This window comes from Hippopotamus amphibius, chromosome 12 (genome assembly GCF_030028045.1).
Source record: "Hippopotamus amphibius kiboko isolate mHipAmp2 chromosome 12, mHipAmp2.hap2, whole genome shotgun sequence".
Lineage (NCBI taxonomy): Eukaryota > Metazoa > Chordata > Mammalia > Artiodactyla > Hippopotamidae > Hippopotamus > Hippopotamus amphibius.
In genome coordinates, this window is record NC_080197.1 from 82,648,868 (window position 1) to 82,720,956 (window position 72,089).

The following is a 72,089-nucleotide window of genomic DNA, read 5'->3' on the forward strand; positions in this document are numbered from 1 at the left end:
GTTGTTACTGGCAATGAGAAATCAAGCTTATTACTTAATTCTTCTAAGATACAGTTTCTATACTTATAAAACATATTAGTATAAATTATACTTTTAATATGTAATATATATATAATGTTGCCTTCACCATAAGCCTTATTTGAGGAGTAAAGAAATGCATGTGTACTTTATACAGTACCTGACATATATAGAAAGAATTTTTCATGAATACCAACTCTGAGAAAGTGCTGATGGAAACTTTTCAAAACTTGAATCTTTTCTAGGCAGGCCTCAAATCTAATATTTAATTTAAAAATTCTAAGTACTGAATGCATGTTTAGCAAGTTAAGCTCATATAAAATAAATACCTAGTAATTTTAAAAGTTCTTTGAGTCCTGAAATTACCCATCAGTAAATACAAGCTAATGAAGATTTTTGTCATGATAGCAACTAATATATGAAATGTATAGTAATATGTTTACTGAAAAACATGTGGCTCTCAAATATAGCAACTCCACAGCATTGCTAAGTCTTGTAAAAAAGATGATGTCATACATTTTTGGTGTGAGCATGCTGTATGATATAGAAGTAGAAATATAATGCTGTACACATGAAACTGCTCTAATAATAGGTCACAAATCAATGTTACCTTAATAAAAAACAATTTAAAACTAGATGATAATCATGTTAGTAATAATAGTTGAACCTACTATTAATTGAAAACTCTCTTGTGCCAGAAGCTTGATTTATAGTATTTTATGTAATCCTTAAATCTGTTGAATGAAGTAGCGAAACTGACAGTGTTCATTCAAGAATTTCTCAAAATCTGTGCACGATGGTAGTGCGGGGCCTTAGCTAGGCTGTCTGATATCAGAAGCAATCCTCTTACCTTGTTCTTACAAATGAGGGTTGTTAACAAATCAGTGATTTGCTAAATGCAGTTATGCTAAAATGCACATGAGGCATTTTTAATGCAAAAGAATTCTGAAGTTCACTGAAATAACAAGTAATATTAGCTGCGAAATTTTTGAAAAAGATGTAGCCCTATGAGGCATTAAATCCTTTAGTGCAATAAGCATGTGATACCAGCATAAAGAGACAAACTAATCAGTGGAAGAAAACAAAAGACTTGAAATACATCTAATATGTGTAAAATGTATTGTATGATCACAGCAATAAATTTCATAAACTAAAATAAATTACTATTTATTAGAAATTTTGGTGTAATTTGGGCCCTATTGACTAATATTTTCTAGAAGACCAGTAATTTCTTGAACCTGCTTGGCTGTGCATCCTATCTTGAATTATCTGTAGGACTTATTTGCCCCAAGTAACAGTAGCAAATTGGAGACAAAGTATCACTTTATGTTAATTGGTGGGAATTGAGTGTCAAACTGAACTAAAGCATTTGGGGAAGCCATGAGGACTGGGAAGTAATTCCCCTTCTGCCCTGAATTCAATTATTAATGCTAGTTAAGGAGGAAAAAAAAACCTTACCACTAAGAAATTGAATACGACCCATGTGTGAGAGAAAGGGAAATGAAAGAACTAACTTCTTGGTCTGACCTGACCTGGATCAGTGTCAGAACAGTGACAAACCACGTAGATACAGTTTTTTTTTTTTTTTTTTTGAGAGGACTTGGTCACAAACATTTTTAAATAAATTTTATTCTTTTTTTTTTAAGCTCTTTATTGGAGTATAATTGCTTTTCACTGCTGTGCCTATTTCTGCTGTACAACACAGTGAATCAGCTGTATTTATACATATATCCCCATATCCCTTCCCTCTCGCGTATCCTTCCCATCCTCCCTATCCCATCCCTCTAATGATCACCAATCATCGAGTTGATCTCCCTGTGTTATGCAGCAGCTTCCCACCAGCTTATCTATTTTACATGCGGTAGTGTATATATGTCAGTGCTACTCTCTCACTTCGTCCCAGCTTCCCCTTCGCCCCCCACCCCATGTCCTCAAGTCCGTTCTTTACATCTGCATCTTTATTCTTACCCTGTCACTGGGTTCATCAGTACCATTTTTTTAGATTCCGTATATATGGGTTAATATATGGTATTTGTTTTTCTCTTTCTGGCTTACTTCACTCTGTATGACAGACTCTAGGTCCACCCACCTCACTACAAATAACTCAATTTCATTCCTTTTTATGTCTAATATTCCATTGTATATATGTGTCACATCTTCTTTATCCATTCATCTGTTGACAGGCATTTAGGTTGCTTCCATGTCCTGACTATTGTAAATAGTGCTGCAATGAACATTGTGGTACGTGTTTCTTTTTGAATTATGGATTTCTTAGGGTATGTGCCCAGTAGTGGGATTGCTGGGTCATATGGTAGTTCTATTTTTAGTTTTTTTAAGAAACCTCCATACTGTTTTCCATAGTGGCTGTACCAATTTACATTCCCATCAGCAGTGCAGCAGGGTTCCCTTTTCTCCGCACCCACTCCAGCATTTATTGTTTCTGGATGTTTTGATGATGGCCATTCTGACTGGTGTAAGGTGATACCTCATTGTGGCTTTCACTTGCATCTCTCTGATGATTAGTGATGTTGAGCATCTTTTCATGTATTTGTTAGTCATCTGCATGTATATACAGTTTTAAAAGAAGTGGTTCACTCCCATTAGTACATTTGGCTTGATTAGATTCCTGGATTCTTATTTAGTATTCACATCTCTTTAAAGAAACAAAATTGAAAAGGAGAAACTGGAGCAAAAACTTTCATTTCCTCTCTATATTTTAAATGTTAGAAAAATTATCTAGTTAATAGAAAAGAACGTGAGTAAAGACCTCAGTCTACATCATGTAGAAAATGCATTTAATATTACCCAATATTTTAAAATAATATATAAAAACTTAACATTAGGAAGTATTGGATTTTCAGTGCATAAGTATACACAATAATTTAAAAGAGTAAAGACCAATAAATAGAATTAGATGCCAATGTTGTACTGCTCTACACCAAAACAAATTGGTTAAAATCTTGAAATAGAGACACACAGAATGTTACTTACAAACATAATAAAAGTAGAATGGTCAAATTTGTTATAGTTCCTAGACTGGCTCCATACCGATACCCCCATTCAGAAATGGTTGTTTCTAGGTTGGGAGATTACATTTTTAAAAGATGCCAGATGCTTTGGAAGATACATTTGGGTAATTAAAATTGTGGAGCCATATGGTATAGAGTTGTGTCTATGCTAAGTTTCTTAGTCTCAATTTTCTCATCTGAAAGTGTTGATTAAAAATGATATATGGCATATAGTATCTTTTCTTAATGTACCAGCTTTTATTATTATAAAATATATCATATTAAGAACAAAATGGGGAAATAAAAATCAGTAGAATTGACACATTTTCCATGTGGAGAATTACCCCGCATATACTATATTTTCTGTCTCAATTTTAGAGGAGTGGTAACTCTGTGGATGATACTCCTCAAAATAAAATATGAATCTTTGAAAAAGGATAGACCTTTCATCAAAAGTGTTTTCCGTAACCAACCGTTACTATTCCAATTTGCCACCTGCACAATGGGGCTGTTATCTTGTCCAAACAAATAACAATTTACCTACATCATAGAATAAAAAAGGTACTTTTTTACCCTGAGCTAAAGAATAGTCATTATATCTGTGTGACCTATGATATAATATTTTCACACAGATATAATATTATTTAAATGAATAATAGATGCTCTTAATACTACCTACTTAGGGTAATATTGAAATGAAAATATTACTATCATATCACAAGTTGAGAACATAGAATGTTTTCGTACATTCTAAGCAAATAAAATAATGACCTATATACTGATATTATTAGGAATATCATTCTATAAAACAGAAAAATGTTTGTTGCCATGTGTATTTTTGATGTAATAGTTTTACAAAAACTAGGATAACTAAGACCCTTAGAAAACACAATTGTCCATTATATAATAGGTTTATAAATATCAGTGAGACAATCATTTCCTGTGTAATATTCTTTTCACAGCATCTTGCACATCTCTGTTTCTCAGACTGTATATTAGAGGGTTTAGCATTGGTATTATAAGCATGTAGAGCAGAGCTACAACCTTGTTCATCTCTGGTGAGGAGATGACCCCAGGCTGGGCATACATGAAGAACACAGTCCCATAGAATAAACTCACCACTGCTATATGGGAGCCACAAGTGGAGAAGGTCTTACTCCTGCTACGAGTTGAGGGGATCTTTAGGACAGTGGAGAGGATGTACGCATAGGAAACCAGAATGACAGTTGTAGTGGTGACGGTGATGAGAGCAGAGAGAATAAATAGTACAATCTCATTCACAGAGGTGTCGACACAAGAGATCTTGATCAGGGCTGGGACATCACAGAAAAAGTGGTCCAATCTGTTTCCTCACAGAAACGTAGACTGAAGGTGAAACCTGTTTGGACTACAGAGTTGATGCAGCCGCAGATACAGGAGCCAGTTACCAATCGGACACAGACTTTCTGGGACATGTGCACAGGGTACAGGAGTGGGGAGCAAATGGCTGAGAATCGATCAAATGCCATGACAGCCAGAAGAAAGCACTCAGTGGTGGCAAACAGGGCAAAGAAGAAAAATTGGACCGCACAGCCTTTGTAAGAAATTTTCTTTTCATTAGACAAGAAGTTGGCTAAGGTTTTGGGAGCAATGACTGTGGAGTAGCAGAGATCTAAATAGGACAAGTTTCTAAGGAAGAAGTACATAGGTGTTTGAAGTCTAGAGTCCATCTTAATGACAATTACCATGCTGATATTTCCCACCACAGTGACCCCGTAGACCAGCAAGAACACTAGAAACAGGAGGATCTGTAGCTTTGGAGGGGTTCTGAATCCCAGCAGGATAAACTCAGTCACCTCCGAGAAATTCCTATTAAACTCACTCTTCATAGCTGAGATATAGGTAGGACTGGAGAGATGGTAAACAATGAAAGAAATGAATGATCAGAATCCTTGCTATAGTAAAAATAAGTAGGAACCAGCATGGAAAAAATCCCTTTCATATTATATTGTTCCCAATATTTTACAAAGTACCAATGAACATAAAGCGATTACAATTTTTAAAAAGTCTTCCTAGTGAAGAGTTCAGTCTGATTATTTAGCCTTTTTCAGATATGCTTAATTGCATATAGTGCAGATTTGCTCTCCAAGTGTGCTTTGGGAAAGTGGAAATTCTAAGAAAATATCTGGAAACAAGAGCCTTTTTCCACCCTCGATTTATTATCAGTCTACTGCTGTTCCAATTTGCCTCCCTTAATGGATGATATTTCTCACAGACATTATAATCCACTTAAGATTTTGCCTGGAATAAAACCATTCAATTCATGGTCTCATTTTAAATTTGATTTTTTAGTTTATCTACTATAGAAAAAATAATATATAAATATTGTGTCTGTCATATTAGGAGAAAGATTTCAGATCTTGACAAAAGCATGATCCTTTTACACATTAACATCATATCCTTATTTCTTTCCTTATTTTTGTCCCTATGATGATATACTCTCTTAGTGGCACAGTTTGCTGAAAACAGAATGATCCTTGCTTATATTTCCTAATCACAATGAAATCAGACTTTCTGTACTTCCCTTCTTACCTTCATTCCTTCCTGCTTCTTTCTTTCCTTTCTTCTCCCTTTTGCTCACTTTGGATTTTACAGATTGGAATGCAAGTGGAGAATTGTAAGATCTTTGACAGAGATTTTTGTGTCTTTTCAGAAACAGACAAATTTAATGAGAAATACAAAGATTCGTGCATATGAAGAATGGAAGGCACATTGGACAATTTAAAGATAGCTACAAAAGTAAAAATATGTATTCAAGCAAGCTTGCACTATATTTATTTAGATTTTTGCTATTATGACTATAAAATGTTCTTAGATAAAATACAGTTAGGTGTAAAGAAAGGAAGTAGTTTTTATTCTAATTTTATGAATGGGGAAATTGAGACAAAAACAGATTTGAGACATTTAGAATCATGATGTTGGGCAGCATAGTGGTTTATTATTCAATTATCTATCGTAAAATGTAAAAGAAAACTGACAAAAGATAAATTTTAAAACTCTCATACTATAGAAGTGTCTTTTATAATCTGATAAAATTTTATAATTTTGTATATATAAATTATATAAGCATAGGTATAGTAAATAAATTAAATTATATATGATCTAAATTATAAAATGTCATAAAGTTTCTTATAATTTTTGTTTGCTACGGTTTTGCTGTGGCTTTATTAATTGTGACATTAGTTTAAGACTTGGTGGAAAGTATATTAAAATCAATTTGGTGGTTACAATATCTATTTTTTGAATAAATTAAAGGTTAATGGAAATATTGACTGATAGATTTTAGAAGGCAGAGGAATGGTCAAAATAAACTTTGGCAGGGCTGTCAGCTGCAAAACGTGTACATTCCTTAAAATTCATTTTTTATATAAATTTTGTGGTTTCAAGAGAAAAATTGAAAAGAATGATATAGTTATCTAAAAGAGAAGAATGCTGAGAACAAACAACTTAAATATAAAATATATTCTCAAGATTGCAAGCTACCTTTCTTAGTGAAAACTCTACTATAGATACTATATAATACGTTCATGAAGAAACAAATTATGAAAAGAAGCAAACCTTTGTTCAACAAGAAGTTTTTCTGCAACATGGATTGCATTTTCTCACTCATAACTCAAATTGCTAGAGTAAAAAGGTACTAGCAAAAATTTTGGTTTCTGTCTCTCTCTTTTGTTTACTGAACTTTTCATTTATTAAACTAAAAAATATACCTGAAATGGGTCCTGAGAGAAATTCTGTCTTTGGGAGGTAGACCAGGTTGGTGGGCATTCCCTCTGCAAGATATTCATCAGGGACTAAGTTCTTTCTCACCTGTAATATGTTTTGTATCATAATGCAAAAATGAAAAATGAGAGAAGAAATTATTAATTAACCAACTCACAAGATCATTAGAAAGTTAAAAGCTCTCTCTAGAGGACTTGATAACTAAAGTTCTACTGACAGAACAACAACAGAAAAACCACACACATTTGGATGAGAAGCACTTGATTCTCCTTTTATTTTCATGATTTACAGTGAGAAACTTTCATGATTTTTCATTTGAATGTATTACAGCCCTTAGTTTAGAAACTCATTTCTTATATCCACTGTAGATACATCATGCTTACATAAAGATTAATACAGAGAATAATCTAAACAGTCAATGGAAGACCTGGGCGGGGGGTGGGGGGAAGAAGGTGATTTGAACTAACATACATTTTAGCAAGATCAGACAGTCATAGCTCCATCTATGATTTCAAGACATGAGAAGAGGTGGTATTAAAGGATCTCTTCAAGACTAGAACCACGGTGGGGTTTGCCCACTAGGTGCTAGAACCAAAAAGAGAAACACTCCAAGAAGCAGAGAGAAAGAAATACCCTGTATTCCTACAACCTCAGTTCTGCCTTTATAGTGTGAAAGCAGCCATAGACAATAGGTAAATGAATGAGTGCAAGGATTTGGCCCACAGGCTATATAGTTGGATGACCACTACTCTAGAATATGCTAAGATACCTCAAAACATGTTGGGAAAGAAGAAATCTTACATAAAATAATTTTTAAGACTCCACAGTTATGTTCTGTGCATTTCAAAATGTTCCTTGAGATCCTGATATTCTCCTGATAATACTTCCCTTTAGCTAGAAAACTTTGTTTGGTATTTCTTATAGTGCAGATTTGGCATAATACATTCTATTAGTTTTCCTTTATCCAAACAATTTATTATTCTGCCTTCAGTTCTAAAGTATGTTTTTTCCTGGATGTAGCATTTTCACTTGGTCTCCCCTCCTCCAATCTTTTAACACTTTAAAGATGGTATTCTATTGTCTTCTGGATGAATTTTTTGACAAAAAGCCTATGTTTTATTGCCTTCAGTAGGAGAAAGTGCAGATGAAGTATATTTTACTCAAAACTAGGGATGAAATTGAAAACATGTAATAGACAAGACAGTACAGGCATTGTCCAATCAGACAGATATTACAACCCTTCCCAACAGATGCCACCATGGAAAACTTCACTAGGACTTTGCCAGGTCAGACTGTCTGACTATCACCTATGCTTGAAAACTACCAGTGACTTTCATTTCTCATGGTGACCCAACCATCCTGTGGACTACTTCAAACAGATTACTTTAGAATTTTTCACTTGTTTCTGTGTCAAGGAAAGCAAACACCATTAAAGAACCTATCTCTATAAAAAGGCTGAATATTAAGTGTTTCACAGTAAATGAACTTTGTTTTCAAAAAAAACTCTATGCTTTAACTTTTGTTTGATGATATGTAATGTTTCTTTTTCCTTTGTACAGCTTTGACAATATTCTTTTTCACCCATTTTCAGACATATTATCCTGTTGTGCCTTCATTTGCTCTTCTTTCTGTTCCTCCTGCTTGGGTTTTTGTGAATTTTCTTGTATCTCTAGGTTTATAGTTGTCATCCACTTTGAAGAAATCTTTCCCCATTATAGTTTCTAATATTTTTCTGGCCTCTCATTTTCCAATTATATTTGTAATATTTTTTCAATCATCAATGAATGTCTGCTATTTGTTTTTCATTTTAAACCTATGCTTGTGTTTGATTTGTTTCAATTGCTGTGTATTAATGCTTAAAATCTTCTTGAATTATTTCCTTTTTCTTGGGAATTACCATGATTTGCTGCTTATTGTACAATATCTAAAGGTGGTTGGTTCATATAATTTCTACAGAGTTTATATTTTGTCATGGATGCAGATCTTATAGTAGTTATTCTTTCATGAGTAGATGTGGAAACATCTTAAATTCATTATTTTTTCAGTATTAAGTGATTTTTATATTCATAGTATAATAATATACTTCAGTAAGCTTTTATTATTCTTTGTATATTGAAATATGTTATTTGTTAATATTCTATCTAGATCTCTTGAGATTAAATTATTTAGGGAGGGATTGAGGCTGAAATGGCAAAGTAGAAACTCCCTGAACTCACCCCCTCCAAAGACATGGCCAAAGTACAACTACTTACAGAGCATCTATTTGTATGAACAACCTAAGGATTACCAGAAAAGATATTCCACATCTGAAGACATAAAGAGGAAATAACAATGAGACAGATAGGAGGGGCAGAGTCACACTGTAGTCAGAACCCACAGCTCTGGGTTGACGACCCACAAATGGAAGGTGTATTATCATTGTAGAGGTCCTCTCCAATGAATGGCATGGTACAAGCCCCACATCAGGCATCCCAGCCCAGGGGGTCCTGCACAAAGAAGTTAAGCCCTCTGAACATCTAGCTATGAAAATCTTCAGGCTTTTTATTCAGGAGAGCTGGAGGGCTATAGGAAACAGAGACGCCTCTGTTTAAGGGTGGACACAAAATGTCACACACTCCGAGTCCCACTGCACACTCAGTAACTTGAAAGAACCCTGACTCAGACCCACTTGCTGATCTTGGAAAGCCTCCTGGGGAAGCAGAAGGCAACTAGGGCAACACTGTGGGGAGGAAACACTGGAAGAAGCCATTTGAAGGAGCTCATTCTACAGAAATAACATCACCCTGGCAAGTGTCATTTTTGAAACTTCTCTTTAACCTATCAGCAAGGGGCGGGAGAGTGGGGGTAATCTCAGCAACCAGCTGCTCAGCTGCAGGCCCAAGCTCCACTGAAGTGACAGCCACCCAGGGACCTAGCCCCACCCTCTAGCAGGCCAGCATCACCCCGACTCCCCCTGGGCTAAGCTGGGGGACATGGCCCTGTCCTCCAACAGCAGCACTACCTACCACCCCAGGCTGCACAACCAATCTTGAGTATAGGCAGTCTTGCCTTCTAGTGGGCCCAAAGCCAATGTACAAGGCAAAGATTCATAGCCAACTGGTCTGGGGGCTAGCCCTACCTACGAGCATGCCTACTATAGTCAGCCCTGCCCTAACAGTAGGGTGCATGCAGCCCATATGAGGACAACACTAGAGCATATACCTCTGGTGACCAGAGGAGAGAGTGCTGCCATGTCTTATTGGGTATTTTCTACTTAAGATCACTTCTTCAAGATTGGGAAATGTAACTTACGTACATAAAAATACGTACAGAATTGGGCAAAATAGGAAGACAGTAAAATACATTCCAGATGATGAAACAAGAGGAAACCTTAGGAAAAGAACTAAATGAAGTGGAGATAAGCAGTCTAATTGATAGAGTTGAACGTAATGATCTAAAGATGCTCACTGAACTCAGGGGAAGAATGGATGAACACACTGAGAATTTCAGCAGAGTTAGAAAATAAATAAAAGTCAAACAGAGCTGAAGAATACTGTAACTGAAATAAAAACTACACCAGAAGGAATCAACAGTAGATTAGGTCATACAGAGGAATGGATTGGTGCTCTGGAAGACAGGTCAGTGGTAATCACCCATGACAAATAGAAAAAAGAAGAAAAGAATGTTAAAAAATGAGGATAGTTTAAGAGACCTTTGGGACCACAAGAGCATATCAACATTCACAATATAGAGGTACCAGAAGGAAAAGAAAGAGAAAGGGAAGGAAACCTTATCTGAGGAAATAATGGCAAAAAATTCCCTATCTGGGGAAGGAAACAGACACCCAGGTTCAAGAAGCAAGAGTTTCAAATAAGATGAATTCATAGATCCACACCAAGACACATTAAAATTAAAATGTCAACTAATAAAGATAATGAGAAAATATTAAAAACAGTGAGACAAAAGCAACTAGTATGTTCACAGGAACTTACATAAGACTATCTGCTGAATTTTTAATGGAAAATAGTCCAGAAAGGAGTAGCATGGACATGATATATTCAAAGTGATGAAAGGAAAAAACCTACAACTAAGACTACTCTACCCAGCAATGAAATCATTCAGATTTGAAGAAGAGATAAAGATTTTTGAAGACAGACAAAAGTTAGCAGGGTTAAGTATCACTAAATTGGCCTTTACAGGCATCGTTAAAGGGACTTCTGTAAGTGGAGATGGAAAGGCCACACTAGAAATGGGAAAAGTATAAAAGAAAAAAATCTCGTTGGTAAAGAAAAACATAGAGTAAAAGCAGTAGATCAACTACTTATAAAGCTAGTAAGAAGGTTAAAAGACAAAAGCAGTAAAATAATTTATACTCACAATATGTAAAAAAGTATACAAAAGGAAAAGATGAAAATATGATGTAAAAACCATTAAATGTGGGACAGTGATTAAAACTGTGGGTTGTTAGAATACATTCAAACTTAAGAGATCATCAGTTAAAATAATATGTATAGAGAAATATATCTATAGATATTTATATATTGGGCTACCCAAAATTTTTGTTTGGGTTTTTCTGTGAGATGTTATGGAAAAACTTGAACAAACTTTTTGGCTAAACCAGTAGTTAGCTAGCTAGCTAGATTGATGTTGTTATATATGAACCTCATGGGAACAACAAATCAAAAGCTTGTAATACATACACACACCAAACAAAAAAAAAAACAGAATTCACAAATAATGCCAAATATAGTTATTTCATCACAAAGGAAATGAGCAAAAGAAAAAAAGGAATGAAAAACGGCCAGAAGACAATTAACAAGTGGCAATAAGTCATACCTATACATACTTGCTTTTAATGTAAATAGACTAAATGCTCCAATCAAAACACATAAAGTGGCTGAAAGTACACCGAAACAAGACCTATATATATATTGCCTACAAGAGACTCACTTCAGATCTAAAGACACACAACAGACTGAAAGTGAGGGGATGCAATAAGTATCCCATGCAAATGCTGACACACAAACAAACAAAAGCTGAGGTGGCAATACTTACATAAGACGAAATAGACTTTAAAACAGAGATAGTAACAATACAAATAAAAACATTGCATAATGATAAAGGGATTGATTGAACAAGTAGATATAACATTTGTAAATACATATCAACCCAACACAAGAGCACATAAATGTATAAACAAATGTTAACAAACATAAAGGGAGAAATTGACAGTAACACAATAGGAGTAGGGGACTTTAACATCCCACATACATCAACAGGCAAATCATACAGACATTAAATCAAAAAGAAAACACTTACCTTAAATGGTACCTTAAATGAGATGGAATTTATATATATACATTTCATCCAAAAACTGGAGAATACACACTCTTTTCAAGTGTAAACATAAACCTTCTTCAGGATAAATCACATACTAGGCCAAAAAACAAGTCTCAGTAAAGTTAGGAAGGCTGAAATCATATCAAGCATTTTTTCTGACCACAATTCTATGAGACTAGAAATCAACTATAAGAAAAAAACTACAAAAACAAAAACACGTGGAGATGAAAAAATATGCTATTGAATAACCAATGGGTCAGTGAGAAATCAAAGAGAAAATCCAAATTACTGGAGACAAATGAAAATGAAAATCAATGTTCCAAATTGTAAGAAGCAGCAAAAGAAGTCCCAAAAGGGAAGTTTATACTGGTACAATCCTACCTCAGGAAAGAGGAAAAATTTCAAAGAAACAATCTAATCTTATACGTAAAGGAATTGGAAAAAAGAAAAAAGAAAAACAAACTCCTACAAAGTGAGTAGTGGGAAAGAAATAATAAACAACGTGAGTAGTAGGAAAGAAATAATAAAGATCAGAGCAGAAATAAATAAAATAGAGACTAAAAAACAATAGAAAAGACCAATGAAACAAAGATCTGGTCCTTTGAAATGGTAAACAAAGTGATCACCTTTAAAGCCAAACTCATCAGAAAAAAAGAGAGAGAACCCAAATATAAAAATTATAAACAAAAGAGAAGTTACAAACAGCACAGAAATAAAAGAATTATAAAACATTACTAAGAACAATTATGTCAATAAAATGGACAACTTAAAAGGACAGATTCCTACAAATGTATTGTATCCCCAGACTGAATCAAGAAGAAACAGAAAACATGAACAAACTGATTGCCAGTAGTGAAACTGAATCAATAATAAAATCCTCCTAACAACCAGAAGCCCAGACCATACAGCTTCACAAGTTAACTAACAAACATTTAAAGAAGAGTTAACACCTATCCTTCTCAAACTATTCCAAAACATTGAAGAGGAAGGAACAACTTCCAAACTCATTCTGTGAGGTCAACATCACCCTGATGACAAAACCATACATGACAACACAAAAAAGAAAAGTACAGGCCAACATCACTGTTAAATATAGATGCAAAAATCCTCAACAAAATATTAGGAAAAAAATTCAACAAAACATTCAAAGGTTCATACACCATCTTCAAGTGGCATTTACCCCCAGCATGCAAGAATGGGTCAATATGAACAATTCAATCAGTGTGATCACCTTATTAACTAATTGAAAATAAAAGTTATATGATCATATCAATAGGTGCACAAAAGACTGTTGACAAAATTCAACATCCACTTGTGATAAAAATGCTCAACCATGAGGGTCTAGAGGAAACGTATCTCCACATAATGAAAGCTACGTATTACAAACCCCAGCCAACCTCATATTTAGCAATGAAAAGCTGAAAGCACTTCCTCTAAGATCAGGAATAATACAAGTATAATCAGACAAAACAAAGAATCCAAATTGGAAAAAAAGGAATAAAACTGTCAGTGTTTCCAAATGATATGATACTATATATAGAAAATCATAAATATGCCACCAAAAAAACTCTCAGAGCTAATAAATGAATTCTGTAAAGTCACAGGATAAAATTAATATACAGAAATCTGTAGCATTTCTATACACTAACCACAAACTGTCAAAAAGAGAAATTAAGAAAAATCCAATTTAGACTTGCATCAAAATGAATAAAGAAAATAGGTTTAAATCTAAGGAGGTAAAAGATCTGAACTTGGAAAATTGTAAGATACTGATGAAAGAAATTGAAGACAACACAAACAAACAGAAAGATATCCATGCTTATGGATTGCAAGAATTAATATTGTTCAAAAGACCATGCTACCCAAGGCAATCTACATATTCAGTGCAATCCCTATTAAAATACCAATGCATATTTAAATAGAACTATCACAAGTAATTCTAAAAATTGTTAGGAAACATGAAAGATCCCAAATAGGCAAAACAATCTTGAGAAAGAAGGACAAAACTGGAAGTATCATGATCCTGTATTTCAAACTATACTACAAATCTAAGTAATCAAAACAGAATGGTACTAGCACAAAAACAGACACATAGATCAATGGAACAGAATAGAGAGCCCAGAAGTAAACCCAGGTTTATACGTCAATTAACCTACAATAAAGGATGCAAGAATACACAATGGGGAAAAGACAGAGCCTTCAATAAATGATGCTGAGAAACTTGGATAGCTACATGCAAAAGAATCAAACTGGACTACATTCCCATACCATATACAAAAATAAACTCAAAATGGATAAAAAACTTAAATGTAAGATCCAAAACCATAAAACTCCAAGAAGAAAACATAAGTAGTATGCTCTGTGACATCAGCCTTAGAAATATTTTTGGGGGGTGGTGGGTATCTGTCTCCTCTGGCAAGGAAAACAAAAGCAAAAATAAACAAATGGGACTACATTAAACCAATAATCTTGCATAGTGAAGGAAACTATCAACAAAATGCAAAAGGGGGCTACTGAATAGAAGAAAATATTTGCAAACAATATATCTGATAAGAGGTTAGTATCCAAAATATACAAAAATTTCATGCAACTCAACTTCAACAAAACAAAACAGAAACAACCCAATTAAAAAACAGGCAGAGAACCTGATTAGCCATTTTTTAAGAGACATACAGATGGTCAACATCCCTTAGCTAACCTCAATTAATATTTTCCTGTTTAGAATACCTAAACTGCTTTCTCTTTGTATACTGATTAAATTTTTAATAATACTGCATTATAATAAAGAGAAAATCTGGTCCCACATATTTGTGCTATCTATATGCTTTAAAAAGCCAGATAAATTCTAAAAATACTTTTTAATTTAAAGTGTGATCTTCTAAAAATAAGATTAAAATTGTTATTAAAATATTTAACAAAAATGATGTGCACATAAAATTGGCATTATTAAAGAGTATTATGTCTCTGATTTTAATGTAGTCTTTAGTCACACTAATTTTTGAAGAATTTTTAAATATAAATCCTAATCTCAAATATTTTTACTAAGGATTTTAAAATAATTATATTGAATGCTATCATTTCTTCTGTTGTATTTTCTGTTTGGTATTTAAATATAGGAAAACAGAATTAGCAACCATTATCTGACTTTGAATTTGTGGTTTTTTTTAATTTTTATTGAAGTACAGATGCTTTATAACATTGTGTTAGTCTCTACTGTACAGCAAAGTGTATCAGTTATATGTATACATGTATCCCCTCTTTTTTGGATTTCCTTCCCAATTAGGTCACCACAGAGAATTGAATAGTGTTCCCTCTGCTATACAGTAGGTTCTCATTAGTTATCTATTTTATACATAGTATCAATAATGTATATATGTCAATCCCAATCTCCCAATTCATCCCACCCCCTACTTTCCCCCTTGGTGTCCATATGTTTGTTCTCTACGTCTGTATCTATATTTCTGCTTTGAAAATAGGATTGTCTATACCAAACTTTTCAGGTTCCACATGTCAGCATTAATATATTTGTTTTTCTCTTTCTGGCTTACTTCACTCTGCATGACATTCTCTAGGTCCATCCACGTCTCTACAGATGGCCCAATTTCATTCTTTTTTATAGCTAATATTCCATTGTACCACATCTTCTTTATCCATTCCTCTGTTGATGGACATTTAAGTTCCTTCCATGTCCTGGCTATTGTAAATACTGCTGCATTGAACTTTGGGGTGCACAGCCTTTTTGAATTATGGTTTTCTTTGGGTATATGTCCAATAGTAGGATTGCTGGGTCACATGGTAGTTGTATTTTTAGTTTTTTAAGGAACCTTCATGCTGTTCTCCATCATGGCTGAATCAATTTACATTCCCACCAACAGTGCAAGAGGGTTCCCTTTTCTCCACACCCTCTCCAGCATTTACTGTTTGTAGATTTTGTGATGATGGCCATTCTGACTGGTGTGAGTCGATATCTCATTTTAGTTTTGATTTGCATTTCTCTAATGATTAGTGATGTTGAGCATCTTTTCATGTGTTTGTTGGCCATCTATGTATCTTCTTGGGAGAAATATCTATCTATGGCTTCCACCCATTTTTTGATTGGGTTGTTTGTTTGTTTCTTTGTTTTTGATATTGAGCTGTAAGAGCTGTTTATATATTTTGGCGATTAATCCTTTGTCTGTTGGATCATTTGCAAATATTTACTCCTATTTTTAGGGTTATCTTTTTGTCTTGTTTATGGTTTCCTTTGCTGTGCAAAAGCTTTTAAGTATAATTAGGTCCCATTTGTTTATTTTTGTTTTTATTCTCATTACTCTAGGAGATACATCAAGAAGGATCCTGCTGTGATTTATGCCAAAGAATATCCTGCCTATGTTTTCCTCTAAGAATTTTAGAGTGTCTTGCTTTACATATAGGACTTTAATCCATTTTGAGTTTATTTTTGTGTATGGTGTTAGGGGATGTTTTAATTTCATTCTTTTCCATGTAGCTGTCCAGTTTTCCCAGCACCACTTATTGAAGAGGCTGTCTTTGCTCCACTGTATGTTCTGGCCTCCTTTGTCATAAATTAGGTGATCATAAGTGCGTGGGTTTATCTCTGGACTTTCTATCCTGCTCCATTGTTTTTTTGCCAGTTCCATACCATCTTGATTACTGTAACCCTGTAGTATAGTCTGAAGTCAAGAAGTCTGATTTCTCCAGCTCCATTTTTTTTTCTCAAGATTGCTTTTGCTATTCGATGTCTTTTGAGTTTCCATACGAATTTCAAAATTTTTGGTTCTAATTCTGTGACAAACTCCCTTAGTAATTTGATAGGGATTGCATTGAATCTGTGGATTGCTTTGGGTAGTATACTCATTTAAACAAAATTGATTCTTCCAATCTAAGAACACAGTATAATTCTCCATCTGTTTGTGTGGTCTTTGATTTCTTTCATCAGTATCTAGTTTTCTGCATACAGGTCTTTTGCCTCCTTAGATAGGTTTATTCCTAGGTATTTTATTCTTTTTCTTGCAATGGTAAATGTGATTATTTCCTTAATTACTCTTTCTGATCTTTTGTTGTTAGTATATAGGAGTGCAAGAGAATTTTGTGTATTAATTTTGTATCCTGCAACTCTACTAAATTCACTGATTAGCTCTAGTAATTTTCTGATGCTTTCGGATTTTCTATGCATATATTATATCATCTGCAAACAATGACAGTTTTACTTCTTTGCCAATTTGGATTCCTTTCATTTCAATTTCTTCTCTGATCGCCATGGCTAGTACTTCAAAACTATCTTGAATAATAGTGGTAAGAGTGGGCACCCTTGCCTTATTCCTGATCTTAGAGGAAATGCTTTCAGTTTTTCACCACTGAGAATAATGTTTGCTATGTGATTGTCACATATGGCCTTTATCATGTTGAGGTAGTTTCCCTCTATACCCACTTTCTGGAGAGTTTTTGTCATAAATGGGTGTTGAATTTTGTCAAAAGCTTTTTCTGCATCTATCGAAATGATCATATGGGTTTTATTCTTCAATTTGTGAATATAGTATATCACATTGATTTGTGTATATTGAAGATTCCATGCATCCCTGAGATAAATCCCAATGACCACTGTGTATGATCCTTTTAATGTGTTGACGGATTCAGTTTGCTAGTATTTTGTTCAGGAGTTTTGTGTCTCTGTTCATCAGTGATATTGGCCTGTAATTTTCTTTTTTGTAGTATCTTTGTCTTGTTTTGGTATCAGGGTGGTGGTGGCCATGTAGAATGAGTTTGGGACTGTACCTCCATCTGCAATTTTTTGGAACAGTTTGAGAAGGATAGGGGTTAACTCTTGTCTAAATATTTGATAGAATTTGCCTGTGAAGCCATCTGGTCCTGGACCTTTGTTTCTTGGAAGATTTTTTTTTAAGAACTTTTATTGGGATACAGTTAACAGACAATAAACAGCATATGTTTAGAGTGTATAATTTGGTATCCCAATCTCCCAATTCATTCCCCAACAACCCTCCCCACTTTCCCCACTTGGTGTCCATGTGTTTGTTCTCTACACCTGTGTCTCTATTTCTGCCTTGCATTTCCTCTTTCATAGTTGTTAGCATTTGCCTTATGTATTGAGGTGCTCCTATATTGGGTGCATATATATTTATAATTGTTATCTCCTCTTCTTGCATTGATCCCTTGATCTTTATGTAATATCCTTTCTTGTCTCTTGTAACATTTTTTATTTTAAAGTCTATTTTATCTGATATGAGTATTGCTACTCCAGCTTTCTTTTGATTTCCATTTGCATGGAATATCTTTTTCCATCCCCTCACTTTCTGTCTGTATGTGTGCCTAGGTCTGAAGTGGGTCTCTTGTAGACAGCATATATATGGGTCTTGGTTTTGTATCCATTCAGCCAGTCTGTGTCTTTTGGTTGGTGCATTTAGTCCATTTACATTCAAGGTGATTATCGATATGTATGTTCCTAGTACCATTTTCTTAATTGTTTTGTTGTTGTTTTTATAGGTCCTTCTCTTCTCTTATGTTTCCCACTTAGAGAAATTCCTTTAGCATTTGTTGTAAGGCTGGTTTGGTGGTGCTGAATTCTCTTAGCTGTTGCTTGCCTGTAAAGCTTTTGATTTCTCCATCCAATCTGAATGAGATCCTTGCTGGGTAGAGTATTCTTGGTTGTAGGTTCTTCCCTTTCATCACTTGAAATATATCATGCCACTCCCTTCTGGCTTGCAGAGTTTCTGCTGAGAAACCAGCTGTTAACCTGATGGGAGTTCCCTTGCATGTTATTTGTTGTTTTTCCCTTGTTGCTTTTAATAACATTTCTCTGTCTTTAATCTTTGTCAGCTTGACTACTATATGTCTTGGCATGTTTCTCCTTGGATTTATCCTACCTGGGACTCTCTGCACTTCCTGCACTTGGGTAGCTATTTCCTTTCCCATGTTAGGGAAGTTTTCAACTATAGTCTTTTCCAATATTTTCTCAGGTCCTTTCTCTCTCTCGTCTCCTTCTGGGACCCCTGTAATGCGAATGTTGGTGCATTTAACATTGTCCCAGAGGTCTCTTAGGCTGTCTTCAGTTCTTTTCATTCTCTTTACTTTCTTCTGTTCCATGACAGGGATTTTCACCATTCTGTCTTCCAGGTCACTTATTCGCCCTTCCACCTCCGTTAATCTGCTATTGGTTCCTTCTAGTGTATTTTTATTTCCATTATTGTGTTGCATATCTCTGTTTGTTTGCTCTTTAATTCTTCTAGATCTTTGGTAAACTTATTGATCTTTGCATCCAGTCTTTTTTCAAAGTCCTGGATCATCTTCACTATCATTATTCTGAATTCTTTTCTGTAAGGGAGCCTATCTCCTCTTCATTTAGTTGTTTTTCTGGGGCTTTATCCTGTCGCTTCATCTGGTACAAAGTCCTCTGCTTTTTCACTTTCTCTATCTTTCTGTGGCTGTGGTTTTCAATTCTGCAAGACAAAATACTGTTGATACTGCTTGATGCTGCTGTCTGCCCTCTTGTGGAGGAAGCTATCTAAGAGCCTCCTGTGTGCTTCCTGATGGGAGGAACTGATGGTGGGTAGGGCTGGGTGGGCGGAGCTCCGTAAAGCTTTAATCTGCTTGTCTGCTAATGGGTGGGGCTGTGTTCACACCTTGTTGGTTGTTTGGCCTGAGGCCACCTAGCGCCAGAGCCCACAGGCTCTTTGGTGGGGCTAATGGCAGGCTCTGGGAGGGCTCACACCAATAAGCACTTCCCAAAACCCCTGCTGCCAGTGCCCCTGCCTCCTCGGTGAGCCACAGCTGCCCCCCACCTCTGCAGGCAACCCTCCAACACCAGCAGGTAGGTCTGGTTCAGGCTCCTATGGGGTCACTGCTCCTTCCCCCTGGGTCCTGATGAACACATTTTTTCGTGTGTGCTCCAAGGGTGGAGTCTCTGTTTCCACCAGTCCTGTGGAGGTCCTGCAATCAAATCCCGCTGGCTTTCAGGGTCTGATTCTCTGGGGATTCCTCCTCCCGTTGCTGGACTCCCAGGTTGGGAAGCCTGATGTGGGGCTCAGAACCCTCACTTTAGTGGGTGGACTTCTGCAGTATAACTGTACTCCAGTTTGTGAGTCACCCACCCAGCATTTATGGGATTTGATTTTAACGCGATTGCGCCCCTCCTGCTGTCTCATTGTGGCTTCTCCTTTGTCTCTGGATGTGGGGTGTCTTTCTTGGTGAGCTCCAGTGTCTTTCTGTCGATGATTGTTCAGCAGTTAGTTGTAATTCTGGTGCCCTTGCAAGAGGGAGTGAGCGCACGTCCTCCTACTCCACCATCTTAATCTGAACCTCCCACTTTTCTTTTGGAAGATTTCTAATCACAGTTTCAATTTCATTACTTGAGATTGTGCTGTTCATATTTTCTATTTCTTCCCAGTTCAGTCTTGGAAAGATCTACCTTTCTAAGAATTCGTCCATTTCTTTGAGGTTCTCCATTTTATTGGCATATAGTTGCTTGCAGTAGTCTCATAATTCTTTCTAATTCTGTGATATTAGTTGTAGCCTCTCCTTTTTCATTTCTAATTTTATTGATTTGAGTCCTCTTCCTTTTTTTCTTGATGTATCTGAATAAAGGGTTGTCAGTTTTGTTTATCTTCTCAAAGAACAAGCTTTAAGTTTTATTGATCTTTGCTATTGTTTTTGTTTGTTTATATTTCATTTATTTCTGCTCTGATCTTTATGATTTTTTCCTTCTTCTAAATTCAGATTTTGTTTGATTTTTATCTAGTTGCTTTAGGTGTAAGGTTATGTGCTTTATTTGAGATTTTTCTTGTTTCTTGAGGTAGGATTGTGTTGCTATAAATTGCCCTCTTAGAACTGCTTTTGTTGCATACCATAGGTTTTGGGTCATCACGTTTTCATTGTCATTTGTTCCTAGGTATTTTTTGACTTCCTCTTTGATTTTTTTCAGTGATGTCTTGATTATTAAGTAGCATATTGTTTAGCATCAATGTGTTTGTTTTTTACATTTTTTTCTGTAATTGATTTCTAATCTCATAGTGTTCTGGTCAGAACATGTGGCCAGAAGATGCTTGATACAATGTCAATTTTCTTAAATTTACATAGGCTTGATTTGTGACCCAAGATGTGATCTATCTTGGAGAATGTTCTGTGTGCACTTGAGAAGAAAGTGTATTCTGCTGCATTTGGATGCATTGTTCAATAAATATCAATTAAGTCTTTCTTGTCTAATATGTCATTTAAGGCTTGTGTCTCCTTATTAATTTTCTCTTGGATGATCTATCCATTGGTGTAAGTGGAGAGTTAAAATCCCCCATTATTATTGTGTTACTGTCGATTTCCCCTTTTATGCCTGTTAGCATTTCCCTTATATAGAGAGGTACTCCTATGTTAGGTGCATAAATATTTACAACAGTTGTATCTTTTTCTTGGATTGATCCCTTGTTCATTATGTAGTGTCCTTCCTTGTCTCTTGTGGCAGTCTTTATTTTAAAGTCCATTTTGTCTGATGTGAATATTGCTACTCCAGCTTTCTTTTGATTTCAATTTGTATGGGATATCTTTTTCCATCCCTTCATTTTTAGTTTGTATGAGTCCTTAGATATGATGTGGGTCTCTTGTAGACAACAAATATATGGGTCTTGTTTTTGTATCCATTCAGCCAGTCTATGTCTTTTGGTTGGAGCACTTAATCCATTTACAATTAAGATAATTATCCATATGTATGTTCCTGTTACCATTTTCTTAATTGTTTTGAGTTTGTTTTTGTAGATCTTTTTCTTCTTTTGTGTTTCCTACCTAGAGAAGTTCTTTTAGCATTTGTTGCAAAGCTGTTCTGGTGGTGCTGGATTCTCTTAGTTTTTGCTTGTCTGTAAAGCTTTTGATTTCTCCATCAAATCTGAATGAGAGCCTTGCTGGTTAGAGCAATGTTGGTTGCAGATTTTTTCCTTGAATTACTTTAAATATATCCTGCCACTCCCTTCTGTCCCGCAGAATTTCTTCTGAAAGATCAGTTGATAACCTTATGGAGACTCACTTGTGTGTTATTTGTTGCTTTTCCCTTGCTGCTTTTAATATTTTTTCTTTGTTTTTAATTTTTGATGGTTTGATTAATATCTGTCTTGGTGTGTTTCTCCTTGAGTTTATCCTGTATGGAAATCTCTGCACTTCCTGGACTTGATTATTTACTTTCCCATGTTAAGGAAATTTTCAACTATAATCTCTTCAGATATTTTCTCAGACCCTTTCTCTTTCTCTTCTTCTTCTGGGACCCCTATAATTCAAATGTTGGTACATTTACTGTGGCCCAAAGGTGTCTGAAACTGTCCTTAGTAATTTTTATTCTTTTATCTTTGTTCTGCTCCATGGCAATTATTTCCACCATTCCATCTTCCTGCTCACTTATTCGTTCTTCTGCCTCAGTTATTCTGCTGTTCGTTCCTTCTAGTTCCATTCCATTCTTTCAATTACTGTGTTGTTCGTCACTGTTGGTTTGTTCTTTAGCTCCTCTAAGTCCTTGTTAAACATTTCTTATATTTTCTTCATTTTATTTCTGAGATTTTGGATCAGCATACTCTGAATTCTTTTTCAGGTAGTTTGCCTATTTCCTCTTCATTTATTTGGTCATGTGGGTTTTTAACTTGCTCCTTCATCTGCAGCATATTTCTCTGTCTTCTCATTTTGTCTAACTTACTGTGTTTGAGGTCTCCTTTCTATAGGCTACACAGTCATAGGTCCTCTTGCTCCTTGTTTCTGCCCCCAGCAGTTGAGTTTGGATCAGTGGCTTGTGTAGGCTTCCTGGTGGGAGGGAATGGTGCCTGCATTCTGTTGGCATTGAGTGGATCTCTTCCCTCGGATTCACAGAGCCACATCGGGTGGTGTGTTTTGAGGTGTCTGTGGGCTTAGTACCACTTTAGGCAGCCTGTCTGCTGATGGGTGGGATTGTATTCCTGTCTTGCTTGTTTTTTGGCATGGAGTGTTCAGAACTGGAGCCTGCAGGCAGTTGCATGGAGCTGGGTCTTAGAGTTGAGAAGGAGACCTCCAGGAGAGCTCTTGCCAATTAATATTCACTGGGGCCAGGAATTCTCTGGCATTCCAGCATCTTGAACTCAGCACTCGCACCCCAGAGGCTCAGGCATGACCCCAGCCTAGGAACCAAGACCCCTCAAGCCACATGGCTCAGCAAAAAAGGGGAAGAAAAGAAAAAAAATGGTGGGAAGAAAACAAAAACAAACTGATGAAAAAACTGAAGACAAATAGCAAAGACAAAAACAAGCAAATAGCAAAAGCAACAATTTAAAAAAATGCAAAAGGATGAACAAACAAAGCCTCAAACGAATTGTAAAAGCAAAACCAAAGAAAAATAAGCAAAAAAACAAAAAAAACCCAAACACACATACAAAATAAGAAACAAAAACAGAGAAAACAAGAGAACAACCAGACAATCAAAAGAATCCCAAAATAAAATCAAAGAATTAAAAACAAAACTAATGAAAACAAAAAGCAAAAAAAACAGACAAAAAGAGAATGCAAAGTGAAGGAAAAAGCAGAGGAAACAAAACAAACACAAAAATGGTTAAAAATAAATTTAAAAGATTTTAAAAGATAAGAACAAGTAGAATAAAAAAAGATAAAAACAAAATAGAACAAAGGAGAGAAATAGAACAACAAAAATCAGCATAGAAATATAAAAAATAAAAAAGATATTAAAAAATTTAAAAACTAAATAAAAATAAAAGCAAATAATAATTAAAAGACAACAACAGAACAAAACAAAACATAAAAAAAATAGTAATAATTATATTTTTCCAGATTCTCAGCTCTCAGTGTCCTTGCCCCTACCTGTGAGTCACAGCCAACCTCCACCTCCCCAGGAGCCCCTCCAAAACCTCTATGCAGGACTCTGGTCCCTCTATGGTCACTGTCTGGGCAGCCAGACTCTGACCTGGCCCAACTCCCACAATTACTAGTCCCCAAAGTCCACAGCTGCTAGAGCTAGATCAATTTCAGTTGTGGAAACACTCATTGTCCATTCAGACATTCCATAGATGCAGGGTTTACCAAGCAAATTTCAGGGATTTAATCTGTGACTTGTGCACCTTCATGGAAGGATTTTTATTCTTCTTTCTTCATTGCCCCCCCACCCCCGGGGCTCAGCTTTGATTTTAGCCCCGCCTCTGTGTGTGGGCCACCCACAGGAGTCTGCTCCCTCCACTGCCCTCAGCACTTAGGTCTGCCCCAGTGAGGGAGGTGCATGAACTGCCTGGGTCACGGGGGCCCGGGTAGCAAGTGTGTGGGTAGCAAGTGTCTAGCCCTCATGGGAGCATTTCCTAGTGCCTGGTGGCAGGCATAAGAATATCAGCCCTGATAGGGGTTCTATCTTGCACCTGCTGGCAGTCACAAGCAGGCCAGCCCTGGTAGGAGTGTTTGCTAGCACCTGGCAGGACAGGGGGCCAGTGCATGGGGAGAGAGAGGCTGCAGTGGTGGCTCCACTCACCCTGCACATGGCACTTAACAGTGGCACCTTGATTCTGTGGCAGTCTATGTTTCCTCCACAGTCATTCCCAGTTGTGGAATTCTTCCCTCCCGTCCCTTCAGGGTGTCTCCATGCAGTCAACAGCGGTCCTCCCTATGGATTTGCTCTCCAGTCCCCATGTTCTAACTCTCAGCCCCTCTGTGCACCGGCAGACACACGTCCCAGTCTGGGACATGCAGGACTGTGGCATGGACCATCTGTGTAGGTCTCACTCTTTCCAATCTGCCACAGACCAGCTGTTTCACACTCCTTCAACAGCCTCAGTTGCTCCCTTTCTGTCCCAACTGATTTCCCCATTAGTGAGGGGCTTCCCTGGATGCAGGAACTTCTCCTTTGCTTCAGCTTCCCCCCAGGGGTGCAGATCGGTCCTGTTTCCTCTCCTCTTATTTTTCCCTTCTTTCTTTCATCCTACCTGGTTATGTGTGGATCTTTCTTGTCCTTTCCAGTGTCCAAGTGATACCATGCACCTCAGATTGGGTCTTGAACCCACATGCCAGGACTCAAACCCAGCCAAACCCAGATTGGGACTTGAACCCACACGGCCAGGACTCAAGCCTGGCCAAAACTCAGATTGGGACTCAAACCCCTGTGGCCAGGACTCAAACCTGGCCAAAACCCTGATTGTGACTTGAACCCATGGTCTTTTAATTTAGATTCACTCACCTAGTGTCTAGACTTGCTGAGGCTCAAGTTCTTGATGTCTCATAGCAGAAAGAATTCAGTGAGAGTCAAAGTGATAGGTAAAACTTGTATTTATTTAGAGAGAAACACACTCCACAAAGTGTGAGCCATCTCAGAAGGTGAGAAAGGCCCCAGGGTATGCAATTGTCGGTTTTTATAGGGGTAGGTCACTTCATAGGATAATGAGTGGGAGGAGTATTCCAGCTATTTCAGGAAGGGTTGGGGATTTCCAGGAATTGGGCCACCACCCACATTTTGATCTTTATGGTCTGCCTTGGAACTGTCGTGGCGCCTGTGGGTGTGTCATTTAGAAGTCCACTTGTCTGCCATCTTGAACCCATTGGTTCTGATCAGTTTATGTCATGTCCTTGGCCTATGTCATTCTTTCAAAGGTTGTGCCCTGCCTCCTTCCCTCCTGTTTCACAAGGTCTTCTGCTAGTGTTCAGCCAGTATTCCTAGAATTATTCCATCTGTTGGTGTATTCATGATGCATTTGTGGACAGAGGTGAACTCCACATCCTCTGACTCCTCAGCTTTCTTGGTTTCTTCTCCGAATTTGTGATATAGAGGACATTTGTCATATTGTGAAATATGCCTACATCAAGAAATACAGGCAATCATAATTTGAAGTGAATTTTTGTCTTTTTAAAATCAAAACAAGTGTAATTTACTACATAATTTAAAAGATTTATCTGACTCTTCTTATTTAGTACAAATTTATAAATCTATATCTTATGCCTATCAATACGTATGCTGTGATAATACCAGAAAGTTTTGCTATGTCAGTGAAGAAAATAAAGTCCAGAAAAAATTTCCAAAGTATATACACACCTAGAGAAGTCCTTCTATTTGGACTATTATTAGACTGTTTGTGCATGAGGTTACTTCAGTCCTCATGGACAACAGCCCTGGAGTCTGCACTTATGTCACCATAGTTGACTTCATGATTATTCCTCTCCCAGTGGAATCCATCACAAAGGATGATCAAAACCTCAATGCTAAAATATCCTGAAGGAGGTTTCACAGGCTTAAAAGTAACTAAGGCCATCATAAGTACCACTGTTGATACTTGAGCTCAGGATCATGGACTCTGGATGACAAAAGGTTGCCATAGTCTTTAAATACCATGGTTACCCAATTATGATTATTTTAAGACATATAAGGTATAGTAGAATTCAGGAAAGGAATTTTTATTTATGTATGTCACTGAAGTTTACTTGCACTGTCTAAACAGTGAGATCCCTTAAATTGATGCAGCTTTGGTAGAAAGTCATTAATTGAAATGTAAGGTTTGGAATATTCACCAGCTTCTCTCTCTGCTTCAAAAAGAGAGTTAAATGATCATGACATTTTTTTTAAATTAAACACTATTAATTGAATGAAATCTTTATAATGGGCAATAAAAATACATGTATGTGGGGGAATGGCTTTGATCTGAGAAAAGGAACATAATTTTAGAAATAGCTTTAGAGAACTTTATGCTTAGTGATTTTTGATGTTATTTATTTTACCATAACAACAACTTCCTATTTTTATTCTGTTTTCAAAGATGGCTACAATAATAATGGAAACTAAATATATTGAGGCAAAATAAGGTAAAATATTTTAAATATATTTATTACTGCCATGAAATGACTTAAACACTGACTTAGCTATCATAGTGGTTGTAAACACTATCAGAGAGATTACATGCAATACTGCTATTTTAGATAATATGTAATACTCCTATTGTAGATACACATAATTTTTAACTATAAATACATTAAGAATAGAAATTGAGAATGTGAGTAGTTTTAGACACTGAAATATGCTAATTTCTTACAGAAATCTCTGCAACATATTATTTAAATAAAGTAACCAAAGAACTTGTTTCACTGTGTAATAGGATAACATTTTCAGAAGCTTAGTAATATCTAAATCCAAATTCTTGCATTATTTGAAATTCAAATTGTTTTGTATGCAATATCTCATTAAGCTGTAAATAATGTATTTCTACATTTAAGAGAGTGTTGATGGCACTAGAATCAAAGCCACAATTTGATGTATTTTGCCTTGTGCCTCTCAACAAGTTTCTGCTATGGGTGACAAGGCAGCAAGCAATCTCTCAGAAGTGACTGACTTCATTCTTGTAGGCTTCAGGGTCCACCCAGAGCTCCACACTTTCTTCTTCCTGCTATTTCTGCTTGTCTATGCCATGATCCTTCTAGGGAACGTTGGCATGATGGCCATTATTATGATTGATCCCCGGCTGAACACACCTATGTATTTCTTCCTCGGCAACCTCTCTTTCATTGATCTCTTCTATTCAACTGTTATTGCCCCCAAGGCTATGATCAACTTCTGGTCTAAGAGCAAGTCCATCTCCTTTGCAGGCTGTGTGACCCAGCTCTTTCTCTTTGCCCTCTTCATTGTGACTGAGGGATTCCTCCTGGCAGCCATGGCTTATGACCGCTTCATTGCCATCTGCAGCCCACTCCTCTACTCTGTCCACATGTCAACACGTCTCTGTGCTCAGTTGGTGGCTGGTTCCTATTTTTGTGGCTGCATCAGTTCAGTTCTTCTGACCAGCATGACATTTACTTTGTCCTTTTGTGCTTCTCGGGCCATTGACCACTTTTACTGTGATTACCGTCCACTTCAGAGGATTTCTTGTTCTGATCTCTACTTTCATAAGATGGTTTCTTTTTTCTTATGCAGCATTATCATTTTGCCTACCATAATTGTCATTATTGTGTCCTATATGTATATTGTGTCCACAGTTCTAAAGATACACTCCACTGAGGGGCGAAAGAAAGTCTTCTCCACTTGCAGCTCTCACCTGGGTGTGGTGAGTGTACTGTATGGTGCCATCATTTTTATGTATTTTACCCCTGACAAATTTCCTGAGCTGAGTAAAGTGGCCTCCTTGTGTTATACCCTAGTCACTCCCATGTTGAATCCTTTGATTTACTCTCTGAGAAACAAAGATGTCAAAGAAGCTCTGAGGAAGATCTTAGGGGGGAAAATATTTTTACTTAATTCTATTTGAAAACAGTAATATAACTGAAAGACCTAGGCATTATAACAACTTGGGAAGCACTGACTCAAAAAAGTGCACCTATTGATCTTAGAAATATTTAATCTGAGAGTTTATTTATTTGAATTCCGTGTACTTGCAGACAAAGAAGATGAGGATGATGGCAAAATTATCTGCACTCTGGTTGTAGAATTTATAGAAGTTTTAATATAACCAGAGTACAGGTAACTTTTGACTCACCCTCATACATTTGGAATACATTTTGTCTGGCTGTTGATTCTTGAATGGAATGACTTTCTCTGTAGTCGATCTTCAATTTGGGTAAAGAAAATGATTAGCATGTAATTTGCTTTTAGGAGATATGTATTCCAACTTTGCTGCTGACTCCTTGAGATTATTGTTTGGGATGTATTGTTTATCTTGAGTCAGTAATGTGTTGTATGGATATGTATGTAACTGGTAGAGGTCGTACAATCTGATGTAATAAGCAAGATAGGACAAAATATCAGATTTTCTGAAGAAATCTCTGTAGATGTTTAGTGAAAGAATCAGGTACTCTGCAGTGCACAGAGTCTGAAAGGAGACATGGAAGTAACTCTTAATTGTCCAGAGGCTGAATGAGCAACACATTTAATTTCATGGTTTGTCTGACTTGAATCATTATTATTTCTCCCCCTCATATGATTATCTACTAACCTGATAAATTATTTTTGAAAATTCTTCCTTTCACAGGAAAACTGTAGTAAAAATGAACAAGAATAAAGGTAAATCATGTTTTGTTATATACGCCTTAGTGAGAATTTATTCATCCAGTTAACATTTATTGAATTTTGATGTATTCTTTGCCCTATAAAAATTCCTAGGTAGAAATAATTTCTGTACTTGAGCTCACAATAATTGAGGGGAAATTAGTGGAACAGAGAACTAACACTTCATATGGTAAACCCAGTGATTAAAGGCATATGTAGAAAATCCAAAGAGAGTACAGCCTCTAAAGATGTGTGATCTAAATGATCAGAGAAAATTTCCAAAATATATATTAAAACATAAGTGGACTTGCTCAAGTTGAAATAGAAAAGTTTCTGTGCAAAGAAAATTAAATAACCATATGTTAAACTTCCTGAAGTTTAATTCCTGATTTTTAATGCACAAGAGAGGGAGTGAGATATAAGACTTAAAAGGAAATTCATGGAAATCGTGCAGACCTGTATAACAAGACAAGGCAGATGTCCTGTCTTCTGTAGGAAGTGGGGAACCACTGGGGATTTTTTTAAAGGATATGTTGTGTTCAAATTGGCATTTAATAAAACTCACACTGGTAACTTGTGGTAGATAAATATTCATGGAAGAAGATAATCAGGGAAAGTGTGTGATTGTCTAAGTAAGAGGTTATGGTGGCTTTAACGATGGCAGTCTTACACGAGACAGTGAAGAGAGGGAATATCTTTAAATCTACAGATAAACTAAGCTGAATATTGACTGCTGGTTGATAAAAGGAGAAATGGGTGGAAGTCAATAATGACTTCTAATGTTTGAGCATCTCTCACTGGGGAAGCGCTACCTCATAAAATGAGGAGGAAAATAGTAGTAATAATAATTAATCATAAAGAGTTAAGAAAATAAGCTCAGGACTCAGGATGAGCTTTCGAATTCTGGTTTTGCCTGTGTGCTCGACAATCAACTGTATTGACTTTGCAATAACTCTTGTTTCTCAGTTTAATATAAGATTACTGATGTCCAGTGGGCAAAGACCCTGTGTCTGGGATTTAGGGAAAAAATGCAAAAACTCTTTCATTGAAGGCTTGTTCCATTATAGGACTCAGAGTGTTGCATGAAAGATTCCGTATTTTGCGCCCAAAGAGTCCTAGTAAAATATGCCTAAATAACTTAAAGAACACAGTCATCTGAACATTATTATTCTTTAAACTCATCGTGTAACATCCCATTACCTTTATAATTATAGCTGATTGAAAGATTTTATTAATTTAAATGCTAGTTTTCATGGTATTGAATCCTTACTCAGCTTCTGCTATACTACAAAAATTATATTAAAAAGTTTTAGGCCACTTTTAACATTCAAATTTTTATATAAGAATTTCATAAATAAATAAATTAATAATAAGTGTTATCAATTTATTATTCTAAATATTAAATATGTATAATTATTATAAATAAGTAAACAGTAAAATTTCCCTTTCCTTGTATAGCTTTCTATTTTAGGTGAAAATGAAAATTTCATTCAAAAAAAGATATTTCTGAGTCATTGCCCTAAAATGCAAATCTTTGAATCTAGAAAGAGTTCTGCTCATTATTTTTTTCTAAACACATTATTGAGGAATAATCAGTGTGAAACATCAGTATGCATTTAAAGTGCACAGTTCTGTGAGTTTTGGCGTCAATGAAAACACGACCACATCAAGATACTGAACATTTCCTTCATTTCCAAATGCTTTATTATGTCTCTTTTCAGTCCATGCTTCCCTCGAAACCCATTTCCAATAACCAGTGACCTGAATGATACATAATGGAATCAAGCATTATGTACTCTTTTCTCTCAGACTTCTTTCACTGAGTGCAATGATTTTGATATTTATTTATTTTCTCATGTATAGGTAATTCATTTTATTTATTGCTTGGTAGTATTCCTTTTTCCATTGTACACACATACCAATTTTTGTTTATGCACTTTTAAATAATTGGACAATTGAGGTGTGTTCCATTTTTAGATATTGTGAATAAAGCTGATATGAATGTTCATTTGTATTTTCCTGGACTTGTTTTCCTTTATCTTTAGTAAATGTTGAGGATTGAGATACTTATAATAAATATACGTGTGACTTTTGAAGAGACTACAGGGGAATATCTGGAAATAAACAACAAACCAAGAAATATTTTTGCAACAAAATCTACTAAGTCTCAGGAGGAATAACGAGAATCTATTACATTTGATCCAGGGCCCCCTCCCTCCCTGCCCATCTCTCATCCCAGCATAAGAAAAAGTGCACTCAGGCAAATGCAGGCAAGGACATAGAGATCCCTCTGTCCCTGGATTCCCAGTCCAAGTCTACAGTATCCCCTTGAGAGTGGCAGCTGCAAACATTTCTTAACCCCACCAGCTCCATGTTGAAGAAACTCTATTCAAGGCAAGAGTAGCTATGATGTGATCTCTACCCAGCCTCCATTTATAGGGTAGAAGCTCTACCCTAAGCATGCCAGACCAAGAATACTGGATCACAAATGCAGTTGCTCCAGTTATCTCAAGGGATAGAAGTTCTATGCTCAGAAGAACATAGACTACTGACCTAACTCATAAACCTGCTTCTAAATCATGGCTGTCATTCTGAGCAAACTGGGCCACTATTCCTGCTCCAGTTCCAGAACAGATAACTGCAGGTTTTACCTGGAATGAAAGATGTAGCATAGTAACAGAGAGCTCCACAGCTCTCTCCAAATGAGCTGACTCTATTTGGAAAAAAGGTGTGGGAAATTTCAAGCTTAAGCGAACTCCAAAACTTAATAAATATTTGGTAAGAAACAATTAAGAGGTGACTGTGGTCGATGAGAGCAAAAACTCACTGCAGACCAACTAAAAAGTTATCACTACCAAATATAAAATAGGTGGCTAGTAGGAAGCTGCTACAGAGCACAAGGAGATCAGCTTGATGTTTTGTGAAGACCTAAAGGGGTGGAATATGGAGGTTGGGAAGGAGGCTCAAGAGGGAGGGCATATGGGGATATATTTACACATGTGGCTGATTCACTTTGTTGTACAGCAGAAACTGACACTATACTATAAAGCAGTTATACTTCAATAAAAATTTAAAAAAGAAAGTATATAAAAAAAGGTTATCAGAAAGAACTGAGGAAGGAGGCAGCTAAGAAGGGCCCTTCTGGGGTTCAGACAAACCTCAAAGACTGTCCTTTGCAGTTGTGGTCCTGCCATAGCCAGTCGGGTAGGCCACCTGCTTCCCACACACACACTGCAGTCACAACCCCACCACAGGTGGTTGTCACACGCAGTCCACACCAGAGACACCCCTTGACTCTAGTGGCCTGGGGATATGCACTTCTATATCCCACGCATCATCTCCCACACAAGGCCACTCCTTCAAGACTAGAGGAGGTAGCTGCTTCACCTGGTACATAGACACAAACACAGAGACTCAAGCATAATGAGGAGATATAAGAACATGATTCTAATTAAAGAACAAGATAAAACCTCAGAAAAAAAGACCTTAATGAACACAGATAAGTAATCTACCTGATGAAGAGTTCAAAGTAATGGCTATAAAGATACTGACAGACCTCAGGAGAAGAAAGGATGAAGACACTGAGAACTTCAACAGAGACAAAAATAATATAAGAACGTACCAAACAGTAGTCACAGAATTGAATAATACAATAGCAAAACTGAAAAAAAAAAAAACTGGAGAGATTCAGTGGCACACTAGATAAGTAGAAAATTGGATCAGTAACCTGTGTAGGTGAAAATTCAATTAACAATCAAGTAAAGAAGAAAAAAAGAGAATTTTATTCAAGCCAAACTGAGGATTATACACTGAGAGACAGAATCTCAGAAAGCTCTGAGAACTGTTCCATCTGTAACAAGTTGAAAGCACAGTCATATACATCCAGTGAAATACTGATATTTACATAAATTTTACCAAAGATATGTAGTCCAGATAAGCATATACAAGGCAAACAGCAAGTCACTATGACCCCTACAGAGTTGGGACAGAACACTATTCTTTTAAGAAGTTACATTGCTAGCCTCAGAAGGAAGGAAGAAAATGATCTTTATGATCAAGCAGGCACTCCCATCTTTGAGGAGCTCTGTGTGTAATGCAGATGCACATTACAAATTACGGAGGGAGAGAGGGGGCCTAATATACACACAAAGAGAATTTTATGTTTAATTCTTATTGTCCTGCCTTTAAATATAAATTGGAAGACAGGGTAGAAAAATATCATCCACAGGAGCAGCAGAAAATAAAACAATAGAAAAGAATTTTAAAAACTGAAGATAGCTTAAGGGACCTATGGAACAACATCAAGCAGAATAACATACACATTCTCGGGGGTCCCAGAAGGAAAAGAATGAGAGAAAGGTGAATAAAACTATTTGAAGAAATAATGGCTGAAAATTTCCATTATCTGGAGAAGGAAACAGACATCCAGGTGCAAGAAATACAGAGTTCCAAGTAATATAAATGCAAAGTGATCCACACCAAACACATTATAATTAAAATGTCAAAAATTAAGGATAAAGAGAGAATCTTAAAAGCAACAAGGGAAAGCAACTTGTTACATACAAAAGTGCCCACATAAAATTATCAACTGATTTTTTTTAGCAGGAAATTTGCAAGACAGAAGGGAATGGTATGATATACCAGAGTGCTGAAATGAGAAAAAAAAAAAAAAAAAAAAAAAAAACTCCAACCAAGAGTAGTCTGGTAAGGTTATCTTATAGAATTGAAAGACAGATTAATATTTTTCCAGTCCAGCAAAAGTTAAAGGAATTCATCACCACTAAACTGGATCTACAAGAAGTGTTAAAGTGACTCTTTTAGCTTAATTGCCAAAATATAAAAACAGCTCTTACAATAACAACAACAATAAAACAATCAAGAAATGGGCAGATGACTTAATCAGACATTTCTCCAAAGAGGACATACAGATGGCCAATAGGCAAATGAAAAGATGCTCAGCACTGCTAATTATTAAGATATGCAAACTAAAACTACAGTGAGGTACACCTCACAGCAGTCAGAATGGCCATCATTAAAAGACTACAAATAACAAATGCTGGAAAGGGAGTGGAGAAAAGAGAACCCTCCTACATGGTTGATAGGAATCTAAACTGGTATAGCCTCTGAGGAAAGAAGTATGGAGGTTCCTCAAAAACCTAAAAATAGAGTTGCCATATGACCTAGCAATCTCGCTTCTGAGCATATATCCACAGAAAACTCAAATTCAAAAAGATACATGCACCCCTATATTCATTGCAGCACCATTTACAATAGACAAGACATGGAACCAACCTAAATGTCCATTGACAGATGAATGGATAAATTGTGGTGTGTGTATATATATATATATATATATATATATGATGGAATATTACTCATTAAAAAAAAGAGTAAAATGGGATAGCCTCATCCACCAGAGGGCAGACAGCAGAAGCAAAAAGAACTGTAATCCTGCAGCCTGTGGAGCAAAAACCACAATCACAGAAGAATAGACAAAAAGAAAAGGCATCAGATGAAGCAACAAGATAAAACCTCAGAAAAACAACTGAATGAAGTGGAGATAGTCAACCTTCCAGAAAAAGAATTCAGAGTAATGATAGTGAAGATGACCTAGGACATCAGATAAAGAATGGAGGCAAAGATCAAAGAGATGCAAGAATTGTTTAACAAAGACCTAGAAGAATTAAAAAAGAAACAAACAGAGATGAGCAACACAATAACTGAAATGAAAAATACACTAGAAAGAATCAATAGCGGATTAACTGAGGCAGAAGAACGGATAAGTGACCTGGAAGACAGAATGGTGAAAATCACTGCCATGGAACAGAATAAAGAAAAAAGAATGAAAAGAAATGAAGAGACAGCCTAAGAAACCTCTGGAACCACCTTAAATGCACCAATATTCACATTATAGGGGTCGCAGAAGGAGAAGAGAGAGAGAAAGGACCCAAGAAAATATTGGAGGCGATTATAGTCGAAAACATCCCTAACATGGGAAAGTAACTAGCCACCCAAGTCCAGGAAGTGCAGAGAGTCCCAGGCAGGATAAACCCAAGGAGAAATACACCAAAACACATAGTAATCAAATTGACAAAAATTAAAGACAAAGAAAAATTATTAAAAGCAACAAGGGAAAAACAACAAATGACATACAAGGGAACTCCCACAAGATTAACAGCTGATTTTTCAGCTGAAACTCTGCAAGCCAGAAGGGAGCAGCATGATATATTTAAAATGATGAAAGGGAAGAACCTACAACCAAGAATACTCTACCCAGCAAGGATCTCATTCAGATTTGATGGAGAAATCAAATTCGCTTAGCTTTTGCCTGTCTGTAAAAGCTAAGCTGAATTTGCTTAGCTTTTACAGACAGGCAAAAGCTAAGTGAATTCAGCAACACCAAATCAGCTCTATAACAAATGCTAAAGGAACTTCTCTAAGTGGGAAACATGAGAAAAGAATAGGACCTACAAAAACAACAACAAAACAATTAAGAAAATAGTAATGGGAACAAGCATATTTATAATTACCTTAAATGTGAATGGATTAAATTCTCCAACCAAAAGACACAGACTCACTAAATGGATTCAAAAACAAGACCCATATATATGCTGTCTAAAAGAGACCCACTTCAGACCTAGGGACACATACAGACTGAAAGTGAGGGGATGGAAAAAAATATTCCATGTAAATGGAAATCAAAAGAAAGCTGGAGTATCAATACTCATATCAGATAAAATAGACTTTAAAATAAAGAATGTTACAAGAGACATGGAATGACATTACATATTAATCAAGGGATCAATCTAAGAAGGTATAATAATTATAAATATGTATACATCCAATATAGCAGCACCTTAATACATAAGGCAAATGCTAACACCTATAAAAGAGGAAATTGAGAATAACACAGTCACAATGGGGGACTTTAACACCTTACTTACACCAATGGACAGATCATCCAGACAGAAATTAATAAGGAAATACAAGCTTTAAATCACACAATAAACCAGCTAGATTTAATTGGTATTTATAGGACATTCCATCCAAAAATAGCAGATTACACTTTCTTCTCAAGTGCACATGGAGCCTTCTCCAGGATAGATCACATCTTGGGTCACAAATCAAGCCTCAGTAAATTTAAGAAATGAACATTGTATCAAGCATCTTTTCTGTCCACAATACTATGAGATTAGAAATAAATTACAGGGAAAAAAATAACATAAAAAACACAAACATATGGAGACTAAACAATATGCTACTAAATAACCAAGAGATCACCAAAGAAATCAAAGAGGAAATAAAAAAATACGTAGAGACAAATTAAAACAAAAACTCAATGGTCAAAACTCTATGGGGGACCTCCCTGGTGGCACAGTGGTTAAGAATCCACCTGCCAATGCAGGGGACACAGGTTCGATCCCTGCTCCAGGAAGATCCCATATGCCAAGGAGCAACTAAGCCCATGTGCCACAACTACTGAGCCTGAACTCTATAGCCCACAAGCCACAACTATTGAGCCCATGTGCTGCAACCACTGAAGCCCACGTGCCTAGAGCCCATGCTCCGCAACAACAGAAGCCACCACAATGAGGAGTCCATGCACCACAATGAAAAGTAGCCCCCACTCGCCACAACTACAGAAAGTCTATGTATAGCAACAAAGACCCAATGCAGCCAATAAATAAATAAATAAATAAATAAATTTATTTATTTAAAAAAAGAAACTATGGGATGCAGCAAAAGCAATCCTAAGAGGGAGGTTTAGAGCAATACAATCTTACTTCAAGAAACAAGAAAAATCTCAAATAAGCAGTGTAACCTTACACCTAAAGGAAATAGAGAAAGAAGAACAAATAAAACTCAAAGTTAGTATAAGGGAAGAAATCATAAAGATCAGAGCAGAACTAAATGAAATAGAAACAAAGAAAACAATAGCAAAGATCAATAAAACTAAAAGCTTATTCTTTGAGAAGATGAACAAAATTGATAAGCCTTTAGCCAGACTCATCAAGAAAAAGAGAGGACTCAAATCAATAAAATTAGAAATGAAAAAGAAGTTACAACAGACATCACAGAAATACAAAGCATCATAAGAGACTACTACAAGCAACTATATGCCAGTAAAATGGACAGCTTGGAAGAAATGGACAACTTCTTAGACAGGTATAATCTTCCAAGAATGAACCAGGAAGAAATGAAAAATATGAACAGAACAATCTCAAGTAATGAAATAGAAACTGTGATTAAAAATCTCCCAACAAACAAAAGTCCAGGACCAGACGAATTCACAGGTGAATTCTATCAAACATTTAGAGAAGAGCTAACACCCATCCTTCTCAAACTCTTCCAAAAACTTGCAGAGGAAAGAACACTCCCAAACTCATTCTGTGAGGCCACCATCACCCTGATACGAAAACTAAACAAAGATACTACAAAAAAAAAAGAAAATTACAGACCAATGTCACTGATGAATTTAGATGCAAAAATCCTCAACAAAATACTAGCAAACAGAATCCAACAACACATTAAAAGGATCATACACCATGAGCAAGAGGGATTTATCCCAGGGACACAAGGATTCTTCAATATATGCAAATCAGTCAATGTGATATACTATATTAAATTGAAGAATAAAAAAACAGATGATCATCTTAATAGAGGCAGAAAAAGCTTTTGACAAAATTCAACACTCATTTATGATGAAAACCCTCTAGGAGGTGGGCATAGATGGAACCTACCTCAATATAATAAAGGCCATATATGACAAACCCACAGCAAACATCATTCTCAATGGTGAAAAACTGAAAGCATTCCTTCTAACATCAGGAACCAGACAAGAATGTCCACTCTCACCACTACTATTCAACATAGTTTTGGAAGTCCTTGCCACAACAATCAGAGAAGAAAAAGAAATAAAAGGAATACAAATTGGAAAAAAGTAAAACTGTTGCTGTTCGCAAATGACATGCTTCTGTACCTAGAAAATCCTAAAGATGCCACCAGAAAACTTCTAGAGCTAATCAAAGAATTTGGTAAAGTTGCAGGATACAAAATTAATGCATAGAAATCTCTTGCATTCCTATACACTAACAAATGAAAGATTAGAATGAGAAATTAATGAAACAATCCCATTCACCATTGCAACAAAAAGAATAAAATACCTAGGAATAAACCTACCTAAGGAGGTAAAAGACCTGTACTCAGAAAAGTGTGAGACACTAATGAAAGAAATCAAAGATAACACAGACAGAGAGATATACCGTGTTCTCAGATTGGAAGAATCAATATTGTAAAAGTGACTACACTAGCCAAAGCAACGTATAGATTCAATACAATCCCTATCAAATTACCAATGGCAATTTTTACAGAACTAGAAGAAAAAATCCTAAAATTTGTGTAGAGACACAAGAGATCCCACATAGCCAAAGCAATGCTGAGAAAGAAAGAAAAAAAAGCAGAGCTGGAGGAATCGGACCCCTGACTTCAGACTATACTACAAAGCTACAGTAATCAAGACAATTTGGTACTGACACAAAAACAATAATATAGATCGATGGAACAGGATAGTCAGCCTAGAGATAAACCCATACACCTGTGGTCAACTAATCTATAACAAAGGAAGAAAGGATATACAATGGAGAAAAGACAGCCTCTTCAATAAGTGGTGCTGGGAAAACTGGACAGCTACATGGAAAAGAATGAAATTTGAACACTCCCTAACACCATACACAAAAATAAACTCAAAATGGGTTAAAGACCTAAATGTAAGGCCAGACACTATAAAACTCCTAGAGGAAAACATAGAAAGAACATTCTTTGATGTAAATTACAGTAAAATCTTTTTTGACTCACGTCCTAGAGTAATGGAAATAAAAACAAAAATAAACAAATGGGACCTAATGAAACTTAAAAGCTTTTGCACAGCAAAGGAAACTGCAAACAAGATGTAAAGACAATCCTTAGAAAGGGAGAAAATATTTGCAAATGAATCAACGGACAAAGGATTAATCTCTAAAATATATAAACAGCTCATGCAGCTCAATATCAAAAAAAATAAACAACCCAATCAAAAAATGGGCAGAAGACCTAAATAGACATTTCTCCAAAGAAGACATATAGATAGCCAAGAGGCACATGAAAAGCTGCTCAATATCACTAATTATTAGAGAAATGAAAATCAAAACTACAATGAGGTATAGAATGGGCATCATCAGAAAATCTACAAAAATAAATGCTGGAGAGGATGTGAAGTAAAGGGAACTCTCTTGCACTGTTGGTGGGAATGTAAATTGAACAGCCACTATGGAGAATAGTATGGAGGTTCCTTGAAAAACTAAAAGTAGAGTTACCAAATGACCCAGCAACGCCACTACTTGGCACATACCCAGAGAAAACCACAATTCAAAAAGGCACATGCACCCCTATTTTCATTGCAGCACTATTTACATAGCCAGGTCATGGAAGCAAGCTAAATGCCCATCAAAAGACGAATGGATAAAGACGTGGTACATATATACAATGGAATATTTCTCAGCCATATAAAGGAACAAAATTGGGTCATTTGTAGAGATGTGGATGGACCTAGAGACTATCATACAGAGTGAAGTAAGTCGGAAAGAGAAAAACATATATCGTATATTAACACATATATGTGAAATCTAGAAAAATGGTAGAGCTGACCTGATTTGCAAGGCAGAAATTGAGACACAGATGTAGAGAACAAACATATGGACACCAAGGGAGAAAAACGGGGGCCGAGTGTGGGATGAATTGGGAGTTTGGGATTGACATATATACATTTATATGTAAAAAATAGACAACTAATAAAAAATATCAAATTGTACACTTTAAATGCATGCAGTAATTGCATATCAATTATATCTCAATAAAACTCTTTAAAAAAATAAAAATGAAATAATGCCATTTAGCACCTAGAGATTATTATACTAAGTGAGGTAAGTCAGAAAGAGAAAGATAAATCCCACGATATCATTTATGTGTGAAATCTAAAATACAACACAAATGAACTTACCTATAAAACAGAAACAGACAGACATAGAGAACAGGCTTGTGGTTGCTAAGGCTGAGAGAGAGGGAGGGAGGCATGGATGGAGAGTTTGGGATTAGATGGAAACTATAATATATAGAATAAACAACAATGTCCTACTTTATAGCACAAGGATGTATATTCAAACATCTTGTAATAAACCATAGTGGAAAAGAATATGAAAAAGAATTTAAAAATAAATAAAGGGATTCCTTTCACCTGGAAAGAAAAACTACTATCTGGTAAAAAGGAAACATTTGAAAGTAAAAATCGCACTGGTAATGGCAAGTATATAGTAAAAGTAATGGTTTAAACACTTATAAAGCTACTATGAAGATTAAAAGACCAAAGTAGTAAAATGTTCAATAACTACAATAATTAGTTGAGGTATACACAAAATAAAAGGGTGTAAAATGCAACATCAAAAACAACACCGAGGTGAGTAAAAATTTATTTATAATGCATTCAAGCTTAAGTTGCTATCACCTTAAAACAGCAACTTTGAAGTTCCTTTGTATTTATATATAATATATTATAATTTATATAATGATTAATGAACAACTGTTCAACATTTTGATCATCACTCCTTTTAGGAAAACGATTGACTCAGATGTCAAAATTCTTTCCATAATAAAAACTCCATTTCAGGTGGCAACTCCAGTCAGTTCTTGAGAACTGTGAAACAGGGAACAATTTCAATATTATTGAAATATTATTTTCCTCTTCAGAATGAAAAAGGAGAAAAAAATCCCCATCTTTTAATGATGTTAAAACAAGCATCAGTCCACAATATAACATGATTACTATGAGGAAACCAAACGATGCTTTGTCTTGATGATGAACATATACAAGATAATTCTAAATAAAATTCAGTAAAACCCTGTGAAAAGGTATCTCAAGATTAGCCAAATTCAGATATAATGTAATTGGCAAATATTTCCATTTTATGTTCATCCCTTTTTTGAAACAGGGATTGAGATCTTACAGGACTTATTTTTGGTCAGGGAGAGAACCAAAGGAGGGGAGGAAAAACAGGACTGACATCGCCAGAGACAACATCATCTCAGGAGACAGGGAGGTGTTGGGGGCTTTGCACATTGCTAGTTTTTCCAGCCAACCTCCCCTCCTCAGGACCATGGAGATGGAAATCAGGTATCTAAGAAATACTTTGACTTATTAACCATTATTCTGGAAGTTCCATTCTAGCACAATACCTAGAATCTTTGCCTTAGACTTAGTCAGAGATGACAACAGCCACCAGATGGCAGCAAACTGCAGCTGCATCAAGCGTTTGCTTCTGGAGCCGGAAACCTCCAGGGATCCAGAGCAGCTCTGCACATCCTTGCCAGGATCATGTCATTGACTTCACAATAAGTAGGCACTTACTTTTAGGGAAAAAATATTTTGGAACTCCTATAACATTAAAGTATAATCTTAAAGCATCAGGAAATTGATTCAGCAGTATATTAAAGAGCATAAAATATTATGACAAAGTTGATTATTTCCCAGGAATACAAAGTTGGTTTCATATTAGAAAATAAAGTAATGTAGTTCAGCACACTAACAGAAAACAGGGGCTAAAAGCATTGTATCAACTTAATAAAAGGATAAAAAGCACTTGATAACGTAGAGGAGGCAAAATTTTACCCTTACCCTCTTGGTTTTTTCCTGAGCCTGGTAATTAAATTGACATAAGACACATTAATAGGAGAAAAGCATACAAATTTATTTGAACATGTCTAACTTGACACCGGAGCACTTATAAGGCATGAAGACCCAAAGTGGCAAACCTAACTAAACACTTTATACTAAGTTTAACAAAAAAAGAGTCAATTGTGGAAAAGTAACTAAACTCTGTGGGGAGGCTAAAGGAAGTTAAGAATTATTTTAACAAGGTCTGTGCTGTACAGAATTCTCTCAATCTCAATTCTCCATCCTTGGTTCTAATAATGTCATGAGGGTTTTATCTCCTGCATCCAAGAAGAAAAAGAGAAGACTCAGGGGCCCTCTTGCACCTGCTCACTTTGTTAAAGTACCTTTCGGTTAAAATAATCCTTACGACAACGTGGTATGTTTGGGGTGGGCATATTCTGCTATCTTCAGTAAAATGAGGGAAATGTGAACTAGGTGCACGGTGAGATATCATGACCCATGATTGTGTAAAAACATTTTAAATATGATTGCTACCAGCTCTTGACAAAGATGAGATTCACTGTGGCATTTCATATGCTGGTGATGGGAATATAATTTGGCAAAACCTATTTGAAGATGACTTGTTATCCTCTAAAGCTGAGAAATACCCTAGGATTCAGTATATTCAATCATATCTACAAATAGTTTCATTAAATGCTTACCATATTTCTAAAAAAATATTTCTTCTTGCATTCATATTTCAATTTATGGTAATTACCCTCCTGATATGGATGTATTTGAATTTCCATTGATGAGTTTTAAAAACTCACAGCTATAAAAGTCTATATAAAATATTTAATTAAAAGTTTTAATAATATACACCAGATAATATTTTTAAAATTAGTGAAGTGCCATATTGATATTAAAGTAGAATTCAGGCTAAGGCAATTATAAATATGACAAAGAAGTGCATTTGTATTAATAAAATATGGAAATAAATGGCATATATTATATAATACAATAAAGAAAAAATATTGCAATGGACAAAATGACCAAAATAACCCAGGCAATACTTTAATGCATTCAATTTATGATATATATATCAAAAAAGCAAATGTTAATGAGATGTGAATAAAAGTATTAATACATTTTAGTTAACAAATACCTCTACAACATGAACACCTATAGAGGACAAAACTGTCCCTGAGCTGTGGCCACATCATCTTTACCTCTATGGGCTTTGGAGTCAGAATGTTCAGGGTCCAGCCCTGCCCTGGCCTTGGTTGTTACTGGCAATGTGAAATTAAGAATATTACTTAATTCTTCTAAGATACAATTTGTATACTTATGAAACATTAATATAAATTATACATTTTATATATATATATATATATAATGTCGCCTTCACCATAAGGCTAAGTGAGGAGTAAAGAAATGCATGTGTACTTTATACAGTACCTGACATATATGGAAAGAATTTTTCTTAAATATCAACTCTGAGCAAGTGCTGATGGAAATTTTTCAAAACTTGACTCTTTTCTAGGCAGGCCTCAAATCTAATATTTAATTTAAAAATTCTAAATACTGAATGAAAGTTTAGCAAGTTGAGCTCGTATAAAATAATTACCTAGTAATTTTAAAAGTTCTTTGAGTCCTTGAATTATCCATTAGGAAATACAAACTAACAAAGATTTTTGCCACAATAGCAACTAATATATGGAATGTATAGTAATATGTTTGCTGAAAAACATGTGGCTTTCCAATATAGCAATTCTGCAACATTGCTAATCTTGTAAAAAAGGTGATGCCATGCATTTTTGGTGTGAGCATGGTGTATTATATAGAAGTAGAAATATAATGCTGTACACATGAAACTTCTGTAATAATAGGTCACAAACCAATGTTGCCTCAATAAAAAACAATTTAAAAATAGATGATGATCATGTTAATAATAGCTGAACCTACTACTAATTGAAAACTCTCTTGTGCCAAAAGCTTGATTTATAGTATTTTGTGTAATCCTTACATCTGTTGAATGAGGTAAGGAAACTGATAGTGTTCATTCAACCTTAAAACCTTTCAAGAATTTCTCCAAATCTGTGCACAGTAGTAGTGCAAGGCCTTAGCTAGGCTGTCTGATGTCAGAAGCAATCCTCTTACCCTGTTCTTACAAATGAGGGTTGTTAACAACTCAGTGATTTACTAAATGCAATTCTGCTAAAATGCAGATAAGAGGTATTTTTAATGCAAAAGAATTCTGAAGTTCACTGAAGTAATAAGTAATGTTAGCTGAGAAATTTTTGAAAAAGATATAGCCTTATCAGGCATTAAATCCTATATTGCAATAAGCATGTGATACCAGCATAAAGAGACAAAGCTAATCAATGAGAGAAAACAAAAGACTTGAAATACACCTAATATGTATAAAATGTACTATATGAACACAACAATACATTTTATAAACTAAAATAAATTACTATTTATTAGAAATTTTGGTGTAATTTGGGTCCTATTGACTAATATGTTAGCAGAAGACCAGTAATTTCTTGATCCTGCCTGGCTGTGCATGCTATCATGAATTATCCATAGGACTTACTTGCCCCAAGTAACAGTAGCAAATTGGAAACAAAGTATCACTTTATTTTACTTGGTGAGAATTGAGTGTCAAACTGAACTAAAGAACTTGGGGAAGTCATAAGGTCTTGGAAGTAATTCCCCTTCTCTCTAAATTCAATTATTACTACTAGTTAAGGGGGGGAATAAACCTTGTCACTAAGAAATTGAATACAACCCACGTGTAAGAGGAAGAGAAATGAAAGAACAAACCTTCTGGTCTGACCCGATGTGGGTAAGAGTCAAAACAGTGAAAAACCACACATATACAGTTTTAAAACAAGTGGTTCACTACCACTAATACATATGGCTTGATTAGATTCCTGGATTCTTATTTACTATTCTCATATCTTTAAAAAAAATCAAATAAAAGACAAAATAGGAGAATTACAACTAACTACTGAGCAATCATCGACAGAAAGACACTGGAACGCACCAAAAAAGACACCCCACATCCAGAGACAAAGGAGAAGCCACAATGAGACGGTGGGGGGGCGCAATCGCGTTAAAATCAAATCCCATAAATGCTGGGTGGGTGACTCACAAACTGGAGAACAGTTATACTGCAGAAGTCCACCCACTAAAGTGAGGGTTCTGAGCCCCACATCAGACTTCCCAACCTGGGAGTCCAGCAACAGGAGGAGGAATCTCCAGAGAATCAGACTCTGAAAGCCAGCGGGATTTGATTGCAGGACCTCCACAGGACTTGTGGAAACAGAGACTCCACTCTTGGAGGGCACACAAAAAAATGTGCTCACCAGGACCCCAGGGAAGGAGCAGTGACCCCATAGGAGCCTGAACCAGACCTACCTGCTGGTGTTGGAGGGTTGCCTGCAGAGGTGGGGGGCAGCTGTGGCTCACCAAGGAGGCAGGGGCACTGGCAGCAGGGGTTTTGGGAAGTGCTTATTGGTGTGAGCCTTCGTAGAGTCTGCCATTAGCCACACCAAAGAGCCTGTGGGCTCCAGCACTAGGTGGCCTCAGGCCAAACAACCAACAAGGTGTGAACACAGCCCCACCCATTGGCAGACAAGCAGATTAAAGTCTTACTGAGCTCCACCCACCAAATTGGATTAAAGATTTTCTGAGCTCCACCCACCCAGCCGTACCCACCATCTGTCCCTCCCATGAGGAAGCACACAGGAGGCTCCTAGATAGCTTCCTCCACAAGAGGGCAGACAGCAGTATCAAGCAGTATCAGCAGTATTTCGTCTTGTGGAACTGAAAACCACAGCCACACAAAGATAGAGAAAATGAAAAAGCAGAGGACTTTGTACCAGATGAAGCGACAGGATAAAACCCCAGAAAAACAACTAAATGAGGAGGAGATAGGCACCCTTACAGAAAAAGAATTCAGAATAATGATAGTGAAGATGATCCAGGACTTTGAAAAAAGACTGGATGCAAAGATCGAAAAGTTTACCAAAGACCTAGAAGAATTAAAGAGCAAACAAACAGAGATATGCAACACAATAATGGAAATGAAAAATACACTAGAAGGAACCAATAGCAGATTAACGGAGGTGGAAGGGCGAATAAGTGACCTGGAAGACAGAATGGTGAAAATCCCTGTCATGGAACAGAAGAAAGTAAAGAGAATGAAAAGAACTGAAGACAGCCTAAGAGACCTCTGGGACAATGTTAAATGCACCAACATTCTCATTATAGGGGTCCCAGAAGGAGACGAGAGAGAGAAAGGACCTGAGAAAATATTGGAAGAGATTATAGTTGAAAACTTCCCTAACATGGGAAAGGAAATAGCTACCCAAGTGCAGGAAGCACAGAGAGTCCCAGGCAGGATAAATCCAAGGAGAAACATGCCAAGACATATAGTAGTCAAGTTGACAAAAATTAAAGACAGAGAAAAGTTATTAAAAGCAACAAGGGAAAAACAACAAATAACATGCAAGGGAACTCCCATCAGGTTAACAGCTGGTTTCTCAGCAGAAACTCTGCAAGCCAGAAGGGAGTGGCATGATATATTTCAAGTGATGAAAGGGAAGAACCTACAACCAAGAATACTCTACCCAGCAAGGATCTCATTCAGATTGGATGGAGAAATCAAAAGCTTTACAGACGAGCAACAGCTAAGAGAATTCAGCATCACCAAACCAGCCCTACAACAAATGCTAAAGGAATTTCTCTAAGCGGGGAACAGAAGAGAAGAAAAGGACCTACAAAAACAACAACAAAACGATTAAGAAAATGGTACTAGGAACATACATATCAACAGTTACCTTGAATGTAAATGGACTAAATGCACCAACCAGAAGACACAGACTGGCTGAATGGATACAACAACAAGACCCATATATATGCTGTCTACAAGAGACCCACTTCAGACCTAGGGACACATACAGACAGAAAGTGAGGGGATGGAAAAAGATATTCCATGCAAATGGAAATCAAAAGAAAGCTGGAGTAGCAATACTCATATCAGATAAAATAGACTTTAAAATAAAAAATGTTACAAGAGACAAGAAAGGACATTATATAAAGATCAAGGGATCCATGCAAGAAGAGGAGATAACAATTATAAATATATATGCACCCAATATAGGAGCACCTCAATACATAAGGCAAATGCTAACAACTATGAAAGAGGAAATGCAAGGCAGAAATAGAGACACAGGTGTAGAGAACAAACACATGGACACCAAGTGGGGAAAGCGGGGAGGGTTGTTGGGGAATGAATTGGGAGATTGGGATACCAAATTGTACACTAAATATATGCTGTTTATTGTTTGTTAACTGTATCTCAATAAAAGTTCTTTTAAAAAAAAAGACAAAATAGGGCAAAAACTTTCATTTCCTCTCTATATTTTTTAAATATTAGAAAAATTGGCTAGTTGATAGAAAAGAACTTGAGTAAGGACCTCAGTCCACATCATATAGAAAAAAGATTTTATGGTAACCAATATTTTAAAATAATGTATAAAAACTTAACATCAGAAAGTATTTGATTTTCAGTACATAAGTGTACATAATACTTTGAAAGAGAAAAGACCAATAAATAGAATTGTATGCCAATGTTGTACCGCTCTACCCCCCAAAAAATGATTAAAATGTTGAAATAGAAACACAGAGTATTACTCATACACATAATAAAAGTATAACGGTCAAATTTGTTATAGTTCCTAGACTGGCTCCATTTCAATACCTTCATTCAGAAATAGTTGTTTCTAGGTTGGGAGATTACATTTTTAGAAGATGCCAGATGCTTTGGAAGATACATTGGGTAATTAAAATTGTGGAACCATATGGTATAAAGTTTTGGCTACATCAAGTTGCCTAGTCTCAATTTCCTCTTTTGAAAAAGGTGATAAGATGATATATGGCGTATAGTACCTTTTCTTTATGTATCAGCTTTAATTATTATAAAATATATCTTGTTATATTAAGAAAATGGGGAAATAAAAATCAATTTGATTTTTTTAATATTGGCACATTCTCCATGTGGAAGATTGCTCCTCAAATACTGTATTATGGGCCTCCATTTTATAGGAGTAGTAACTCTGTGGATGATAACCTCAGAATACAAACCTAGATCTTTGAAAAAGGATAGACCTTTTATCAAAAGTGTTCTATGTAACCAACCGTTACTATTCCACTTTGGCACTTACATGAAGGGGCTGTTATCTTGTCCAAACAAATATCAGTTTAACTACATTGCAGAATAAAAAAGTTATTTTTTTAATCTGAATTAAGAATAGTTATTATATCTGTGTGAGCTATGATATAATATTATTCACACAGATATAATATTATTTCAATGAATAATAGGTGCTCTTAATAGTTACTTCCTAATCAATGTAATATTGAAATGAAAATATTACTATCACAAGTTTAGAGCATACAGTGTTTTCACACATCCTAAGCAAATAAAATAATGACCTATATACCTATATTATTAGAAATATCATTCTATAAGACTTAGAAAAATATTTGTTGCCATGTATATCTTTGATATAATCATTTATAAAAACAAGGGTAACTAAGACCCTGAGAAAATACAATTTGTCCATTATATCATAGTTTTACAAATAGAAATGAGAGAATCATTTCCTGTGTAATATTCTTTTCACAGCATCTTTCACATCTCTGTTTCTCAGACTGTATATTAGAGGGCTTAGCATTGGTATTATAAGCATATAGAGCACAGCTACAATCTTGTTCGTCTCTGGTGAGGAGATGGCCCCAAGTTGGGCATACATGAACACAGTCCCGTAGAATAAACTCACCACTGCTATATGGGAGCCACAAGTGGAGAAGGTCTTACTCCTGCCATGGGTTGAGGGGATCTTTAGGACAGTGGAGAGGATGTACGCATAGGAAACCAGAATGACAGTTGTGGTGGTGGTGGTGATGAGAGCAGAAAGAATAAACAGTACAATCTCATTCACAAAGGTGTTGACACAAGAGATCTTGATCAGAGCTGGGACATCACAGAAAAAGTGGTCCAATCTGTTTTCCCCACAGAAACGCAGACTGAAGGTGAAACCTGTTTGGACTACAGAGTTGATGCAGCCACAGATATAGGAGCCAGTTACCAATCGGACACAGACTTTCTGGGACATGTGCACAGGGTACAGGAGTGGGGAGCAAATGGCTGAGAATCGATCAAATGCCATGACAGCCAGAAGAAAGCACTCAGTGGTGGCAAACAGGGCAAAGAAGAAAAATTGGACCGCACAGCCTTTGTAAGAAATTTTCTTTTCATTAGACAAGAAGTTGGCCAAGATTTTGGGAGCAATGACTGTGGAGTAGCAGAGATCTAAATAGGACAAGTTTCTAAGGAAGAAGTACATAGGTATTTGAAGTCTAGAGTCCATCTTAATGACAATTATCATGCTGATATTTCCCACCACAGTGACCCTGTAGACCAGGAAGAACACTAGAAACAGGAGGATCTGTAGCTTTGGAGGGGTTCTGAATCCCAGCAGGATAAACTAAGTCACCTCTGAGAAATTCCTATTAAACTCACTCTTCATAGCTGAGATACAGGTAGGACTGGAGAGATAGTAAACATGAAAGAAATGAATGATCAGAATCCTTAGTTTATCTACTACAGAAAAATATTATATAAATATTGTATCTGTCTTTCTTATATCAAGAGAAATACTTCAGATCCTGACAAAAGCATGATGCTTTTACACATTAACATCACATCCTATTTCTTCCCTTATTTTTCTCCCTATTGTAACATACTTTCTTAGTGGCACAGTTTGTCTGCTAAAAACAAAATAATCCTTGCTGATATTTCCTAAACAAAATGAAATCAGACTTTTATTGTTTCCCTTCCTCCCTTTGTTCCTTCCTACCTTCCATCCTTCCTTTCTTCTCTCATTTGCTTACTTTGGATTTTGCAGATTGGAATGCAAGTGGAGAATTCTGAGATCTTTGACAGAGATTTTTCTGTCTTTTCAGAAACACACAAATGTATTTTGAAATTCAAAGATCTGTGCATATGAAGGTTAGAAGGCACATGGGACAATTTAAAGATATCTACAAAAGTAAAAATATGTATTTAAACAAGCTTGCACTATATTTACTTAGGTTTATCCTATTATGACTATAAAATATCCTCAGATAAAATACAAAAGGAAGTAGCTTTTACTCTAATTTATGAATGTGGAAATTAGGACAAAAATAGATTTAAGAGATTTATTTAGTCATGAGGTTGGGCAGCATAGTGGTTTATTATGTAATAATGTATCATAAAATGTAAAAAAAAACCTGACAATAAGTTAAAAAACACATACTATAGAAATGTCTTTTATAATCTTATAAAAATTTATAATTTTGTGTATATGAATTATATAATTATAGTAAATAAATAAATTATATATAATCTAAATTGTAATATGTCTCATAAGATTTCTTATAATTTTTTGCCATTGCTATGGTTTTATTACTTGTGACATTATTTTAAGACTATTTGGAACTATGAAAGTATATCAAAATCAATTTTTTGTAGTTACAATAACTATTATTTTTGAAAAAACTAAAGGTTAATAGAAATGTTGACGGATAGATTTTGGAAGGCAGGGGAATGGTCAAAAATAACCTCTGGCAGGGCTGTCAGCCACAAAATTCATACTTTCCTTAAAATTCATATTTTATATAAAGTTTCTGATTTCAACAGAAAAAATGGAAAGAATAATGAAAAGAAAGTTATCTAAAAGAGAAGAACGTTGAGAACAAGCAACTTAAATATAAAATTTATTCCCAAGAATGGACACCACTCATCTTGGCCAAAACTCTATTACATGCACTATATAATACATTCATGAAGAAAGAAAACTATGGCAGAAACAAACCTTTGTTTAACAGGAAGATGTTTTGCAACGTGAATTGCATTTCCTCACTGTTAAGACCATGAATCAAATTGCTAATGTGAACAGGTACTAGCAAAAATTGTTAGTTTATCTCTCTCTCACTCTCTCTTTCTCTCTCTCATTTACTGTACTTTTCATTAATTAAACCAACAAATATACCTGAAATGGGTCCTGAGAGAAATTCTCTCATGGGGAAGGAAACCTAGGTGGTGGGCATTCCCTCTGCAAGGTATTCATCTGGGATTAAGGTCTTTCTTACCTGTGATGTGTTCTATATCATAATGCAGAAAGAAAAATGAGAGAAGAAATTATTAATTAGTAAACTCACAAGACCGTTAGAAAGTTAGAAGCTCTCTCTATAGGATGTAAGAACTAAAGTTCTTCTGACAGAACAAAATAAAAAAATTAAAGAAAAAACAAAAAACAAATGAAATACCACCTTTGGATGAGAAGCACTTCATTCTTTTATTTTCATGATTTACACAGAGGGACATTCATGTTTTTCATTTGAATATATTACAAACCTTAGTTTTAGAAACTCATTTCTTATCTCTACTGTAAATACATCATGCTTATATTAAGATTAATACAGAGAATAATCTAAATAATGAATGGAAGACCTGAGGGGGAAGAGCAGTGATTTTGAAGTAACAGGTATTAGCAAGATCGGACAATCATAGCTCCATCTAGGATTTCAAGGCACAAGAAGAGGTGATGTTAAAGCATCGCAGAAGCCTGGGAATCTTTTCAAGACTGAGAACCACGGTGGGGTTTGCCCACTAGGTACTAGAAGCAAAAAGAGAAACACTCCGAGAAGCATATTGAAAGAGAAAACTCCATCCTCAGTTCTGCTTTTATAGTGTGAAAACAGCTGTAGACAATAGGTAAATAAAAGAGTGCAAAGATTTGGCCCACAGGCTGTACTTGGATGACCACTACTCTAAAATATGCAAAGATTCCTTAATGATTAAGTTGGGAAACAAGAAATCCTACATAAAATTTTTTTAAGACTTCACAGTTTTGTTTTCTGTATTGCAAAATGTTCCTCGATATCAATTCTCCTGATACTATTTCCCTTTAGCTAGAAAAACTTGTCTGGCATTTCTTACAGTGCAAATTTGGCATAATGCACTCTATTTTTTCCTTTATCCAAACAGTTTATTATTTTGCCTTCAGTTCTAAAGTATGTTTTTCCTGGATGTAGCATTTTCATTTGGTCTCCCCTTCTCCGATCTTTTAGCACTTTAAAGATGGTATTCCATTGTATTCTGGTTTGAATTTTTCTGACAAAAAGTATATGCTTTAACTTTGTTTAATGATATGTAATGTTTCTTTTTCTTTCCTTCTGCTTTGACAATATTCTATTTTCACCTATTTTCAGAAATTTTATCCTCATGTGCCTTCATTCGTTTTTGTTTCTGTTTTTTTCTGTTCCTTCAGCTTGGGTTTTTGTGAATTTTCTTCTATATCTGTTTTTATAGTTGTCATCCACTTTGAAAAAAAACTTTGCCTGTTATACTTTCTATTATTTTTCTGGCCCCTCATTCTCCAATTATATTTGTAATATTTTCTCAGTCGTCACTGAGTGTCTGTTAGTTTTTCATTTTAACTCTATATTTGTGTTTGATTTGTTTCCAATGCTATGTATTCATGTGTAAAATCTTCTTGAATTATTACCTTTTACTCAACAATTACAGTCATTCTCCACTTATTGTACAGTATCTAAAAGTGGTTGGTTCATATAATTTCTACAGAGTTTAGATTTTGTCGTGGAAGGCAGATCTTATAGTAGTCATTATTTCATGAGTAGATGTGGAAACATCTTAAATTCATTATTTTTCAATGTTAAGTGATCTTTATATTCATAATATAATAACACACTTCAGTAAGATTTTATTATTCTTTGTATATTGAAATATATTATTTGTTACCATTCTGTTTAGATCTTTTGAAGTTAAATTATTAAGGGGGGGATTATGGCCAAAATGGCAGAGTAGAAAGACCCTAAACTCACCTCCTCCCACAGACACACCAAAATTACAACTACTTATAGAGCAGCTATCTGTATGAAGAACTTAAGGAATATCAGAGAAGATCTTCCACATCTAAAGACATAAATAAGGAACAAAAATGAGATAGATAGTAGGGACAGAGACACATTATAGTCAGGACCCACAGCTCTGGGTTGGCAAGCCACAAATGGAAGGAGTATCATAATTGTAGAGGTCCTGTCCAATGAATGACGTGGTCCAAGCCCCACATCAGGCATCCCAGCCCAGGGGATCCAACACAAGGTAGATAAGGCTTAAAAGATCTAGGTTTGAAAATCTGCAGGCTTTCTATTCAGGAGAGCTGGAGGGCTATAGGTAATAGAGACTCCACTCTTTAAGGGTGCACTCAAAATGTCGCACACTCCAAGTCCCACTGCACTGGCAATGATTTTAAAGGAGCCTGGCTCAGACCCACTTGCTGCTCTTGGAGAGCCTCCTGGAGAGGTAGAAGGCAACTGGGACACTACCTTGGGAAGGGAACACTGGAAGCAGCCATTTGAAAGAGCTCATTCTACAATGATAACATTGCCCTAGTGAGTGTCATTTTGGAAACTTCTCTTTAACTTATCAGCACTGGGGGGCATACTCACCTGCCAGCAGGTCATCTCCAGCCCCATATCTCCACTGAGATATGCAATCAGCTACTCAGGGACCTAGCCCTACCCTCCAGCAGGCCATCACCAACACTTACTCCCCCTGGGCTAAGCAGACAGCTACATGGGGACATGGCCCTGCCCTCCAGTGGGCCAGCAGCAGCACTGCCTACCACTCCTGCTTGCACAACCAATCACAAGGATAGGCTACCTTGCCTTCCAGTGGGTCAAAAGCCAATGTACAAGGCACAACCTCATAGCCAACTGGGCTGGGGGCCAGCCCCACCTACCAGCGTGTCTACCATAGTCAGCCCTGCTATAACAGTAGGGTGCATGCAGCCCATATGAGGACAACACTAGAGCATATATATCTGGTGACCAGAGGAGAGAGAATTGCTGGGCCTCATTGGATGTCTCCTACATAAGATCACTTTCCCAAGATTGGAAAATGTAACCAATGTATGTAGAAAAATACATTAAAATTCGGTCAAAATAAGGAGACAGAGAAATACCTTCCAGATGATGGAATAAGAGAATACCTCAACCAAAGAACTAAATAAAATGGGGGTAAGCAATCTACTTGATAAGGAGTTGAAGGTAATGATCTAAAGATGCTCACTGAATTGAGAAGAATGGATGAACACACTGAGAATTTCAGCAGAGTTGGAAAATACAAAGAAAAGCCAAACAGAGCTGAAGAATACCATAACTGAAATAAAAACTACACCAGAAGGAATTAACAGTAGATTAGATCATAAAGAGGAATGGATTAGTACTCTGGAAGACAGGTCAGTGGTAATCACCCAAAATGAACAGAAAAAATTTTTTAAAATGAAGATAGTTAAATAGACCCCTGGGATGACATCAAGTATACCAACATTCACATTATAGAGGTTCCAGAAGAAAAAGAAAGAGAGAAAGGAGCAGAAAACTTAACAGAATAAATATTGGCTGAAAACTTCCCTACCTGGGGAAGGAAACGGACACCCAAGTTGAGGAAGAACAGCGTTTTAAATAAGATTAACTCAGATCCACACCAAGGCACATTAAAATGTTTAACTTTTTAACTATTAAAGATAATGAGAGAATCTTAAGAGCAGCAAGACAAAAGCAGCTAGTTATCTTCAAGGGAACTTGCATAAAAGTATGTGCTGACATTTTAGTAGAAATTAGGCAGGCCAGAGAGGAGTAGCATGGGCATGATATATTCAAAGTGATGAAAAGAAACTAAAAATACTCTACCCGGCAAAGAAATCATTCAAATTTGAAGAAGTGATAAAGATTTTTACAGACTAACAAAAGCTAAGTTAGTATCTTAGGGTTAAGTATCACTAAATTGGCTTTACAAGCATTGCTAAAAGGACCTCTCTAAGCAGAGAAGAAAAGGCCACACTAGAAATGGGGAAATTATAAAAGAAAAAAATCTCATTGGTGAAGAAAAACATAGAGTAAAAGTAGTAGATCAACCACTTATAAAACTAATAGGAAGGTTAAAAGACAAAAGTTTTAAAATAATTTATACTTGCAATACTTAATGAAGATACACAAAGCAATGAAATGTAAAATACGATGTTGAAACCGTTAAATGTGGGGCAGGTTTGTTAGAATGCATTCAAACTGAACAGATTATCAACCCAAAATAATCATATGTATAAAGAGATAGATAGATAGATAGATAGATAGATAGATAGATAGATAGATATTGTTATATATGAACCTCACAGTAAAAACCAATCAAAAACTTACAAGACATACACACACCAAAAAAGAAAGGAATCTAAAAATTACACCAAAGATAGTCATTGAATCATAAAGGAAGGGAACTAAAGAGAAAAGGAGTGAAAAATAACCAGAAAACAATTAACAAATTGCAATAAGTATGTACCTATCCATAATTACTTTAAATATAAACAGACTAAATGCTTCAGTCAAAAGTCATAAGGTGGGGATTTCCCTGGTGGTACAATGGTTAAGACTCCCACTCCCAATGCAGGGGGCATGGGTTTGATTCCCTCATGGGGTATTAAGATCCAGCATGCCACACCATATGACCAAAAAAATAATAATAATAATAAATAAACTAATAAAAAATATGTTTTCAAAAAAGACATGAAGTGGCTGAAAGTACACAAAAACAAGAGATATAGATAGAGATATAGGTAGATACCTGCTTCCTACAAGAGACTCACTTCAGATCTAAAGATTCATACAGACTGAAAGTCTGGGAATGGAAAAAGGTATGCCATGCAAATGGAAACAAACAAACAAAAAAGCTAAGATGGCAATATTTACGTCAGACAAAATAGACTTTGCAACAGAGACAGTAATAAGACAAAAAGGGACATTGCATAATGTTAAAGGGATTGTTTGAGCAAAAAGATATAACAATTGTAAATATATATGTACTCAACATAGGAGCACCTAAATACATAAAGCAAATTTTAAAAACCATAAAGGGAGAAATTGACAGTAACACAATAAGAGTAGGGATGTTAGCATTCCACTTACATCAACAGACATATCATCCAGATAGAAAATCAATAAGACAACACTGACCTTATATGACACCTTATATGAGATGTGTGTATACATGTATATATTATTCACCCAAGAACTGCAGAATACACAATCTTTTCAAGTGTACAAAGAATATTCTTCAGGATAGATCACATGCTAGGCCACAAAGCAAGTCTCAATAAATTTAAGAAGATTGAAATCATATCAGGCATCTTTTCTGACCATAATAGCATGAGACTAGAAATGAGCTATTAAAAAAAAGCTTAAAAAAAAACCCCTACAAAAACAAAAACATGTGGAAATGAAACAATATGCCACTAAATAACCAATGGGTCAGTGCAGAAATGAAAGAGTAAGTCAAAATAACTGGAGATAAATGAAAAAAAAAAAAAACAAAAAACAATGATTTAAATTATGGGAAGCAGCAAAAGAAATCCTGAGATAGAAAGTTATACTGGTACAATCCTACCTCAGGAAAGAAGAAAAATATCAAACAAACAATCTAATGTTACAGCTAAAGGAACTGGAAAAAAAGAATAAATAAAAAGGAAAACAGACTGTTACAAAGTGAGTAGTAGGAAAGAAATAATAAAGATCAGAGTGGAAATAAATAAAATAGAAACTAAAAAACAATAGAAAAGACCAATGAAACAAAGATCTGGTTCTTTGAAAAGATAAACAAAATTGATAAACTTTTAGCCAGATTCATCAGGAAGAAAGAGATAGAACCCAAATATACATACAAAATTAGAAACAAAAGAGAAGTTACAAACAGCACCATAGAAATATAAAGAATTATAAAACATTACTAAGAACAATTACATGCCAATAAAATGGACAATTTAAAAGAAAAGGACAAATTCCTAGAAATGTATAATCTCCTAAGACTGAATCAAGAAGAAATAGAAAATATGAACAGACTGATTCCCCAGTAATGAAATTGAATCAGTAATAAAAACCTCCCCAAAACAGAAGTCCAGACAAGACAGCTTCATGAGTAAATACTACCAGAGATTTAAAGAAGAGTTAACACCTATTCTTCTCAAACTATTCCAAAAAATCTAAAAGGAGGGAGCAACTTTCAAACTCATTTTATGAGGCCAACACCTCCCTGATGACAAAACCAGACATGACACTACAAAAAAAGAAAAGTACAAACCAACATCACCTTTAAACATAGATGCAAAAATTCTCAACAAAAATATTAGCAAAAAAAATTTTTTCAACAATATATTAAAAGAATCATATACCATCTTCAAGTGGGATTTATCCCCAGCATGCAATGATGGGTCAATATCAACAATTCAGTCAATGTGATCACCTCATTAATTAATTGAAAATAAAAGTAATATGATCATCTCAATGGATGCACAAAAAGCTTTGGACAAGATTCAACATCCATTCATGATAAAAATAATTAATGGTGAGAGTCTAGAGGGATCATATCTCAACACAATATAGGACATATATTACAAACTCCCAGCCAACCTTATACTTAACAGTGAAAAACAGAAAGCATTCTTCAAGATCCGAAACAAGACATGGACAATCAGACAAGAAAAAGAATCCAAATTAGAAAGAAAGAAGTAAAGCTGTCAATATTTGCAAATGATATGATACTATTATAGAAAATCCCACAGATACCATCAAAAAACTATTAGAAGTAATAAATGAATTCAGTAAAGTTGCAGGATAAAAAACTAATATACATACCCTAAAATTTTATGATCCATTTTTGCTCAGATTAGAAGTAGGGCTGCCCTGAGAATGATTGAGTTTCAATGTTTTCAAACTTTATAGTCTCGCCATTTCTAAGGAGAAACTAGAGCATGCAAGGTTTAATAAATTATTTGACATATTTTTTTTCCAGTGAGGTTCTTAATCTGAATGGCCTTGGGGACTGTGTTATCCTTTTGTTATCAAGAGAGCTTAAGCCAAAGCTTTGATCCAGCTTTGGACAGGGCTTCTGATTCTGGACCACAGGTTGGGCATATGGCAGGATTTCATGTTGACACTGCACAGGAGTTGATGCTTCTTCCCCACTTATGTAAATGCCTCATCAGTTTTGAAATAGCTTTATTGTTATCCTTAGAGAATGCTATTCACAGCCCTTGTAGCTTGAGATGAAAGTCATAGTCAGAATTATTAGGTCAGCAGCATGCATGACAGAGGAAAGGGATGGGGGCATTAACCGAGAAAGAGCCTCAAACAGAAAATGGCTTGGAATATCATTTTCACCAAATGTCCATTCCTGGTCCCTTGGAGTTGAACAGGAATAACTCTTCTCCACTGATAACATTAACTTTATTAAAAAAAAAAATTACTAAACTAACCCTTTACTATATCTTGGTTTCTCACTGTGAAAACATTAAATGTTTCAGATAATGTGTCAGCGAAGCTCTTCCCTATATACAGTTTAACACTTGAAGTGGGAACAGATCATCAGGGCTTTATCACGAGCTGCTGGCTTGCTTCTGAAAAATGAATGAACTATTTCAAATCTGAGAAGATACATGTCTGATTGGGGTTTGTCAAATGAACAATAAAATTATTCTTATCAAAAAAACTAATATACAGAAATCTATAAGCATTTCTATACACTAACAATGAACTATCAGAAACAAAAGAAAAATCCACTTCACAATTGAATCAACAAGAGTAAAGTACCTAGGTTTAATGCTAAAGAGGTAAAAGATCAAAATTGGAATACCCTAAGACACTGATGAAAGAAATTGAAGGCAATATAAACAAAAAGAAAGATATATGATGCTCATGGATTGGAAGAATTAATATTGTTCAAATGACCATACTATCCAAGGCAATCTACAGATTCAGTGCAATCCCTATCAAAATATCAATGGCATACTTAAACAGAACTACAAGTAATTCTAAAATTTGTATGGTAACACAAAAGATACCAAATAGCCAAAACAATCTTGAGAAAGAAGGACAAAATTGGAATTATCATGATCCTTTATTTCAAACTATACTACAAAGCTAAGTAATCAAAACAGTATGGTACTGGCACAAAAACAGACACATAGATCAATGGAACAGATAGAGAGCCCAGAAGTAAACCCAGGTTTATACATCAATTAATCTACAATAAATGATGCAAGAATACACAATGGGGAAAAGACAGACTCTTCTATAAGTGCTGTTGAGAAACCTGGATGTCCACCTGCAAAAGAATCAAACTAGACTACTTCCTCATACTGTATACCAATATAAACTCAAAATGGATTAAAAACTTAAATGTAAGATCTGAAACCATAAAACTCCTAGAAGAAAATAATAGGCAGTACACTCTTTATATCAGTGTTAGCAATGGTTTTTTCTGTTTGTTTTTTGGTTTTTTGTTTATTTGTTTGTTTGGATCTGTCTCTTCTGGCAAGGGAAACAAAAGCAAAAATAAACAAATGGGACTACATCAAACCAGAAAGCTTTTATATAGTGAAGGAAACTATCAACAAAATGAAAAGGGAGCCTACTGAATAGGAGAAAATATTTGCAAACAATACATCTGATAAGAGGTTAATATCCAAAATATACAAAAAACTCATACAACTCAACTTCAAGAAAAAACAAACAAAACAAAAAACAACCCAATTAAAAAACAGGCAGAGGACCTGAATAGCCATTTTCCAAAAGACATACAGATGGCCAACAGGTCTTAACTAACCTGAATATTTTCCAATTTAAAATACCTAAACTGCTTTCTCTTCCTATACTGATTAAAATTTCACTAATGCTGCATTATAATAAAGAGAAGCTCTGGTCCTGCATCATTTTGTTACTTATACATATAAAGAAACGAAAAAAAATTCTAAAAATACTTTTAATTTTAAAAAGTGATTTTCTATTTTTTTCCAGATCTTTATTGTAGTATAAATGCTTTACACTGTTGTGCTAGTTTCCACTGTACAACAAAGTGAATCAGCTGTATTTATACATATATCCCCATATCCCCTGCCTCCCGCGACTCCCTCCCACCCACCCTATCCCAGCCCTCTAGGTCATCACCAATCATCGAGTTGATCTCCCTGTGTTATGCAGTTGCTTCCCACTAGCTATCTATTTTACATTTGGTAGTATATATGTGTCAATGCTACTCTCTCACTTTGTCCCAGCTTCTCCTTCCCCCTTCCCCATGTCCTCAAGTCTGTTCTCTACATCTACATCTTTATTCTTCCCCTACCACTGAGTTCACCAGTACCATTTTTTTTTTAGATTCCATATATATGTGATAGCATACAGTACTTGTTTCTCTCTTTCTGACTTACTTCACTCCGTACGACAAACTCAAGGTCCATCCACCTCACTACAAATAACTCAATTTCATTCCTCTTTATGGTTGAGTAATACGCCATTGTATGTATGTGCCACATCTTCTTTATCCATTCATCTGTTGATGGACATTTAGGTTGCTTCCATGTCCTGGCTATTGTACATAATGCTGCAATGGACATTGGGGTGCACGTATCTTAAATTATGGTTTTCTCAGGGTATACGACCAGTAGTGGGAATGCTGGGTCATATGGTAGTTCTATTTTTAGTTTTTTAAGGAATCTCCATACTGTTTTCCATAGTGGCTATAAAACATTACATTCCCACCAACAGTGCAGAAGGGTTCCCTTTTCTCCACAGCCTCTCCAGCGTTTATTGTTCCTAGATTTTTTTGGTGATGGCCATTCTGACTCGTGTAAGGTGATGCGTCATTGTGGTTTTGATTTGCATTTCTCTCACGATTAGTGATGTTGAGCATCTTTTCATGTGTTTGTTGGCCATCTGCATGTCTTCTTTGGAGAAGTGTATATTTAGGTCTTCCACCCATTTTTGGATGGGGTTGTTTGTTTTTTTGATATTGAGCTGCATGAGCTGCTTGTATATTTTGGAGATTAATCCTTATATTAAAATTAACTTATAAAATTATTTAGGAAAAATGACATTCTTATAAATTTAGGATTATTAAATAGAGTATCATGTCTCTGATTTTAATGTAGTCTATTAGTCACATTGTAGTTTTAAAGGAATTTTAAAACATAGATCCTGATCTCTTATAAATATTTTTACAAGGGACTTAAAAATAATTGTATTGAGAAGGGAAAGTGGGGGAGTTTAGGTAGGATGAATTGGGAGATTGGGATTGACATATATACATCAATATGTATAAAATAGATGACTAATATGAAAAAAATTAAATTGTGCACTTTAAATATATGCAGTTTATTGTATGTCAATTATAGCTCTATAAAATTCTTTTTAAAACAAAAAAAAACTGTATTGAATGCTCTCTTTTCTTCCATTACATTCTTTAACTGTTTGGTATTTAAATATAGAAAATGTAGAATTAACAAGCATTATCTGACTTTGAATTTGTGACTTAGAGGGCATTTGCATATCATGAAATATGCCTAGATCAAGAAATACAGATAATCATAATTTCAAGTGAACTTTGTCCTTTTAAAATCATAACATGTAATTTACTACGTAATTGAAAAGATTTATGTCTAAGACTTTTCTCATATAATACAAACTTTTAAATCTTTTTTCTATGCCTAATAATATGTAGGCTGTGATAATGCCAGAAAGTTTTTCTTGTCAGTGAAGAAATTAAGCCCAGAAACACTTCCCAAAGGATATACACAACTAGAGAAGGAAATGCTCCTTGTATTTGGACTATTATTAGACCATTTGTACCTGAGGTTACCTCAGTCCTCATGGACAACAGCCCTGGAGTCTGCACTTATGTCACCATAATTGACTTTGTGATTACTCCTCTCCCAGTGGAATCCATCACAGGAGGTGAGCAAAACCTCAGTGCTGAAATATCCTGAAGAAGGTTTCACAGGCTTAAAATTGACGAAGGCCATCGTAAAGATCACTGTTGATAATCTAGCTCATGATCATGGACTTTGGATGACACAAGGTTGCTAGTGTCTTTAAATACCATGGTTACCCAATTATCCTTACTTTAGACCCATAAGATATCCTAGAATTCAGGAAAGAACTTTTCCTTTATATATATCAGTGAAGTTTACTTGCACTGTCTGAAGAGTGAGATCCCTTGAATAGATGCAGCTTTGGTAGGAAGTCATTCATTGCAGTGTTCAGCAATGCAGCTGGAATATTCACCAGCTTCTCCTTCTGCTTCAAAAAGAGGGCTAGATGATTATGACATTTTTAAAATTAAATGACTATTGATGGAAAATAAATATTTATATGAGGCAATAAAAATGCATATATGTGGGGGAATGGCTTTGATCTGAGAAAAGAAACATTTAGAAATAGCTTTTTAGAACTTTATCTTTGCTTAGTGAATTTTTTGATGTTATTAGTTTTAACATACCAATGACGTCTATTTCTATTCTGTTTTCAAAGATGGCTACAATAGTAATGGAAACTAAATATATTGAGGCAAAATAAGGAAAAAATACTTTAAATATATTTATTACTGTCCTGTAGGGACCCAAACACTGACTTAGCTATCATAATGGCTATAAACACTATCATAGAAAATACATGCAATACTCCTAAAATATGCAGAGTAATATGTAACATGTAATATAGGATTAATATGTAATAATACTATTTTAGATAAAGATATTTTCTAACTATAAATGTATTAAGAATTGAAATTCAAGATGTGAGTAAATTAAGCAATAGAATATGCTAATTTCTTTCAGAAATCCCTGCCAGTGTATTATTTAAATAAAATAACCAAAGAACTTCTTTCACTGCTTAATAGAATAACAGTTGCAGGAGCTTAGTGATATCTAATACAAATTCTTGCATTTTCTTGACATAAAAATTGTTTTGTATGCAATATCTCATTAAGCTATAAATAATGTATTTCTACATTTAAGTGAGTGTTGATGGAACTAGAATCAAAGCCACAATTTCATGTATTTTGCCTTGTGCCTCTCAGCAGATTCCTGCCATGGGTGACAAGGGAACAAGCAATCATTCAGAAGTGACTGACTTCATTCTCATAGGCTTCAGGGTCCGCCCAGAGCTGCACATTCTCCTCTTCCTGCTATTTCTGCTTGTCTATGCCATGATCCTTCTAGGGAATGTTGGCATGATGGCCATTATTATCACTGATCCCCGGCTGAACACACCAATGTATTTCTTCCTCGGCAACCTCTCTTTCATTGATCTCTTCTATTCATCTGTTATTGCCCCCAAGGCTATGATCAACTTCTGGTCTGAGAGCAAGTCCATCTCCTTTGCAGGCTGTGTGACCCAGCTCTTTCTCTTTGTCCTCTTCATTGTGACTGAGGCATTCCTCCTGGCAGTCATGGCTTATGACCGCTTCATTGCCATCTGCAGCCCACTCCTCTACTCTGTCCACATGTCAAAACATCTCTGTGCTCAGTTGGTGGCTGGTTCCTATTTTTGTGGCTGCATCACCTCAGTTCTTCTGACCAGCATGACATTTACTTTGTCCTTTTGTGCTTCTCGGGCCATTGACCACTTTTACTGTGATAACCGTCCACTTCAGAGGATTTCTTGTTCTGATCTCTATATTCATAAAATTATTTCTTTTTTCTTATGCAGCATTATCATTTTGCCTACCATAATTGTCATTATTGTGTCCTATATGTATATTGTGTCCACAGTTCTAAAAATACGCTCCACTGAGGGGCGAAAGAAAGTCTTCTCCACTTGCAGCTCTCACCTGGGTGTGGTGAGTGTACTGTATGGTGCCATCACTTTTATGTATTTTACCCCTGACAGATTTCCTGAGCTGAGTAAAGTGGCCTCCTTGTGTTATACCCTAGTCACTCCCATGTTGAATCCTTTGATTTACTCTCTGAGAAACAAAGATGTCAACAAAGCTCTGAGGAAGATCCTGGGGAAAAAAATATTTTTATTTCATTCTATTTGAACAGTAATATAACTGAAAGGCCAGGGCATTATTACAACTTGGGGAAGGACTGGCTCAAAAAAAATGCACTCATTGATCTTGGAAATATTTAATCTTTGAGAATTTATGTATTTGAATTTCATGTACTTACAGCCAAAGAATGCATTTGGAGTATATTTTGTCTGGTGTTGATTCTGGAATGGAATGATTTTCTCTGTGTTCCATCTTCCTTTTAGGTAAAGATAATGATGGCCACATAATTTGCTTTTAGGAAATATATATCCCAACTTTGCTGATGACTCCTTGAGTTTGTTGTTTGGGATGTGTTGTTTACCTTGAGTCAGTAACGTGTTATGTGGATATGTAGGTAATTGGTAGAGGTAACACAATCTGATGTAATAAGCAAGATAGAACAAAATATCAGATTTACTGAAGCAATCTTTGTGGATGCAGAGAATCAGATACTCTTCAGTACACAGAGTCTGAAAGGTGACATGGAAGTAACTCTTAATTGTCCAGATGCTAAATGAGCAACACATTCATTTCATGGTATGTCTGGCTTGAATCATTATTATTTCTCCCCCTCATTTGAATATCTACTAAACTGATAAATTGTTTTGGAAATTCTCCCTTTCACAAGAAAACTGTAATAGAAATAAAGAGGAAAGACAAATCATGTTTTGTTATATACGCCTTAGTGAGAATTCATTAATCAAATTAACATTTATTGAATTTTGATATACTCTTTGCCCTATAATAATTCCTAGGTGGAAATAATTTCTGTACTTGAGCTCACAATAATTGAGGGGAAATTAGTGGAATAGAGAGGTAACATGTTATATGGTAAACCCGGTGAATAAAGGCATATGTAGAAAATCCAAAGAGAGTACAGCTTCTGAAGATGAGTGTACTAAATGATCAGTGAAAACTTCAAAAGTATATTTTAAAACATAAGTGAACTTGCTCAAGTTGAAATAGAAAAGTTTCTGTGCAAAGGAAATTAAATAACTATATGTTAAACTTCCTGAAGTTTAATTTCTGCTTTTTAATGTACAAGAGAGGGAGTGAGATATAAGACTTAAGAGGAAATTCATGGAAATCGTGCAGACCTGTATAACAAGACAAAGCAGATGTCCTGTCTTCTGTAGGAAGTGGGGAACCACTGGGGATTTTTTTAAAGGATATGTTGTGTTCAAATTGGCATTTAATAAAACTCACACTGGTAACTTGTGGTAGATAAATATTCATGGAAGAAGATAATCAGGGAAAGTGTGTGATTGTCTAAGTAAGAGGTTATGATGGCTTTAACGATGGCAGTCTTACACGAGACAGTGAAGAGAGGGAATATCTTTAAATCTACAGATAAACTAAGCTGAATATTGACTGCTGGTTGATAAAAGGAGAAACGGGTAGAAGTCAATAATGACTTCTAATGTTTGAGCATCTCTTACTGGCAAAATGCCATGTCACAAAATGAGGAGGAAAATAGTAGCAATAATAGTTAATCACGAAGAGTTAAGAAAATAAGCTCAGGACCCCGACTGAGCTTTCAAATTCTGATTTTCCCTATGTGCTCGACAGTCAACTGTATTGACTTTGCAATAACTCTTGTTTCTCAGTTTAATATAAGATTACTAATGTCCAAAGGAAAAAGACCCTGTGTCAGGAATTTAGGTGAGTTGGAATTAAAAAGAATTAGGAACCTCTTTCATTGAAGGCTTTTTCCATTATAGGACTCACAGTATTGCCTGAAAGATTCTGAATTTTACGCCCAAAAGAGTGCTAGTAAAATATGCCTAAATAACTTAAAGACCACACTCATCTGAAACATCATTATTTCTTTAAACTCATCTTGTGACATCCAATTACATTTATAATTATAGCTGATTGCAGAGTTATAAATAGTAAGATTTTCTTAATTTAAATGATAGTTATTATGGTATCAAAGCCCCACTCAGCTGCTGCTACACTAACAATAATTATATTAAAAAGTTCTAGCCTACTTTCAACATTCAGATTTTTATATAAGAAATACCTACATAAATTAATAAAGAATAAGTATTATTGGGCACCTTATCTTTGACAAAGGAGGCACGAATATACAATGGAAAAAAGACAGCCTCTTCAACAAGGGGTGCTGGGAAAATTGGACAGCAACATATAAAAGAATGAAATTAGAACACTTCCTAACACCATACACAAAAATAAACTCCAAATGGATTAAAGACCTACATGTAAGACCAGACACTATAAAACTCCTAGAGGAAAACATAGGCAGAACACTCTATGACATACATCAAAGCAAGATCCTTTTTGACCCACCTCCTAGAATCATGGAAATAAAATCAAGAATAAACAAATGGGACCTCATGAAACTTAAAAGCTTTTGCACAGCAAAAGAAACCATAAACAAGACTAAAAGGCAACCCTCAGAATGGGAAAAAATAATTGCCTATGAAACAATGGACGAAGGATTAACCTCCAAAATATACAAGCAGCTCATGCAGCTTAATACCAAAAAAGCAAATAACCCAATCCACAAATGGGCAGAAGACCTAAACAGACATTTCTCCAAAGAAGACATACAGATGGCCAACAAACACATGAAAAGATGCTCAACATCGCTCATCATCAGAGAAATGAAAGTCAAAGCCACAATGAGGTATCACCTCACACCGATCAGAATGGCCATCATCACAAAATCTGGAAACCACAAATGTTGGAGAGGGTGTGGGGAAAAGGGAACTCTCCTGCACTGTTGGTGGGACTGTAAGTTGGTACAGCCACTATGGAAAACAATTTGGAGGTTCCTTAAAAAACTACAAATAGAACTACCATATGATCCAGTAATCCCACTCCTGGGCATATACCCAAAGAAAACCATAATCCCCAAAGAAACGTGTACCATAATGTTTATTGCAGCACTATTTACAATAGCCAGGACATGGAAGCAACCTAAATGCCCATCAACAAATGAATGGATAAAGAAGATGTGGCATATATATACAATGGAATATTACTCAGCTATAAAAAGGGATGAGATGGAGCTATATGTAATGAGGTGGATAGAACTACAGTCTGTCATACAGAGTGAAGTAAGTCAGAAAGAGAAAGACAAATATTGTATGCTAACTCACATATACGGAATCTAAAAATGGTACTGATGAACTCAGTGACAAGAACAAGGATGCAGATACAGGGAATGAACTGGAGAACTCGAGGTTTGGGAGGGGGCGGGAGGTGAAGGGGAAGCTGAGACGAAGTGAGAGAGTAGCACAGACATATATATACTACCAACTGTAAAATAGATAGTCAGTGGGAAGTTGTTGTATAACAAAGGGAGTCCAACTCGAGGATGGAAGATGCCTTAGAGGACTGGGGCGGGGAGGGTGGGGGGGACTCGGGGGGGGAGTCAAGGAAGGGAGGGAATACGGGGATATGGGTATAAAACATGATTGAACTTGGTGTACCCCCCAAAAAAATAATAAATAGATAAATTTAAAAAAAGAGTTAAAAAAAAAAAGAATAAGTATTATTATGTTTTATTCTAAGTAATAAATGTGTATAATTATTATAAATAAGTAAATACTAAATTTTCCATTTCAATGTGTAGCTTTATATTTTTTGTGTCAAAATTAAACCTTCATCCAAAAAAAAAAAAAGATATTTCTGAGTCATTGGTCTAAAATGCAAACCATTGGATCTAAAAATTGATCTGCTCATTGTTTTTTCCTAAACACTTTATTGAGGAATAATTGGTGTGAAGTAAACAATATCCATTCAAATTTCACAATTTTGTGGGTTCTGGCTTCCATGAAAACACCGCCAAATCAAGATAGAGAACATTGCCTTCTTTTCCAAATGATTTATTATGCCTCTTTTCAGTCCATGCTTCCCTCTAAACACATTTCCAGATAACTAATGATCTGAATAATATATAATGTAATTGAACAATATGTATGCTTTTCTCTCAGACTTCTTTCACTGAGTAAAATGATTTTGAGATATTTATTTTGTCATGTATAAGTATCTCATTCTTTTTATTGCTGAGTAGTATTCCATTTTCCATTGTACACATATACCAAATTTTCTTTCTGCACTCTTAAATAAATGGGCAATTGATGTGTGTTCAGTTTTTAGATATTGTGAATAAAGCTGGTGTGAATGTTCATATGTATTTGCCTAAACTTGCTTTCATCTTTGGTAAATGTTGAGGATTGAGATGCTTAGATCTTATAATAAATATATGTTTGACCTTTGAAGAGACTACCAGGGAAACATCTAGAAATAAACCACAAACCAAGAAATATTTATGCAACAAAATCTACTAAGCCTCATGAAGAATAGCAAGAGTCTATGACATTTGATCCAGGGCCCACATTTCTTAGCCCCTCCAGCTCCGTGTTGAAGAATCTGTATTCAAGGCAAGAGTAGCTAAAATGTCTGGTGATCTCTACCCAGCCTCCAGTCACAGGGTAAAAGCCTGACCCTAAGCATGCCAGCCCAAGAATACTGAGCCCCAATAGCAGCTGCTCCAGTTCTATCAAAGGACAGAAGTTCTATGCACAAAAGACCATAGGCTACTGACCTCACTCAGAAACCTGCTCCTAAAGCAGGGGTGACATTCTGAGGGAATCGTGCCACTCTTCCTGCTCTGGTTCCAGAACACATGAAGGCAGGTTTTACCTGGAATGAAAGGTGTACCATTAAAGCAGAGAGCTCCACGGCTCTCTCCAAGTGAGCTGACTCTCTTTGGAAAGAATGTGTGGGAAATTTCAGGCCTAAGTGAATTCCAAAACTGAATAAATATTTGGTGAGAAGCAATTAAGAGGAGACTGGCTCCATGAGGGCAATAAGCTAACTGTAGACCAGCTGGAAGGTTATCAGAAAGAACTGAGGAAGGAGGCAGCTAAGAAAGGCCCCTCTGGGGCTTTGCAGTTGTGGTCCTGCCACAGCCAGTCGGGCAAGCACCCTGCTCCCCCCACACAGTGCAGTCACGGCCCCACCGCAGATGGTTGTCACACGCAGTCCACACAAGGGATGCCCCTTGGCTCTGGTGGCCTGGGGGGTGGCACTCCTAGACCCCACACATCCTCACCCACAAAAGGCCACTCTTTCAAGACTGGAAGAGATACCAGCTTCAACTGGTACACAAATGTGAACACAGAGAGTCAAGCAAAATGAGGAAATAGGCAAATTGTTCTAAATTAAAGAACAAGATAAAACCTCAGAAAAAAAGACCATAATGAACAGAGGTAAGTATTCTACCTGATAAAGAGTTCAAAGTAATGTTCATAGCGATACTGACAGACATCAGGAGAAGAAAGGATGAACACACTGAGAACTTCAACAAAGAGACAAAAAATATAAGAAAGTAAAAAACAGTAGTCACAGAACTGAAGCAGACAATAGCTAAACTGATAAAAAAACAAAAAACAAAAAAAACGCTGGAGGGATTCAGTGGTACACGAGATAAGCAGAAAATCGGATCAGTGAACTTTGTCAATGAAAAGTCAATTAACAATCAAGTTAAGAAGAAAAAGGGGAATTTTACACGAGCCAAACTGAGAATTATAATCTGGGAGACAGACTCCAGAAAGCTCTGAGAACTGTTCCTCCAGTTAGAAGTTGAAAGCACATCAAATGAAATACAGATATTTACATAAAGTTCACAGAAGATACATGGTACAGGTAAGCACATCCAAGGCAAACAGCAAGTCACTATGACCCCCACAGAGCTGGGGAAGAACACTATTCTTTTAAGAAGTTACATTACAAAAAAGGAAGAAAAAGGTCTCTGTGGTCAACAGGCACTCCCATTTTTGAGGAGCTCTGGTTAATGTGTAATGCAGATGCACACTGCACATTAGGGAGGCAGGGAGAAGGCCAAATAGAGACACAAAGAGAATTTTATGTGTAATTTTTCTGGTCATGCCTTTAAATATAAACTTTATTTCATCACCTGGAAGACAGGGAAGAAAAATATGATTGAAAGGAGCAGGAAAAAGCAAACAAACAAAAACCATAAACAAGAATTTTAAAAACTGAAGGTAGCTTAAGGGACCTATAGAAAAACATCAAGCAGAATAACATACACATTCTAGGGGTCCCAGAAGGAAAAGAATGAGAGAAAAGGGAATTAAAACTATTTGAAGAAATAATGGCTGAAAATGTCCATAACTTGGAGAAAAAAAACAGACATCAGGTGTAGGAGCACAGAGTGCCAAGTAAGATAAACACAAAGCAATCCACACCATTATAGTTAAAATGTAAAAAACTAAAGGTAATTTTTAAAGTAGCAAGAAAAAAGCAACTTGTTTTATACAAGGGTTCCCCCATAAGACCATCAACTGACTTTTGCAACAGAAAATTTTCAGGAATGGAATGGCATGATATACCCAGAAGGCTGTAAGGAAAAAAATTCCAACCAAAAATAGTCTACTTGGCAAGCTTATCCTACAGAATTGAAAGAGAGATTAAGAGTTCTCCAGACCAGCAAAAGTTAAAGGAATTCATCACCACTAAACAGTACCTACGAGAAGTGTTAAAGTCACTCATTTAGCTTAATTGCCAAAATATACAAACAACTCATACAACTCAATAACAACAACAATGAAACCAATAAAAAAATGGGCAGACAACTTAGACATTTCTCCAAAGAAGACAGACAGATGGCCAACAGGCACATGAAAAGATGTTCATCACTGCTAATTGTTAGACAAATACAAATAAAAACTACAATGAGGTACCACCACACACCAGTCAGAATGGCCATCATTAAAAACTCTACAAATAACAAATGCCGGAAAGGGTGTGGAGAAATGAGAACCCTCCTACGCTGTTGGTGGGAATGTAAATTGGTGCCGCCTCTGTGGAAAACAATATGGAGAAGCCTCAAAAAACTAAAAATGGGGTTGCCATATGATCTAGGAATCCCACTCCTGAGCATATATCCACAGAATACTCTTATTTGAAAAGATACATGCAACCCCTATGTTCATTGCAGCACTATTTACAGTAGCCAAAACATGAAAACAACCTAAATGTCTGTCAACAGACAAATGGATAAGATGTGGTACATACATACAATGCAGTAGTACTCAGCATAAAAAAGAATGAAATAATGCAATTTGCAGCAACATGGCATGGGACCCAGAGATTATACTAAGTGAATTAAGTCAGAAAGAGAAACACAAATACCATATGATATCACTTATGTGTGGAAACCAAAATATGACACAAATGAATTTATCTATGAAACTTATCAGACACATAGACATAGAGAGCAGGCTTGTGGTAGCCAAGGCTGAGGGAGAGGGAAGGAGGCATGGATGGGGAGTTTGGGATTAGTAGATGGAAACTATTATATATAGAATGGATATACACTAAGGTCCTATTTTATAGCATAAGGATCTATATTCAATATTCTGTAATAAACCATAATGGAAAAGAATATGAAAAAGAATTTTAAAAAGGGACTCCTTTAAGCTGAAAAAAAAAGTACTATCTAGTAAAAATGAAACATTTGAAAGAAAAAAAATCTCACTGGTAAAGGCAAATATATAGTAAAAGTAATAGTTTAAACACTTATAAAGCTACTATGAAGATTAAAAGACAAAAGTAATAAAAAGAATAATAACTACAATCATTAGCTGAGGTATAAACAAAATAAAAAGGTGTAAAATGCAACATGAAAAACATATCACATGAAGTGAGTAAAAATTTATTTAGAATGCATTCAATCTTAAGTTGCTATCACCTTAAAACAGCAACTTTTAAGTTTCTTATATTTATATACTATATTTTATATGTTGATTACTGAACAAGCTGTTAAATATTTTGATCATCACCCGTTTTGGTATCTGCTAAAATGATTGAATCAGAAGTCAAAATTCTTTGCATAATAAATACTCCTTTTCAGATGGCAACTCCTGTCACTTCTTGCAAACCTTGAATGAGGGAACAATTTTAATGTTGTAAGATCTCCTCTTGAGAATAAAAATTGAGGAAAAAATCTGCATCTTTTAATGCTGTTGAGACAAGTTTGAGTCCAAAATATGCCATGATTAGCTTGAGGAAACCAAACGATGCTTTGTCTTGATGATGAACATATACATGATAATTCTAAATAAAATCTAGTAAAACCCTGTGAGAAGGTATCTCAAGATTAGACAAATCAGATATAATGTAACTGGCAAATATTTTCCATTTTATGTTCATCCCTTTTTTGAAACAGGGAATGAGATCTTACAGGACTTATTTTTGGTCAGGGAGAGAACCAAAGGAGGGGAGGAAAAACAGGACTGACAATGCCAGAGACAACGTCACCTCAGGAGACAGGAAGATGTTAGGGGCTTT

At 35.7% G+C, this 72,089-nt stretch overlaps 1 protein-coding gene and 3 pseudogenes across 1 annotated transcript; 2 read left to right on the forward strand and 2 right to left on the reverse strand.

Annotated features, from left to right (window-relative positions):
* Window positions 1-3,959: 3,959 nt before the first annotated feature.
* Window positions 3,960-4,894, reverse strand: LOC130833707 (olfactory receptor 12-like; annotated as a pseudogene).
* Window positions 4,895-27,382: 22,488 nt separating this feature from the next.
* On the forward strand, window positions 27,383-28,333 carry LOC130834074 (olfactory receptor 9K2-like). The gene has a single exon (XM_057704160.1). The coding sequence runs from the start codon at window positions 27,383-27,385 to the stop codon at window positions 28,331-28,333; it is 951 nt and encodes a 316-aa protein (XP_057560143.1).
* Window positions 28,334-48,420: 20,087 nt separating this feature from the next.
* On the reverse strand, window positions 48,421-49,353 carry LOC130833717 (olfactory receptor 12-like; annotated as a pseudogene).
* Window positions 49,354-62,801: 13,448 nt separating this feature from the next.
* On the forward strand, window positions 62,802-63,759 carry LOC130834075 (olfactory receptor 9K2-like; annotated as a pseudogene).
* Window positions 63,760-72,089: the final 8,330 nt, after the last annotated feature.

Excerpts from the sequence above, each read along its gene's own strand:
- LOC130834074 (XM_057704160.1), top strand. The coding sequence starts at position 27,383 with ATGGGTGACAAGGCAGCAAGCAATCTCTCAGAAGTGACTGACTTCATT.